This window comes from Amblyomma maculatum, chromosome 11 (genome assembly GCF_055883805.1).
Source record: "Amblyomma maculatum isolate TAMU_Amacu chromosome 11, ASM5588380v1, whole genome shotgun sequence".
Lineage (NCBI taxonomy): Eukaryota > Metazoa > Arthropoda > Arachnida > Ixodida > Ixodidae > Amblyomma > Amblyomma maculatum.
In genome coordinates, this window is record NC_139354.1 from 34,183,705 (window position 1) to 34,255,793 (window position 72,089).

Genomic DNA, 72,089 nt, shown 5'->3' on the forward strand with positions numbered 1-72,089 from the left:
CGCCTCCATCGAAACGCAGCCGCCGAGGTCGGGTTCGAACCCGGGTACTCCGGCACAGTAGTCGGGCGTCTTACCACTGCACCACCCCAGCGGGGCAACACAGAAGAGAGAAAGTAGAGAAAAGAGAAAAAGAAGAGGGAGAGAAGGACGCGCGCCAAAACAACAGCCGTCGTCCACCACCGAAGCAGTAACGGGTGCAATGACGGCCTACAATAGATAAAAATCGGTGGCTGGCTAGCCCTCGCCTCAAGTGGCGTTGACCAACCGTCCCAGCCCCGTAGGGTCAGGAACTGCCACCCTTCACCACCTCCCTGATTGATTGTTATAGGAAGGGAAAGGCGTGCCCCGCCGGGGTGGTGCAGTGGTAAGACGCCCGACTACTGTGCCGGAGTACCCGGGTTCGAACCTGACCTCGGCGGCTGCGTTTCGATGGAGGCGAAACGAAGAGGCGTCGTGTGCTGTGCGATGTCAGCGCACGTAGATCCCCAGGTGGTCGAAATTACTCCGTAGCCCTCCACTACGGCTCCTCTTTCTCTCTTTCCACTTTCACTCCCATCTTCCTCCCTTCCCTTACGGCGCGGTTGCGGTGTCCGCAGAAAAACAAGTGAGACAGTTACTGTGCCTTTCCCTTCCTATAAATAAATCAGTTTAAATCGGGGAAAGGCGCGGTAACTGTCTCACTTGTTTTTCTGTGGACGCCTCAACCACGCCGTAAGGAAAGGGAGTAAGGTCGGAGTGAAAGTAGAAAGAGAGAAAGAGGAGCCGTAGTGGAGGGCTACGGAGTAATTTCGAACACCTGGGGATCTTTAACGTGCGCTGACATCGTACAGGACACGAACGCCTCCGTTTCGCCTCCATCGAAACGCAGCCGCAGAGGTCGGGTTCGAGCCCGGGTACTCCGGCACAGTAGTCGGGCGTCTTACCACTGCACCACCCCGGCGGGGCTCACAACCTCCCTGTTTCCCGCTACTGCTCCCTGTCCGCACATGGACATACTGAGTCGAAAAGACGGTGACAGAGCTGCACACTCCGGGCAAGATCCGTGTGGTTAGCTGTCTGTAAAAGAACTGCAAGCAGCCTGCTGGAGAGGGACATTGGTATGAATGCGGAAACGTTTTGACAAAGCCGCGTTACGTTTGGTACTTTCTGATGGCGGCAAAAGATTTTTGAAGTTCGAATTCCAGGCAAGGGTCTCAGTTGAGCTTGCCAGATGAGCGACGTCGAGCTGTGTCGCGGGTTCCCATTTGAAACGCAACGTTAATGAGACTACTGCTCCGATGACGGCGAGACGACCGTCTCGTTGATAGCATTCGGTTTCTGAGAAACTGACTGCGCGGCTCAGTCACAAAGTGCCCCGTCATGTGATCACATTTTTCACATTGTATTATTTTTATTTTTTTCAGAAGAAGTGTTTCGAATGCTTTCAAGTAAAAACCACTGATACGCAGTAATTTTTTAATTAAGTGCAAATTTACTAGCGTCTTGATTTACCTTTGTGTATTATTTTACACTTTGCTTACGTTTAAAAAGTTATGTAAAAACAAGATGCTATCGTCGTCGCCTTCAGAGCCTGCGTGCATCGCTTTTGTGCTGTCGCTTGTATACGAGGGGGGGGGGGGGGGGGGCGAAGGCTTCTCAAACTGCTTCCATGTTGCATGTTTCTCGTCCTACTCTATATATTTTATGAAAAAAAAAACAACTGAATTGAATTCAATTGAATACAGATATGACACGCTGCGCTCACAATCGGCGTACTGCCAGGGGGCTGGGACAGGTAGGTCACCGCCGCTTGCGGCGTGGGCTAGTCTGCCATTGATTTTTATCTGTTGTAGGCCGTCATTGCACCCGCCACCGCTTCGATGGTGGTGGATGACGGCTGTTGTTGCGGCGCGCGTCTCTCTTCCTTCTTTTTATTTCTCGTGTCTATTTTTTCTTCTGTCCCCATGAGGCAGCGGAGGTGGCTAGAGAGCCAGTAGCAGGCCCGTGCATTTTCTTTTCTTTCTTCCTACAGCCACAACAACAACAAGAACGGCGTACTGTCGGCGGTCGTGCCGTGAAGTTCACGATGGCAGTTAGGGCGTGTAGCCAGTACGCGTTATATTAAAGTATGACTTCTCCGATGGTAACCCGGAACGCATCATCGTACGAGGCTTTCGTATGTTGTCCTATCTTCAGGTGCTGCGTTCATCAAGGCCAAGGAGACGCTGCACATGCCATAAATCATTCGCGACCATGGGATTTTATTTGATGTACATGCACTCTGGGTCAAATGCTTAGAGCTTGTGAGTTTACTTCACGCTGCAAAGAGCAATTAGAGAAATATAAAGCTCGAGCGCTCAGCCAAGCGAAGTGGGAGGCAGAGCTGGCCCACACGGGTCTCTCTGAGCAGCGAAGCCTACTCACCAGGGCCCGGGAGACAGCCCAGGCCAATGGTATCCTGGACTGAGAAAACCACCCACGCTGTTCCGTTAAACAATTAAAGTTTACTCTCTCTCTCTCTCTTTCTAAGCCATATCGCTTGGCTCGTAATGCTGCTCCTGCGTTTCAAATCAATTGAAGGCAAGGCGATTTCTCTCCCACAGTTTCCAAAGGGAAGGACTTCTGCGGGTAATAAAGGAACGCTACTATAGGGCTCAGAAGCATGCCTTCTGGGCGCCCAAGCTTTTGGCACAACTATAAAGCAAAATTTTGTTACAAAGCTTGTCTCTCAATCTTCTGCGTCGATACGAAGCCGTCGCGGCCCACGCCCGAAAATACCCACTCAAGAGCAGAGCACCACGGCCACAATGCCACATTGCGTTCGAAGGAAGAATGACACACAACGCAGGACAAAACAGATAAATACCCGGAGGAGGAGTGAGGTTGATGTTGTTGTGGCTGTAGGAAGAAAGAAAAGAAAATACACGGGCCTGCTACTGGCTCTCTAGCTGAGCCACCTCCGTCGCCTCGTGTGGACAGAAGAGAAAATAGACAAGAAAGAAAAAAGAAGAGGAAGAGAAAGACGGGCGCCGCCAAAACAGTCGTCGTCCACCACCACCGAAGCGGTGGCGAGTGCAATGACGGCCTACAACAGCCCAAAACTCGCGGATATGCTTGCAAAGAAGCCACGGTGAAAGCGCGCGCTATGTTCTGAGGGAGAAATTTACTCTACCTTTTACCTTGTGGCTGTTTTTGCGTTTATTTCAGAGTTCACGGGTCTTGTTCACTGAGGAAGCGTCGTGCGAGGCGCGGCCGGGAAACCACGCCCATGTAAAGTGATTCCGGGAGTGAGCAAGGGTATGAGGCGCGAGTTGGGAGGTAAAGGGGAACGAATGTAAACTCGGGATGTGGGGTGAGGGCCATGGTATACATAAAAACATCACGTGGAACGCCAGATGGGAGCGTATGCACCAAATACGGCAGGGAAGTCCCAATTAGTTTTTTAGAAAATACATTTCTTCAACAATAAAGTTTTCTGAGGCATAGTAACGCAGATGATGGCGATCAACAGGAACGTTAAGCGCCTGATGCTACCTGCTAAGGTGGAAGCTTATTTTATGATTTAGCACTTTTTAGTGATTACATACATAAGCACGCATGTCTGCTAACAAATATTGTCGTGGGTCGTTAGTAATAGATACATCAGCTGTGGAAATATTGAACAGGTGACTGGCGAGCTTATTATTTTTTTTTTTGGGGGGGGGGGGTATGCCTGAATGAAGCTTTACCATCTCGCGCCATATGCCGAGCGGTGGAATAGAGATGGTCATGTGACGTCAGATGACCTGGTAGCTTCGACGAATTAGAAGGAGCTGGCAAATCTGGCAGCTCATTTGATATGGAAGGGTGAGATGATAATCGAACAGGCGATCCGTGCATCCCCGTTTGAAACTTGGCTGCCTTTAAAAAGCATGAACATGCTTCTGGGACATGGCATGGGAGGGTCCACCTCTACGACCGCGGGGCTATGATTATCCTAATGAGCTTGAAACCTTCACCCGCGAGAAATGACGACGGCTACAGCTCACGTCATGTGATCGATCCTCTGGGTTGGGCCAGGTGCATTAAGTAACGGTTTGTAGAACGCCGAATCATTGCGTGTCAAAATATTGTAATTTCAAACTACTGCCACAGAGAATAGTAAACTACAAGTTAGTAGTTACGAAAGCTGTCATCGCGAACAACATGAAGGTATTCTTCCGAAAAGCATTTAGGTATACTCATGGAGGCTGCAAGAAAGCAGCGGTAAATCCTTGGTTCGCGGTCTCCTGCCACGTCTAGCAGCAGCGGTGGTAAGTGCTGCAGCCTGCCGCATAGAGTGGACCTCCTCATACATCTGCAGTGCCGCTTCTTCCCGTCACTCTCGACAGACTGCAGCCTGCCAAACAGACTAATGCGCGTGCGCAGACCCGCAGAGTTTTCGCGCCAAATTGTGTTGCGAGCTCGACCAGCCGGAGAACATCGTGCGCGCCAAAAGGCGCTTTACCCGCGCCTCGCTCTGGAACCGCGGCAGTTGTTGCCGCCAGGCGTAATCTCATTCCCCGCAGCTTGCTCGGCTAGCGAGATGCGAGATGTTCTTTCGCCTCTTCCTCAGCGCACTTTTTCCTTTTCTTTGCTTCCTTCTCGGTGCATTGTTTAGATTTCTTTGTTAGGAAGCACTTTTTTCTTCTTCGCTTCCTGCAGACTGTTATTGCTCATTCAGAGCTTCTCAGCACAGTTACAACTCAGGGCCATGGCAGGCGGTGATGTGTCAGGCACCGCAGAAGCTGCTTTGCAGGACGAGATGTTCAAACATAACATGCTATGAAAGATAAATGCTGATCTACTGAGCATGTTAGGCTGCATGGTGCAGTTTTCCGAGCTTTGAACGATGCTGCAAGTTAATGTTATGTTTACTGTGTGTTGCCATTCAGTATTACTTTGCCAAAGCGTTTATTTCTTCGATGCGGCTTTGACGACTTTTTTTTTTTCGAGTCCATAGATACGTATCTGAATAATACATATAAAGCAACTTGAAATGGGAGGAATTCAAGCGAACGAATGGCCGGAAAGTAGGGATACCCTCAGGTGAGCAGGACATCATGTTACGCTAACTTCGCGACGTGACAAAAACAGAAATGACGGCAACCGTGTTGCTCGCTAGCGTCACTGTTGTCATAAAATGAGAAAGAGCCGTGGCAAGGAGCTAATTCTCGAACTACTACCGATCTCATACCGAGCAGGTGGTTGCAACCGAAGGGGTTTGTTGAATGCCTTGGTTGCTACCTTTACCTTAAGTGCTGCCCGGGCTTCTCCCATCCGTCGACTCGCTGTGCCCCAGACGGTTCGAACTGCTCGTTTTCCGCCGTCCAGCTAATTTCCCAGACAACACCGTAAATTGGCCCAATATTGGTAATATGTTGGCAAAGTTGGTACACCATATGACATCGGCATGGCCAAAATACTACCAATATTGGGCAAATAGATTGTGCTACTAGGGCTGGATTGTTCCGGCTCGAACTACAGGCTTTACCGACTCAGTAACTCTGCTTCGGGTTCAGCCACCCGAAATGATGAGTTTTCTCGCTCAGGCCATTTTTGCTGTTGCCTCTATAATACGTAAGACATAGGTGTCTTGGCTTGCTGGACAGCTTAACCTCCGGACTGCTTTGGGTCTGAACTGCTTCCTCCCTAACATTTCAGTAGAAATCACCAGATGCGCAGCAACACGGTGGCACGTAGGAAGCTGTTCATCCTGCTTGTCGTTGTCTTCTTTTGGGCTCCCTTGTTAGTCGCCATGAAATGACGTCATGCGTGACGGAATTTCACGCGGACTAATCGTAGTGCCGTTCAGCGTGTTGCCATGGCAGCCGCGCCAGCCACGTTGATAGTGCCAACGACCCCAACTAAGGAGAGCAGAAGACAAAAAAAAAAAAAAAAAAAAAAACGTTGCAAAGTGCCTCATGCTACTTTTACTTCATGTTTGTTCCTGACCATTCTAACGTTATCCTTGCTGTTTCCACATACGCAGGGAGCTGCCTCGTGAACTGTACAAGGCTTAGACTATTTGAACAGGCAGACGGTTTGTATAACAGGTAAACATTTTGGTAACTTGCTGTGGTGTTTTTCATTCTCTGAACAGCTCCGGTTTTTTCAAGGGTGGCGCTGTATGAAAAACTATCTTGTCACATGAAAAAACCATCCAGTAACCATATAACTATTTGGCCTATTAATGGCCATCAGCACGATGAAAACGCGAGAGTATTCGGTAAAGACGCAATACTTTAGCACCGACTGCGAAGTAATTCATGCGGATGAGGTCCCATACACTGTTACCGCTGCGAAAAGTGAAATGTTGAAGCTACGATTTTCATCTTCGCATGGACTTGAGCCGTTTTCTATCAGCGGTCACCAGGAAAGCCCACCTTAGGCTGCTTGCAGAACCCTTCGTGGCTGAAATTAATCACGACTTATAGGCGGTTAACAGACAGTTCGAACACGTAATATTTCTTTCCCATTGCCAACAAAGCTGACCTCCTCGACATGTTGTAGCCTGCAGTTCATTGACCCCCCTATCTCTGTTCCTCCAAGCAGACCAAACCACCGTCCCATTCGGAGTGGAGGCAGATCCGCTTTTCCCTCCCATGTGAGCTCGAAAGATGAAGGATGCTGAGAATTCTGAGTTGTGAAGGTTTTAAACCTTCACAACTCACTTTTGAGTTGCAGACTGTGGACGTACGGTTTCGTTGTAGGTATTAATAAATGCATATTTATATCTTTTTATGCACATTTTAGTTACAGCTATATGTATGTAGCTGTTTATGAGGCAATTTTAGCGTAAAATTGCTTTCAAAACCACCACTGTATGCGCCCTGTTTTGTAAAAGAACAAACAAACAAAACACAACAGGGAAGCAGGGTCGCTGCAGCAGTTCATCTCTTCACGCTCTAACTGAAATAAAACGTCTAATTACTACAGTACTTATGATTACCATGAACGAGGCAGACAGTAATTCTAGCATTTACAGAGGATGGTTCCATGGCAGAATTGCTTTTGCATTGTGAAGCAGATATTACTACATGTATGTGTGTTTTTGCGTGCCTAGTCAACCATTGTCGCAATCACAGCATGAAGGAAAAAAAGCCCGAACTGAAAGCGACACGTGAAGGGAGTAAGAGATGCGAGGCACAGAAGAGCCAAAACTCGCCCAATTCCCGGTCCTTACGAAAGGAAAGCGCGTACGCTCAACTGGTACCAGAGCACAGTCACATCGTGTGCACACCCTGGCAGTAAATACTTGAGGAGCGGGAAGTACGACCACGCTAAGATTGGGAAGGGGGGAAGCGAATGAAGCAACCGACGTCCACCAGTAGGGGCTGGAGACTAAAGAGGAGCCGTTACAAGAACTCGGGACGGGATCCGTGAGGTAGGAAAGCGGAGGCCACGCCATGGTCGGCTGGAATCTGCAGGCCTCTGTGAGGAAAGACGGAGCCGGCTCTGCTATTTACGACATGCCGTGCTTCATAAAACAAGTCTCCGAGACCTGCACAGCACGCGTGGCTTTTCTTGCGTGTCTCTTCGACCGGAACACTTGGGTGGAAATGTACGGGGAATCGAGAAAAGAAGAAAGTACTAAAAGAAAGAAAGCTTCCCTGACCACGCGTCAAGAGCAAGACGCTGTCGACGCGGGGAAGAGAGCAACAAAATAACAAGAAAATTAGCGGCAAACACCTGCGCAATCACTCCCCGTACCCTGCTGGCGACTCGATGATCTCGCGCGCTATCTTTACGCCTGCTCCGGAAGGAAGGTGTTCCTGCATCCACTGCTTTTACTGCCTAAGCTCGTTTCGCCTCGCACCAGACCCACCAAGCACAGCACTGCTGGTAGCGGGTGCATGCAGGCCGGTTTACATTTACTTTTCTAGTCTCCGATCTCAAGTAGTCTCTCAGCCAAGTTGGGAGCACAGACTGCACTCGTATGTTAGAAATCGAACCCAAACTTATGTGAGCCCTTGACGGAGTCGAAGGTAGAGTCGCCATATGCTGCGTACAGTCTTGCGTGCATCGGATATCGATGTCCTTGCTCATTCTTTCTCCAAGTGCAGCATTTTTTTTTGGAGTAACAAGGCGGTTGCATCGATGAACCAGCCCAGAGGTAGCTGGCCCTGTTTCTAGGCAGTAGAGTAGAAGAGTAATTAAAGCCATCGACTCTTGGCATGCTTTGAGGATAACCACTTCGGCTTTTTTTTTTTATTTGCTTGATGGCTTGCTGAGTCGGAGTTGCGCTCGGTAAAATTAGGCTTTCGTCATAAGTGTCAGCAGCGAATAGCACCCACTATATAAGAACACGTTACATGTGGCAGTGCACACACGGCGAGAGCAGGCGTGCAGTGTCGGCAGTAAGGAGACTGTTAACCTTATCATGTGCAAGGCTCAGGTAAGTCAGGAGAATGAAAATAATTGTATTCCAGTGACTGAGTGCTTGTGATCCAGCTTACCTAAGCTGAGCAGTGCAGGAAAAACTACGACTCGGCAGTGACTGAGCTAGACTAATTCACTCTCACGCACATGCTTGCCCGCACTTATTGACGCTCACCGGCAAATATGTTCCTTCATTGCGTGCATTTACTCACGTACTGATATCGCACTCACGAATGCAAGAGTACCAAAAACACTCAGAAAATGAAAGCTGCCGAGTGAAACTACCGGCTACAGCTGGTGGCATAGTCAGGATAGCCAACGGACAATAAATTATTTGCAAATAGACATCTGCCCCGCAGGGCGACTGCATTGAAAGGCGAGAACGTTCCATGTATATAGACTTCCACAGTAAGCGTCACCCTGTGGTCACCCTGAGTATCACTCCATTAGTCCCTGAGGTGTTCAGCAATTTGCAACAGCCCAGATAGCAGGTAGCTCGGCACCCCCCTCTGCCGATGGAAAGGTTTACACGATGATAGGCTCAACATTTCTTGCTTCAGCTCGAATTAGATTGAAATTGCTTTAAGGGATATGAATATGGAGGCCTCCGCAGCTCACCTGCTGTATTATATCAGTTGGTGGGAATGGAATTTAGGACCTTTTTCGTTCTTAATTTCTTTATTTCTTTTGTGCGGTAGAATATTGTCACGGTGTGAAGTCTCTGATCAGAAGTCACCGCGGGACACAGGAGTTACAGAGGTCACAGTGCGGCAGGAAAACTAGCAGGCCCGCTTCAACAGAAGAACTTCAGTTTCTTCGCCTCGAGGAGATGAACGTCGGTTTCTTCGCCTCGAGGAGGCACACGCTCGCGATCAGCGCAAGGGAAGATAAAGAATGCAGCGTGTCAATATTACAAATATCCAGGCAGCTAACATCACAGGTTCCTAAAGTGACCTGTATATGAGCTGGCACCAGTATTTGTCAGTACTGCGAGATAGCGCCTTGTAACATTTATTAGCAAGGTAATTTTATTGCCATTACAAAGAGGTGGCTAAAGGGAGCGGTCAACGTCAAGGGCAGATCCAAATGCACCGTTTAAAAATTTTCTCGAGGCTGCCTTTCAAAAAGAAGGTACTTATTCGCTCAAAACACTCCAAAGGTAGCTTTAATATCTGCTTTAATAGAGTACTTAAAGCTCAGCGCAGAAGCCCTCCATCAGGATGGAAGGGGGCATAAGATAAACAAAATTTACAAGTTTTACAGCGTTATCCACATTGGCTACTAGGTGAGTTGTTATATGAAATGAACAAAAAACGCACAGGCAGGTCGGATAGGAGATGAACACAGCACCTAAATTTGCCGCCTTGCGCTCAAGGAGGGCAGCTGGCAGCTGAGTGAGTTAACGATCAGCTATGTTTAACTGGATGGCAAAGTTTATTCGACCAGGCTGTGCACAAAACATATAGATGTTTAACAGACCTTGAACTAAGTTTAATGAACGTTAGCCATTGGCCGCAGCCATAGTCGCTGCTGCCGCTTTGATCTTGGCACGCTTCCGTGGTTGGTAAGCTTCTCGGCAACGAACTAGCCTGGCTTCTCGTTCTTCTAAAGTCTCTGAAATCTGTCTGGCACGGCTGCGGTGTCTGGCTACAGCGAAAGTGGCTTCTTCTGAGCCACTTGCCTCTTTTGTACCGTTGTTAGATGGGAGGAGGTTTGGCTCCAGAAGGCGCCGCACCTCAAGGTCTCACGTAGCCTTCTGCCCGTCATCATTCATACACTATCCCTGGTACCTCCCCCTCCTCCCGGATGTCCGGGGGGAGGAGGATTTCACGCCATCTGGTGGATTCGCCCAACACTACGCTCGCGGACCTCGCCCGCACTCGTCCATACGGCGTGTTGTATGGGGTATTTACCCATGTGAAATCAGGGAGCGGCGCAAATGAGATCTTAGGAAGACGACGATCACTGTAGAGCGTGGGAGTGTGTTGCGATTTGAACTTGATGAATACCGCATGTTTGCTGCACAGTGCAAGAGTGTAATGTAAAATTTTGGGAGGCAGATGACTTTGAGGTTTGGCATGTGAGAAATAGAGCTTCCTCTTTCAAAATACGTCGATGCCCTATTGCATGTATAACTGCATGAAATACTTGCAGGTAAGAAGGAGTGGCCGTACTCCAGTCGCTGGAATCTGTAGGGCAGGCGACAGGGCCACGAGAAATCGGTGCTGTACATTTAGTTCTGATGATGCATTTGCCGTGAAGTTTTGCTGTTTACTCTACTGCATGCTTTCTGGAATGTCATGGCCAGGGGTTCTCGTGTGTGTTATCCCTCGCGGCTACAGTAGCAGCTAGAAGTGATGAAGATCAGTCCATTCAGGTCTCATCGTATCCCACGACTTTCAAAAGATGAATGCGTGACCTCGGTTGTTCTGTGCGACAACCGCGCGGATACCGTCGCTGGCCCCAGCGTTCGGTGTTTACTTGGCGACTTTCATGGCATATCGCTGTAAAATGCACAGTGACAGGATATACCCAGCAGTCTCTTGGAGACACCGCACGGTTCTAAACGCGAAAGTGTGGAGCAGAGAGTTCACATTCTGGTGAGAGGATGAGATAATGTAGTGTGCGGGGATAAGTGGGCAGCGGCTGATGCCGTATAGGGTTCTATGGGAAGCTATGGGCAGGTCCTTGCCTTGCCGTGGACTTCGATGTGGTGGGGATGATGTTATATACAGTGGCGAAATGCAGCAGATTGATACATAACCGTGAAAATGAGGTTGGATTGTCACACCCGTGCAGGAACTCGGAGCACGCTTAAATTTCGCCTGAACAGTGGAATGCGATAGCACCTAGTCCACCTACTGCTTCTCTCACTCTTTGACATGCTACACCCCAGAAGTACTCAGATGCGAATTACACTACACGACATACTGTGCCACGGCAGCAGTTATGCACGATTTACACTTCGCGGCATATTGCGCCACTGTAGTATACTAATACATGAAAGAGAGTACACGACATACCACTACTGTGCTTATAATACTCACAGATGCTACTGCATCACGCGCAGCACAACGCATTTACTAGGCCCACCTTGAACTCTTATGTACCAATGAACTTCTGTGCTTATACGTGCACCACACTGATCTGATACAAAGCGCCTGGGTTTGATTCCAAAACCAGCAATGGCGTCAGTTTTTACATGGAGTATTTCGATTACCATTAGAGAAAACTTGTCACTACGCTGGACTTCATTTCGACTTTCTCCTGGTTTGGGCTTCACTTTCAGACTCTCCCTATATTCTCTCCGTGTTGTGCCGGATTTTCGCTGTAACGAGCTCCTCAATATTATTGAGTTGATATCCTGTTGTAGCGTGCCACGGGCTGTTAGGATCGGGCTCCTAGCCGCAGTTCGCGCTGCTCCTGCAGTGGTCGACGGCAGGTGTCGAGCGGGTGCGGGCGAACGCCTGACACCCCTTTACACGCCTCAGTACTGCTCCGAATGGCACTGGTGAATTGAGGAGAAGCCTTGGCATCAGACGTGCCCGGTCACACCAGCCAGACACCATGGCACCTAAACCTCCTCGCCGGCAACGTAGAGGCGCGCCCTCCTCTCCTCCTCGATCTGCGACAGGAGACCAGTGCACTCGCCACTGGGCCTCTTGGGCCGCCGCCAACTGCTGAGTCCGGATTAAACAGTTCAAATGCCAACGGCTTCCTGGTCTATAAAGAAGGGGCTCGGGCCATCTGTCTAGACAGACCACCATGAGCATCCATCGGGGTTGTACTCCTCGGCCGGAGAGGGGGCGTGGCGGGTTCTCCCTGGCTGAGGAGTACAACCACGGTGGATGCTTACAGTGGTCTCTCTAGACAGATGGCCCGACCGGCGCTGTGCAATGGCAGTCGCGTGTAGCTAGTAGCTTTTGGCCTCTTGCCGATGTTGTTTTTCCTGTACCATGCCTGTATATAATGTAAAATTTACCTTTCGTTCACCTCGTCTCGTGGACTCGGAGCCTTGATACACAGATTAGAATCGTGACCCTGTTGTTCTCGCTCCGGTTTGGTCGGATGTCGTCTTGGCAGACGATAATCCAAGCGGAACCGGCCCATGACATCTGGTAGCAGCAGTGAAATCGTGAAACGGCTCGACCAACCGCCCCCCCCCCCCCCCAACACACACTTCTAACAGGGCAGTGACCTCGCAATGGGGCCGTGCATGCGAGAGCTTGCGTGAACATGACCCAAAGCTTGTGACGCTAAGAAAGGACTACGACTGAGGGCACGACAGCAGGAGGAAGCACATTACTGCAGGGAGCGTCGATAAGACGACTCAATGCAAGATAATACAACGAAACGAAGCAGAGTGCAGCACAGTCAAATACAAGTGAGTGAAATACCGACATAACAGGGCAAATTGATGCATCACGGGATGCGACACAATGTAATTCTATTCAGAGTATAGAAAAGTACTATGTAAGCTTACAGAAGTGGCCGGTACTTCTATACGATGCTAACATAGTCATTGGCTTCGAACTTCTGAATGTAGTACTGCGACTGACCATGCTGCGTTCTGCACAAATTCCGAGATGAGCCAAGTGCTGGCACAACCCCCGAAGCTGTAAAGCATTGAAGATGCTTTGAAGATATCACATGACCATTTTCCGAGGAATGAAAATAGTTAGTGATTTTGCGTGTTGCAAGGTTGAATGCAGGCCCTTATAGCTGGCAGTGTGAAGTTAAGTGGTGGGGCATCTGCACTGTCGATGTGAACGGAATCGACGTACAGATTTGAATGCATGTGCTGTACTTCAACTCTACGCGAGACGACTGCCACCCAGTGTGTGGCAGGTCTTCTCTATGACCCGTACCAGACACTCGAAGCAATTCATTGTGCGATAACGTCGTCATCCACTGTCACTCCCCCCCCCCCACACACACACACAAACATGCAGTGAAACCCTAGTTAGAGTTTTACTTTTCCTTCCCCTTTCCGCAGTGTGGAGTAGGACAGGAGGGTAACCTTACTGACGGCCGACCTCTCTGCCGTTTCTTTCATAAATTAATTTCTCTTTTCTTTGAATGCATGAGGACAAGCAACATATCCGCGTTTAAAATTGACGAGATGCCGAGTTTTTAGACGGTCCCCTTGTGGATTGCTGGTATTTCTTGGGTAGGGAGGCTATTCAGCAAATTTTCTAAACCAGGTCACGTTAACGCACTATCTCGAGCATGCGAACGGCCTTTATGCTGGTCAATCTTCTTTTATCTTTTCCAAGAATAGAATTCCGTTAACGATGATGAGCAGTGAAAAAAGAGCTAAAATAGATGGTCCAACCAAGCTGAATATGTACATTCCGAAGCGTCGCAGCCCTTATGGTCTACCATAGTCCGCCTTTGTGAAAAAAGCAATAATGGGCTGCAGTGGCGATGCAGAATGAGAAACACCAGACACAACGACATGACTGTTTCGCAGTCGTTAGAACTCAGAATGAAACGCAAGAGCTCTGAATAAAAGATAACGAAATTCAGAAGCCTCGATATTGATCACTGAGGTTAAGCAATGTCGGTCAGAAACAGGTCTGCATACCGAGCGCATAGTTAATGGATGGGTGAATGAGCAAGAGGGGCACATGCAAAGAAGCCTGCCCTAGTGCTACCATGAGTACGGGAACGGAGCCATTAGCGGTATTTTCACGCCGGTTTGTGATGCAAGGATCCCTAGACCCCGCGGCTGGCATGTTAAAAGCTTTCGGATTTTTTTCTGCTTGTCCGAATATATTCACGGCACAGCACTTCCCCTCTCCCTCACCTCCTACCCTTAGTGAGGTTAATGTATGCACGGCATTGCATGCGTTGAGGTAGAATCCTGTGCAGTCGCACGAATAGCAAGCTACGTGACGCACCCACCCACACGCACACGCGCGCACACACACACACACACACACACACACACACACACACACACACACACACACACACACACACACACACACACACACACACACACACACACACACACACACACACACACACACACACACACACACACACACACACACACACACACACACACACGCGCGCGCGCGCACCCCCCCTCCACACACACGCACATGCACGCACACACACACAGGCGCGCGCGCGCACGCACACACACACACACACACACACACACACACACACACACACACACACACACACACACACACACACACACACACACACACACACACACACACACACACACACACACACACACACACACACACACACACACACACACACACACACACACACACACACACACACACACACACACACACACACACACACACACACACACACACACACACACACACACACACACACACACACACACACACACACACACACACACACACACACACACACGACTTTGCAGGCCTTCAATCACGGGAGGGGCTGCAGAGAGCAGAGTGTAGAATGAGAGTCCCTCTATACGTGTGCAGTGCTTACAATATTGTAGTTCATTGATTTATTATAGCTGGTTTTGGCAGATAAGTGCCTCCGGAGGTGTTTGGAGGAGCACTTGCATCTTGGCACAGCTAAGCGTGCGCACTGTCCGCGACCATCAACACCATGTCACTCATATGCCGGAGGCGATGCTGTTCTAAAGATACTTTGTGAACACGAGCCGAAAGTGCTGCAGTACCAATACGTTTCAGTACAGAGCCACGTAACAGCAAGCCTCAAATGCTGTCTTAGGCAGTGCCAGTGAACCTGCTTACTTCAAGACTCCTTCGGCAAAATCGAATTCTCAAGGATCGTCCTCGCTTGCCTATAGCCGCACGAATCCATTGAAAAGTATCACTATACTCTTTCAGTGTAGCGAATACGTACCAGCTTAAGCACGTGCCTGTTTAACCGCGGCCTATTGGGCACACGTAGTGGAATAAATGGAGTCAGGAAGATCTACTGTGTATGTGCAGCCGGAATCCAATATACCGTTGTATATCTATACGGTGGTACGTCTCGTCTATACGAAATGTATCTATTATGCCTACGTCTTCCTCAGCGCCTGGGGACGTCGTGGGTGGTGGTTGACTTTGGGGCAAAAAGTGACGGCGAAATAATGTGGCTACAATTCGGCCTTTCACTGTTAGCTTAAACCGCCTTATCCTTCAGCTGCATATGTCTGGCTATGGGTTTAGCGGTAAGCAATGCTGACAGCGTAAATTTGCTTTTTGAGTCCTTGCGATTTTCACGTGTCGTTGACAGGTTTTATCCGTTCATAAAGCTGTTAATTCCTTGGTCTACATAGGTCTAAATGACATTTTCTCTCATATTCGCCGCCCAGGAGCTAGTTTAAAGGTGCTAGAGGAATAATGAAATAGTCATAATGTAATCGGCCGAGGAGCCTTATCCACAAGCTTATTTCTTGTGGCTATTCAGAGCTGCGCGTTACCGTAATGTGCAGTATTGTTTTCATCAGGCAGTAATGAGGACAAATGACGACCCATTAAAAGGAATGAAAAAAACGTAAACGTGACGTAAAGGATATACTATTGCGTTCAGAGGGATGACAGCCAAGATGCTGGAGTATTCCAGAGATGTCAATGGAAGAAACACATCCATTACACAAAAGGAAACGTGGTTTCTCGCAAAAAATAAAGAAAACAGTTACACGCAACCATAAAGAACCGTTTGTTCACTGCGCCTCGCTTAGATGGCATGCCTGGCTAAAAAAGAAAACCATAAGAACGCCACAAAAATAAAGCAAACTGCGGTTCTCAGCACTGCTTACACAGCACACAGCTCAGTCCAAAGCTTCGTTCGTATAGTTCACCTGGCAAACACCTGCTCCTAATTGAGGCACCGAACACCTAGCGTGTTAATCGCGAAGTTTACCCTCCGCTTTTAGATGATGGAACCGAGAAAAAAACAAAAAACTGCGCAAGAGCAAGCAAGGAGAAGAAACACATTCGCACAATGAAGATAAGACAAATGTACGTGAAACTGAACTAGCGCAAATGGAACAAAAAAAAAAAGGTAATTTCGTTTGCATTTGAGTGCCATTATACGGTCGGTCGAGGTATCATAAATTGGAAGCGGAAAAATAATAAAAATTAAAATTCTTCATGTAGTCTTCAAGAGGCACTTGGTAGTATGTGCTTTCAGGCTTCCAACGATTGCCAGCGTCATTATAAGGGTGTTCCAAGTGCCATGAAATGGAACAAAACATGAACAAGAATCCAGCATGCAATCTTCAAGAGGCAGCTTTCATCGACGCGAGGAAGGTGTTCCCTCATTTTCTAAGCTTGTTGCTGGGTCACGCGATATTTTGATTTTGTTTTTGAACAATACAAATTCTGCCCAGAGACAGTCATAGGGCCGTACTGCACAAGATGTCAATGGCAAGATGTCAGATGTCAACTAGGCCATAAATAGGCAGGTTTTTAGACGAAAAAACGGAGCATGCGATCACGGTATGCGATAGAACGATTAGGCGTAAACAGTAGCGGTTTTGCTTAGAACAACAAATCGAAAGCGAACAAGAGAAAGTAAATGGCTAAAGAAAAACACCAGCACAATAAATTCTGGGGAAGAAATAAAGGCGAGGTGAAATAACGTTTTTAAAAGAGAACTTGTACAGTTTTCAAGTTCAACTGAGCCCCGCCGGGGTGGTGCAGTGGTAAGACGCCCGACTACTGTGCCGGAGTACTCGGGTTCGAACCCGACCTCGGCGGCTGCGTTTCAATGGAGGCGAAAAGGAGGGGCGTTCGTTTGCTGTGCGATGTCAGTGCACGTTAATGAACCCCAGGTGGTTGAAATTTCCGGAGTCCTCTGCTACGGCGTCTCTCATAGTCTTAGTCGCTTTGGGACGTTAAACCCCACAAAACCAAACCAAAGCAAGTTAAACTGCCCTGTGCTAGGACTGAGATTTCGAACAAGAACCTGAATCTAGGCGTGTTACTTAAACGTGGAGAAACCAGTAGTGAATGAAAGTCACAGCACACTGAGGGATGACACGAGGCTGACTTTCAACTGACCTTTATTTGGGCGAAAATTAGAATATATCGGGATGAAGAGAGGATGAGGTGGAAAGAGGACCGAACAGTGCACAGTCTCGAGGTAAGAGAACCAGTGTTCCGAATCAGTGTTTTAGCCTGTTCGTTTTCTAATGGATAGGGTAAAATAGAGGAAACGTTTCATAGGTGCTCCTTCGATATCTTCGCGGAAGATAGTGTATTTCGCTTTTCAGACAATCGCCTTCTTCCTGAGTCTCAGAATAGCTGCTCACCTCTTATGTACGCTTCTGGTGGGTATGCGTGTTTATGGAGGGTGTAGTACTTGTGGAGGAAAAAGATGCAGGAGCTGAAATTTAGAGAACACTGAGAAAATAAATTCACTTGACAAGAGATAACTTGGCTGTAAGGATAACCATAATTCTATGGTACATGTGGTGCCGAACATACGTCTACAAAATGAATAGTTTTGAGCAACGTATACGTGTTAAAAATTTAGCTGTTATGAGGCGTTCCTTGATGCTAGGACCCAGTAAACAACCGTAGTGCGGAGAAGCCGCAACAAATAACGATCCACACGCGATCCACGCCTAGGATTCAAGACGCCCCAAAGAAAGTCGATTCGCTCCAGACACTAGAGAAATAAAAAGCCTGGAACCAACTTACCATAGTTTGCTTTGAGGGAGCCATGGTCCATTAAATTCAAACGCGGCACGATTATGTCACTAATATTTCGACTTTAGCCATTCATTACACTTTTCGAATGCACTTCCTTGAGAACATATCCGCAAAAGACACATAAGAATATCACGCCACCACCATGTAATTCGATGGTGGCGAGTGCCTCTTTTGGCTATGTATGCTGCCCAGTTCAATTTTTCCTCACGCGACTCATTTACCGCACATTATGTAATGTCAGGGCAAATCCCGTCGTCGTTCCTAATTCCCGTTCCCGCCATGCTCTGTCGCTGGGAGAGTTGGGGCCCCTACTCTTTTCCAAACACTGTACGTGGTCACTGCTCTGCTGCTCACATTGACAGTTTGGGTAAGAACCATGCGGCGCTAACATGTCCACTACCAGGCTCACGAACTCGAGGCAACAACTAGTTCGTACCTGGGTCGTCCAATAAAGTTGCGTGCGTCCCTCTCTCTCTCTCTCTCTCTCTGTCTCTTTTCTTCGACTAGTAGCACGTTCCACCAAAAGATCTGTCACAGCCCCAGGTTTCTGCTGTTTTGGGACTATATCACTCAAATGACAGAACAGTGCTATAAAAAAAATTAGAGCGTCTCTTAGATGTCTCTTAAGAAGAGAACGGCGAAAGCCTACCCTTCCTCTCCTATCATTTGCCTCTCATCGTTTGCCTCAGTTGGGGTAATTTCAAGGCGTTTTACATATTGGCCGTTTCATAGTCATGATGAGCCATGCCTGGCTACTGTAGTCAGTATCACTCATCGCTAAGCATTTTTAGCCATTTCTAGTCAGTTGCGGTCATTCCAGTCGTCGTTAGACATAGCCACCGAACGGGGCGCATAAGAGCTGCGCTCTAAAAAAAGAGCCTGAGATTTACATTTTAATGCCAGCTCGAGACCGTTCAGCAAGCCATGGTTATGCCGTGGAGAAAGTACGGCCGGTTTATCAGAATTGGCGCTCTTGACTGGATATCTATCTATGCGAGGCGTTCAGTGTTGTTGACTGGTACCACTCTTCCACTATACTGAAGTAGACGTTTCCGAGGTAAAAACTATGCGATCTTGTTAGAGCTACCGAGGTGACTACAGAAGACAAAACGTATTAATTCGGGATTTTTTCCCTGTGATTTTTTTATGCGAAAGCCACCATTCGGTCATACGTTTAATAAATCTCAGTTTGTATGGAATCGGCGTTCGGTCTTCGGAGTCTAATAGCCGTTGTCATGACAACTGCGACGGCAGCCATTGTCCAACCATCGAAGCAGCCATTTCTCTGGTCTTACGCGCTATTTTCTCTTATGGCATCAATAACGTAACAGCATTTTAAACCAAGAGGCTGGTTACGCCACAAGCTGCTGAAACACCAGAAGAATGCACTGCAATGCTCAGGCTGACCGTAAATCGTAAGCGTGTCAAAAGCCCTGCCCAACCGGAACGTCGTACTGCGGTCGCCCGACCAGAGGCTTAACTATGCTTAAACTAGCCTAACATTTAAGGCGAAAGCTTTTATAGGCTCATGAGTGTGGACAGCATTTGCGAAGTGCATTGCATTGTCACTGTCGGGAAATGAATTCATTGTCGAGTAAAAGAATGGCTGTGTGAGGTAGAGAGAAAAAAAAAAAGTGTGTGTGTGTGCAAAATGTCGTTGATGCATGTGGAGTGATTGGTCAGTTATAATTGTAGCCAGAAAGCCAATTCGACCTCAACATAGCCAAGGACGTCGTTATAGTGTGCAGACGTCAAAACAGCCATAGACGTCGAAATTGTGCACAATACGTCAAAATTGCGAAGAAAAAAACACCTGGAAAGAAATTTAATATCCGGTTTCGTCATTGCGTTAAAACAGCGAAAACAGTAAGCCAAGAAGAAAAAAGGAGAAACGTTGGAACTGCATTGCTACCATCATTTGCTCACATCCCCTCACTGAAAATGTGAAAACTTTCCTGTTATTGTGAATATGCACTTTTGAATTTTGCCACCCCTTACCTAATACAGCTTTCAGGGGAACTTAAGGTAATAATATGAAATTAGCAGTAATAAGAATGAAAAAAAATTGAGTAAGAAAGAAAAAAATATAAAAAAGGAGCAAGATTTTAAAAAGAGAGAGCAAGAAAAAAGTAACAAATTAGTGCTAAGAGTAGCAAGGAAAGGCTTTTGTCTTACCGCACTTAAGAGATGACTAAGTACATCCAAGAAATTTTTATTAAGTAGTCATCGACTCGGAGGTGTTTCGATTCATGTTCAGAACGGGTCACCCCACGGAAAGGTAGAAATTGCCAAAAAAGCACATTTTTCCTATAGGAAACGAAATACACAGACATTGTTTAATCTACAGGACGGCAGACGAGGGCAGTAGTAAGGTAAAGTTCAGGAGAGATGAAGAGTTCAGAGGGTTAAGAGAGTTGGCATGAACGGAGGAAATTCAACAGCATTCTATTTTACGTTCGGTTCTTTGGTTCAATCGTCCAGAAGCCATAGGGCACATGCTATACCAATATGGCCACTACCAGTACTTGAAACTTCACCAAAGCCCTCATCCGCACTTTAGCCCAGCCATTATTAACTGTCCATCATTTTACATAGCCAGGGTTTCTTTACAAACGGTGACTTCTTTACCCGCCGCGCTTAACCGTAAGAACTAGAGGAAACAATGCCTTCACTCTTCTTCTATATCATTTTGGAATTCATTGAATTTAGACACTAAGCAAACTAACACATTTGTTTGTTCAAGTTCTTCTTATTATGTCATTTTAATGTTATTTACCTTACCTATCACGGCATCCGCGATATTTATTAACCTTTGCTGCATTATATTGTGTTTTTTTTTGTTTAAATCTTTCTGTAACAAACATTACCTAGTTATGTATTCTCTGTATTGTTTAGTAATGCAAGTTTTCGGTAAAAAATTAGCAAGGAAAGAGAACAACCGGGTACAGTTGGTGCTCAGTGTCGTCCATTTATGGTAAGCCGCTACCTAAGCTTCCAGCGCCGAGTCTCGAGAAGGATCTTTCGCAATGTGAACGGCACTGTATACTTTTGCAATTGAAACTGACTAAATTTCTCACTTCGGTTGCACAGCGTGAACTGAAGTTCACCTTGTAAGAGAGCGGTGGTACATACAACCTGACACATACATCTACATCAGGATAACCGTTAAATCTACACGTAAATGTTGGGATGGGACAGAACGATCATGGTGTCTCTTGAACAGACCATGGGTGTACAAGATTCATGCTTGGTTCTTCACATTGTATAATTCACGTTTTCAGGGGTCGGAACAGGAGGTTTTGAGACGTAGATCTGTAATGAATACTCATCAGTTCAATCAGGAGCCATTTCACTGTAATGAAATATCGCAGTTGAACCCATAGATCGATTGATAGGCAAGCGAGCGGGAAAGGTATAATCAGTTTACTGCGGACTTCCACCTGGAAATGATGTTCCTCGACCAAAGCAGCTTCAGCCGTTTGTCTGGCACCTCCGAGCGAGCAAGCCCTGGACGAAGGGGCGCACCAGCGCGTTTTTTTTTTTTTTTTTCTGCAGCCAGAAGCAATTCATCGGCGTTCGGAGCCCTGCATTAATAAAGATGAACCGCACGGTCTTCCCTCGACCGGGGCAGCGATTCGGGCAGATTCTGGCCGCATGCTCCGACCGGGTGGATTGTTTAATTTGCGCTCTAATTAATTAACCACACTCCTGGGTGGTTCTCAGTCAAGCGTGCATAAAGAAAAAGGACAAATACGACTGGGAGGCGAGTGGTGAACAAGAAAGGAACGCAAGAAAGTGAGCGACAAATAGTGGGCCGAAAGCCTAGCGCCTAAGGGCGGCTTCAGGCAGTGGTCCTTTCTTTGCAGGGGCTTCTGCGGCAGCAGCAGAACACGACGGAAGCGCAGAGAAGGAAACAAGAGAACAAAAAGGAGAGCGCGAGAGGAGTTGAGACCAAGAAAGAAATCACTATGAGACGGCCCTAAAACAACTTTTCGGTGTCACTTTCTTAAACCGCTTTGACAATCCTCTAGAGACATATGCTGAGAAGTTACCTGCATGAATGCTTGATAGGGGAAATAATGTATTCCATAAGCTGGTTGAAAGCGTTTTGCAAACCGAGGACGATGTAGTCGGGAAGTCAGGAGTCAAGTGTGCTGACAAAATGACAAAACATGGTACTGAGAACGGAGATTATGTTCCATCTGCCATCTAATATTCCGGCAAACCTTTGTAACGTTTCTTTGTTCGTGGTCATCCGCAAGCGACTTTACAAGGTTGTAGTTAGACCCCAGCGGACGGCATAGCACGTGCGCTACAACTTCTACTTCCTAGGCGATGCAGGTACTTAGGCTCTTGAAATTCGTTTGCGCCTTTAAATTGCAAGTGACAGAAAGTCGTGTGGTTTGTGATGCAGTGTAGCTACTACTACCGAGAGCGCCGAGTGATTTCTTTGCGGGCTTAAGTTAGCTGAAAATTATTGGTAATGCTTGAGGGACTTAGTCCGGCTATTGCAAAAATATTTGATCGTGTTTTCATTTGCTGTGAATTCGAGTAGTTATATCAGTACTAATTAGAATCCGTACTTAATGTTAAATTGTGGTTCTAGCAGTGGTAATTAATGTAATTACATGATAACTAGCTGCTGCAACAAGGTTCACATAATATTAATAAATTAACTGAATTTAGCCGCACATTAACAATATTATAAATGCTGATTAGTATTGGTACTGGTTATAGATATATATATATATATATTTGTGTTATCAGTTATATCTTCGTTCATATTGCCCTTAACCTCCAATGTTTTTTGACGCGGCCACTTTTCTGGCAGAGCCCATAGTTTCTGAGTCAGTGACAAATCTGATATCTTAACATTAAAGAAGAGCTTTCCGGAAGCCGAGCGCTATCGTTTGGAGGACTGCGGTTTCAACCCCGTCACATGTCAGGGATGTGCTTGGTGCTGGTTAATGCTCCAAAATACTAGAGACGAGGCCACGTGACTCTAATTAATACTCAGTTCGTTTTCAACGGCTAGGACAGATAATCTGTTTTAAAACGTTGATTGCATTCGGCTGTCACAGTCAGTACACAAAGTACGGAAACACACCTCCATCATTTTGCCGCCAGCAACAAAATATTTCAACAACCTTGCAGCAAAGATACTCAGCCTCGCTTCAGCAATCAACATTAACTGCTGACAGGGAGAGGTTAAATTCAAAGAAGCGTCGCTTTAGGGAAAAGGAAAAAATTGCGTCTCCTGTCAGGGTGGACATATGGCGAATTTGCTTGCCGCATGAATGACCACGTGCGCGGTGGCACGCACAAAAGGAAGAGGTACACAAGCTATCAGCTAACAAGCGCGTCCACGCTACTATTCGTGAGCTGTACGCAATGTCGCGACAGGCACACATCATCCGATGCCCGAATACGTCTCGCCCGCCGTTGCCCTTATCTCCGATTCGCTCGACCGTTTCAGGCCATCTCAGTTTCCTCTTTAGCTTCGCAGCCGCTCCATTGTTTCCACTTTCGTCTTACATCGTGTACCAAAAAGGCGGCGAGATGAATCGTGGCATTCCTATCTCCTTTGGGGGGCGGCGGCTGTGTGGGACGGAAACAAAGGCAGCCGCTTGATAAATACTCGGCGGGAGGAGCGGCAGCGCCATCTATGTGACAGCGTCGGTGTCGCCATACCGTTGTCGAAGCGTTGTTTTCTTTTCACGAGGCGGCAAACTCGGAGGAGGGCCGTAAATCAAAAACCGAGGAGCCGCAGTTGGCCCCGCGGGACGCGGCGGCTCCGCAGTTGGGACACACGAGAAGACGTATGACACGCACTGCGCACCGTGTATACTGTACGGTCACCGCGACGAACGAGTCACGAGATAAAAACAAGAAAACAAACTGCTACCTGAAGCTATTTCGAAATTTCTTTTACGGAAAGAACCCGTCGTGGTGTCTCTGGAGCGTTCTGGAACCCTCGTTTACGGCGTCCTTTACTGGCGATTTTTACGAACTATAGGCGGCGCCGCAGACAAGTCAAGATGGCGATCGTAGGAAGGGCTCCGTTTTTGATCATTCTAGGCGCACTAAGAATTTTATTTCATTACCCGATCGAACATCGATGTTTCGTTGAACGTGAGAGCCTGGTTTTAGCTTAACATTTTGCATTAGTGGGTGTAAAGCAAAGAGTAGATTACAGATTGAAGAACGTCGGTCTGTGATTGCAACATCCGCATTGAGACAAAAACCACAGATGATCATTGCCCACGTCGTTCTTAGAGACTAAAAGTTCCTCAGTGATGAGCGTTCCTGCACGTTGGGACAGTCATCAAAATGCCACTGCGGGGGCTCGGACAGGTAGCTCACCGCCGCTTGCGGCGGGGGCTAGCCTGCCACAGAATTTTTATCTGTTGTAGGCCGTCATTGCACCCGCCATCGTTTTGGTGGTGGACGACGGCTGTTGTTGCGGCGCGCGTCTTTTCTCTCCCTCTTCTTTTTCTTTCCTTCTCTACTTTCTTTCTTCTGTCCGCACGAGGCAGCGGAGGGGGCTCAGCTACAGAGCCAGTAGCAGGCCCGTGCATTTTCTTTTCCTTCTTCCTACAGCCATGACAACAACCAAATGCCATCGCGTTTTGTTTATAATGCTGCACTGTTACAGGCACTCAAGAATTTGCTAATTCCATGCATAGCGCTGAAGGCTTCTTCTCTTGCCTTATTTGGCTTCGATTTTGATTAAGGAAGCCGAACCGTAGTACTAGTTAGGTGCGGCCATCACTTTAATCCACCAAGCAACGACCTTGGAGTTCATTCGTGATCAGCTTTGTTTAGAGCGCTGGAGCGGTGTACTGCGGACCATGCCATAGCTCGCAACTTTGACGTGGTCTGCTTTTAATTCTATTCAACTTTGCTTCAGGGCGAGTATAGATCATGGAACCCACCGCCTGCTGTAATATTTCGCTTCGTTGGCTCTGCATAGACCAACTCGAGGGCTTCGAGATAAGTCCGTTAAAGACACTACGTCGCCACACGAAGTTGGGGTCCGCTCTGAGATTCGTGCTGCGCGAGAATAGACGTGACTGCTGCTGTTTGTTTCATTAGCCGGTTATCCGATCTCCATAGGTGCGAAAAAAGGACACATTTAACGAGTTGTTCTTGCGTGAAAAACATCCATTGCTGTGGAGTTGACTATATCGCTTGCTTGCTCCAACTTGATCAAATGGTTTTTTTTTGGGGGGGGGGGGGGGGGGGGGGGGCGGCTCAGCATTGTTTCGCTTTGTGGTATCACTCTTGGTCCTTTGCTTGAGGGAGGGGGAAGGTTTAATGTCCCTTCCATCCTCCTTTAATCAATGTTTAGTCTAAATCCAGGAATTTAATATGTCCTTATTAAAAATAGGTTTTCTCTCGCATATTGATGTCAGGTTAGTGGAAAGCTGACAATCGTTTAATGTTGAATGATTGCTCCATAAAAGAGTAAATTTTGGTAAGTTCACCATCGAGGATATTCGATCGTTTTTTTTTTTTTTTGCGTCTGGTATTAAGAGTGCCGAAAATTATGACTAATCCCTTATACCTAGTGCGAAATGCTGCCGGCGCACGAAAGAGACGATACATAGGTGATACTAGAAGAAGAATAAATCTTAAAAAGAGACGCGGAAAGCCTCAATGCCACTTCGTGCAAGACTGAGCAGGTCTGTAACAGTTCTGCTTTGGGTGCATCCCTGCGATGTGGTTTGGTTTATGGAATTTAACGTCCGAAAATGACCCAGTCTATGAGAGACAGAGTACTGAGGGGCTCCGGAAATTTAGACCAGTTGGGGGTTCTTAAAGTACACTGACAGCACACAGCTCCGAAGGCTCCATATGTTTAGGTGCATTGATATCAAGGCTAGCTGGCTGTAGTCAAAAATTTGTAATGAGCTGACATGATTCTTGTGTTATATAAGGAAAGTTTGCAGAAAAAGGGGCTGAGTTGTGCCACCGAGCACCGCTTCCTTGACGACCAGCGTTTGGCGGCCCACATGGAAGAGGGTACAGCCGGTGGCTCCACGGGCGCAGTGGTCGTGTTTCCACGGGCTGCGTCGCCTCGGTTCCCAGCCCATTCGTGACGCTCCCGTAATGGAACGGAACAAATCCAAATTAGGCACACACGCACCGTGTAGGCCGCACTCAGGATAGCACCGTGTGCTGGCAAAGGGCGCACGTACGCGAGACTCCCGCGCTGCCAAGGAGAGGTCATAAATCTCTTGCTCTGAACGGTCCCAGCCTCTGGTCTCGATTTCGGCCTTGCTTTGTTCATGCGCGTCCGCGAAGCTGGGCGCTGGCTGTCTTTGTAGCACCCCCGCAATGCGAGACCATTTGATTTTTTTTTTTGTTTCTGCGTTGGTCGCTTCACGCTCGACCTGTTTTGTATTTGCGTCAAGAAATAACGAAAATGAGAAGCAGCAGCTCTCATCTCCGCGGAAAGACACAGGCATAGAGAGCAAATCACGAATCTCTTGTATCGTGAGAAGGTCGTCATATTACCCTGCCCCGTGGTTAGCTGAGAATCCTGGTGGGGATGAATATGTGAAGCGACGTCTGATGGGAGCCAGATGTCGCAATAAATAATAATAACAGTAATAATTGGTTCACAGGTAAGGAAAGGCGCCATATCTGTTACACTTGTTCTTTGGATACCTGAACCGCGCCGTAGGGGAAGGTAAAAACTGATTGATTTATAGGAAGGGATAGGCGAGGTAACTGTCTCACTTGTTTTCTGTGGACACCGCAACCGCGCCGTAAGGGAAGGGAGGAAGGTGGGAGTTAAAGTGGAAAGAGAGAAAGAGGAGCCGTAGTGGAGGGCTACGGAGTAATTTCGACCACTTGGGGATCTTTAACGTGCGCTGACATCGCACAGCACACGGACGCCTCTTCGTTTCACGATCCCCGACGAACTTCGCAAGTCCCTCAAGGTAGCTCCAATCCCGAGAAACATGGACCCTAACCTCCACCAAGGTAGAAGAGAAGCAAGGGCCAATTTTATTCAAAAAACATACGCTCCTGAAGACACGACTGTGTATGCAGACGCGTCCTCGAGAGGAGGACAGAACAAAATTGCAGTGGCCACGGTGGTCAATTCGTCTCTACGCGAAGTGACCAGCGCCTCTATCCGACACTGCACAGCAGCAGATCCGAGGAAGTAGCCATTTCTCTAGCGGTGGCGGAGGGCTATAGAGCTGGGCGGTCGCTAACGATACTCACGGACTCTCAAACAGCCTGTCGAAATTTCATGAATGGTAGGATTGGTCGTCACGCGCTTCGTATAGGTGCTCCTCGAAGCGAGCGACAGATTTAAAAACCACGAAGAAAACAAGACCAGACACAAAATTATATGGGTACCGGGGCACATGGGGGTGGCAGGGAACCAAGAGGCTGACAGGATAGCTCGAGCATACACTACTTTCCGAGCATCCGACGGGTCCGCGGAACTTTTGCCAGCACCCAAGGCATACTCGGCCATACTAGAAAACTATAGAGGAAGAAGAATGCGATATCCCCCACCGCACAGTTCTCTCACCAGAGAGGAAACTGTCATATGGAGACAATTACAGACGGGTTCATACCGAAACCTACACATACTAAGCAAAATGCACCCTACCATATACGCTGGCAGATGTCCGTGGTGCTATGAAAAACCAACACTATATCACATCACATGGGCATGTCAAAACATAGATGTGCTCCCCAAAATTCGAAACCCGAGTGCGGAGCAATGGGAGACTCTGCTGTCCAGCGACCGCTGCGAAGACCAGCAAGGTCTGGTACAGCGAGCCCAACGGGCGGCAGCAGCCAGCGGAGCCCTGGACTGAGGGCAACCGACCATTGTAAAGAAGTGGACGAAGTCGACGGAGAAAACTCTTGTGGATACAACAAGCAGACATCTCTGAAGACGTCCAAAAACCGCCAAATAATATAGGACTAAATAAAGTTTTTCCTCCTCCTCCTCCTCCATTGAAACATAGCCGCCGAGGTCGGGTTCGAACCCGGGTACTCCGGCACAGTAGTCGGGCGTCTTACCACTGCACCACCCCGGCGGGGCTAGGGGAAGGTAGGAAGGCAGGAGTGAAAGAGGAAAGAAAATGATGCCGTAGTGGAGAGTTCAGGAGTAATTTCGATCACCTGGGGATCTTTAACGTGCACTCACATCGCACAGCACACGTTATTGTAACGCAAGTGGCCATTTAAAGCTCGAAAGTTGAGTGTAAGGAAATGCTCTTGCTACCATTGCTGTAAATGTTGTGTCATGTTTCATTTCCACATACCGGCAATTCCTCCGTATCTCCCGTAGCTATCGCGTTCATTCCAGCATCCCCGTGTTTTCAGTGTTACCGAACTTGACGCCTGGTCATTCTCGACAAATGTTGGAAAGTCATGAATGCAGGTGGATAATTTCTGATCTTAGAAACCGAGAATCGTTTCCTAACTATGTGTTGTTGCAGCACGTGGATACTATTATAGTATATTAATAATTCTGGCACATACATGCAGATATGAAAACTAAGAAGCCTTATTCGCAGAAAAAAAAAAAAACACACATACACACACACACCTCAAATAGCTCTGTCCCGGGTAGAAACCAAGTCAGTCTATGCGCACCTGCTTTGAAGTATAGCAGCAACCTGAGAAGCGAAGACGAAGAACACCGGACATATCCCTCGTGAAAGAACGCTATGAGTCACAAAAATCTCATACAAATTCTCATACAACTCATATAATCTCATATTAACCTCATTCATCATATGGAAAATATATGAGAATTAATGAGATTTGTATGAGCTTAGTATGGGAAATCCGTATGAGGTTATTGTGACTCATACGGTTTTGTTTTTCACTAGGGATATACGGGCTGCTGTCTACGAGCACGGTCGTTTTGCAATAGTGCGCGTTGTAGGAACTCAAGTGAATGTAGGTTTCATTCGAATGTTTCTACCATTTGTGACGCATAGTTTTTGATTACTATAACAGAAGATAAATGCATGGGGGCACATATATTTACTTCAACACAGCTCATAACTTAAATATATTTTATGCGAAGCACGCTATTTCTCTGCACATTAGAATGGTGTGTTTTAAGCTTTCGATTCTTCCTATGTTTAGTTTGTTATCTCCCATGTGGCGTTCCTCATTTCAGGAAGCTATTCCACTGCTGGCTGTTAAAACGTGCACCTGTGCGGGTGACACATACCAAAGTACATCGCTCAAGCGGTTGCTTCGTTCATAACCTGGCGTGTTGTGGAAAAAGCATGACCATCGAAGTGAAATATTGCCGCATAACTTAATGGTAACCTTTTTGCGGTATGATAGACACGGAAACGGACAATATACGCCTGATTCAGCATGCAGAAATTTAGTCCCCATCACCGAAGAGTTTCAGCTGTAAAGTTTCCCGGAAACGGATCTAAGCACGCGAAAAGAATTTGCACTCATTTGCCAACACCTAGAATAAAAAGTAGGTTATACGCAAATACAGCGTGGGAGGAATACGCACTGAGAACGTGGCGCGCAGGCGCCCTGTTCGCTAGGCCATTGCTGCGGCTTATGAAAGAAACCTAGCGAAATACTGAGTCAAAAAAGAGACGCGGAAAAAAAAATTCCAATATGAGGCGTCACATTTCGGGTAAGTCTCGAATGGAGACGTCCTGGACATTTTACCGAGGCGCCGAGAAAGAAAACAAGAGACCCCCTTTTTACATGGACCATCTCGCGTAATGGACAGTGTCTGGGCGGTTCACGAATCTCCCCATAAACAGGCGCCAGACAAACGCACGACGTCCGGAGATGCGGGCCCATAATGTGGACCTGTCAGTGCCCGGTTGGAAAATAAACGTCTCTCGGTCCGAAGGTCTAGCATAGAAGCCGCGCATGGATGCGACACCGAAACGCCATCACGCCGTCCACTGCCTCCGTGTGGCGAGGGAAGAAGCTCCGCAGCAGGAGCGGTACGTCAGCGGCTGAACTAAGAAAAGCTTGTTGGCTCAAGCCCGAATGTCGCATGGAAAGGCAGAACAGTGAGCTCTAGGCTGCTAGAAAATGAAAAACAAAAAGAAACGAGATTCAGAGCTCTACCCTCGCAAATTGAAGAGTACGAACTTTTCCCCTTTCCGGTTTCAGGTGCACTTCTTGCAGGCCTGATTCCCTCCTGCGTCATGCTTAAGACGAAGGCTTCCCCCCGACATCGCTGCGAAAGGTTGATTTCGCCATTTAGCAGTCATTGATTATCTAGATTATCGCCCTACTAGATTACACCCTTATTAGACGGTGACCGCGTTCTGTGCAATAGTGTTTCCAACACTCACACTGGCTTCTGTGTTCATGGCATTAACTTTCCTGCACGTCTTTCATGTCTCACCAGGGTGTACTTTTATTCTCTTCAATTAGAGAATTACATCGTTCGTGGAAGAAATGAGCAATAATTTAGTAGAACATTACACAACGCTCTAAACGGACTTCTCAGCGCATTAGTCATTTCGAACCAAGAGAAGGACGCTCCATGCGCTCTTCGTTCTCCACTGCTGAGAAGAAAGCAGAGAACGGTACTCGCCCAGAGTCCTAATTAGGCCTTTTAAAGAAATGCAGACTGGAAGGACACGCCCCCTTCAATTCGTCTTTCCGTACTATATTTCTAATAATGCTACGTCAAGTAGCATTAAAAGTACGTTAACTAAGGTTTAACATTCGATAGTAGAGGACAAAAAGCAGCAAAATCACCACTGCGCTGTAGGAAGGCCATTCGTTCATATTCTTAAGCAGTTGAGTCATTAGAGAAGAATTTCTGCAGATGAGCAGGTCTTGAGGTAAGGACTTTGCAAGTGGACTCACATTAGCTCCCTGTTTATCTCCTCTCTATATGCAGCAAAAGATCGACAATATCACGCTGTGACTTTAAGCACCACTTTAAAGACGACTTGATTTTGAAACTTCCTTTCATTACAAAGCACACACGGTTTTGTTTTCTTTGTTTTCCGCAAACTTTTTCAAAGTGCAGCGACAGCATAAGGAAATTGAAGTGTTTTGCTAGGTGAACATTTCACAAAGATGAATTCCAGATTGTATGCCGGTTTGGTTTGGTTTGGTTTGTGGGGTTTAACGTCCCAAAGCGACTCAGGCAGTGAGAGACGACGTAGTGGAGGACTCCGGAAATTTCGACCACCTGGGGTTCTTTAACGTGCACTGACATCGCACAGCACGATTGTAGTTCGGCATTTTGACATTAGGTACAGAATATGCGCTCATGGATATCTGTGCACAAAAATGTGATGCAGTTGGTTAAAGATAGAATTCAATTTTCTTTTGGCGCTCAGCGTCCGACGACCCTAATAGCGATGCGACCAAGCAACACTGTAGGCGATTATTCTGTGAGCTCAAATATTAATTTAAATGAATTTCCTCGACACTAGAACGTCACGGACGTTTTGTTTTGTCGCTTGCAGAAGATTGTAAACGTGAGGAGTAGCGAGCCTCTGCGATTGCGATAAATTCCGAGAAACTTCTATGTCAGCAGCAAGTTACCGACGCAGGCATGTGCCCGAAAGGTAGCTGGAATGCGAACAGCAGACATCAACCCACGCATTCTAGCAAAACATGTGCATGTCGATAGCATGCGCTGGGAACAAATCAAGAATAAATCGCAATCAGACACAAAGGGAAGGGCGAGGCATTCATGTTAGCTCTTTTTTTGGTGTACCACCAGAAAGCGATGATCCTATGTTAGCAGATCAGCTTAACCGAAGCCTGGTGGCCTTGCGGAAAAACGGGAATATAGAGCTGGGACCAGAAATATTGGGAACTAAAAAGAAGGGTCCGAAGAGAGCGACTTGTCTCCGAATTAATGGTATTAAGTGTCATTGAGTTTGAGACAAGCGCCGCAATGCTTATTACAAGCTATGATAGAAGGCAGCGAGAAATGAAATGATAAGACGAAAAGGACATGAAGCTTGCTCAAAAAGTGCAATGCACTCTCCCTTGAGTAAGCACACTGGACAACCAGCGTCAGCCTCAAAACAGCCTATGCATGCAAAGAGGCGAGCAAGAGCCTTGTAACACGCAGGTATGGAAGAGGGGGACCGCAATCTGATTCCCCAGTCTCGTCTCAGAAAGGAACGCAAACCGGTCATCGCAGTCTCAACCCAGTGGGCGGTTCCGCTCCCTTGGTAGGCGAGTGTGGTTAAAAAACAAGGATTGTAAAACAGGGGCTTCCTCAGAGGACGAAAGGGCTCTGCAACGAGTTCTCTAAACGTCGTCAGAGGCCCCCGTTTTGGAACAGAAGCGGTTCTTAACGTGGCGCCGTACGCGATCGCTGTTGTCTGTCGCACGCAGGCCCCGTCTCTAAAAAGACAGCCTGTCAAGGCGGACAGCAGTTTAAGAGGCAATAACTGGTTCTTCTTCGACGCCATCCAGCAATTGGCCGGAGGTTTGCAGGGTGGAATCAGGTACGCCTGGGTGGTCTTCAATACCCAGGCTGCGCGTCAAACGATGTCCGGTCGACAAAGAACTGCAGCGGTTGATGGGAGAGTATTATCGGCGTATCGCTTTTCCACCAGCGAGTCTCAAAATGCAGGTACTATTGTTTCCCATCGTTCGGAAGGGCCCGTGACCATTCTGCATCCCACTCCCCACCCCAGCGAACTGCATTCATCGTCTCGCTATTGTTCCCGTTTGTTTTCGTGACTTTACCTTCGGAAGTTGCCGGTAGCTCATGCCCGAAGACTGTCGGCATCCGCTGTTCACATCCACTCTTTATCGCGCTTCAATCACCGATCACGTCTTTCTTCAATGTTCCGCCTCCTCTGAAAAGTGCACGCCTGCTGTCCGGGATGTCGTTTGAGGTGGATTCGCTGGACGGACCGAATCGAAATTTGTCTTTTCTGTACACCCACTTGTCTCTCGTCGGCAAGATGAATGCGACGAAGGCTCGGGATAGACATAATAGTCGCAGCTGCCACGAAATAGACTGCCGTGGTTATCGTCAATATTTTATCGCAGAATAAATCCTGTTAAATGTACGTGCCTCGTAGCTGGACGCTGCAAAAAATAAAACGTTCTTAATTCCGGCTTCTGGTTATGCGATAAGAGTTGATTCCGGAGTCATTGATTAGTTGCTTGCGTGTACTTATTTATCTGTGTCCAGAGAAATGTTTATCCGTTTTCCCACCCCATGTTCCAATGGGAGAGCGCCCTGTGGTACAGAATCTAAGAAATGGTTGCTAGAGGCACCGTTTCTCTGCCTGAGCAGGTATATAGGGAAAAGCGAAAGGTTTGGAACTTATCGGCATTTTTCTTTATGCTTCTTGCCTATTAATTGTTTGAAATAAGCGTGAAAACTTTCAATTTTATGTATATGCAAGTCTCACCGAGTTATGGTACTTTGGTCCAGGATTGGCAGCATTTTTTGTTTAGCTTCCATGCCACCCATCCCTACCCGCCAGTGGGAGATGTTTTGGTTACAGAAGACGCCGACATGCATCGCAAACTTTCCCACCTGCACGTTGTTCAGCCCACATTCTTCCTGTAACATCTCGTAGCGCCATTTCATTATGAACGAGATTTCTGACCAAGCAGTCCAAGAGTAAGACGAAAAATCATGGATAGGCTTAATTAGGTCACCTCACGAGTGGAATGCGAAAACGTTGGAAGGACGTTGTTGCTACAGATTTTTGTCACTGAAGTCTGACGTGTGCATCACAGCTTGTCTTATTAGTATTAATTATCTTCACCACCACATATATTACGTTGCGAATTCAACTCTGCGACTTTGTATTATTTTTTTACTACCTATATTAGACAAATGTGTCGTTCCAAATTGATACACGTGGCTGTTTAGGTATATCCGCAGCCGCACACAACCAAACGCACACGCCAATTGAAGCGTCAAGCGTCGACACACTATCTGTTCCTGCCACGACGCATGACCAGTGTATCTGCCAATGAAAACTCGGTCAGGTCACGTGGTATTATGGTGTTGGAAACAGCAGGGACCAATCAGCACTCGCCCATATCACGTGACCCCTCTACCAGCCAAGGCTGAAACCACATCTGGGTTTTTCGGGTCATGTGGACTCTATTGCGATCGCATGATCTCTTGCAAGCGATCGTCTTTGCGACGAATAACTCAGGATCGGCAATTTATTTTGTAAAACGTCATACATCATATTGAGCGCAATTACGCAAGTTCTGCGCTTTTATCATGCACACATTTCCTGGAGTTCTGCGCACAGGACTCCAGGGAGGCATTGGGAAAAAGGACGGAACACAGATATGCATAACAGTGCCAGAAAAGGTAGCAAATATCTGTACTTACCAATATTGTTAAAGTACAGCAAAATATTATGTCCATCGCTTACACAACAAGCAAGCAGAAGAAAAAAAGGAACATGAAAAAATGTACATAAAAACAAAAAAAATATAGATAAATGTGGCCAGGGGGATAAAACACGTGCATAGCTACATAAATAAAAACATTGCGAAGCAAACAACCGCATGAGATACGAAAAGGAAGAAAAAAGATAAATGTCATGACACAAGGATAGAGAAGGGAACGTCGTAAGAATAATTGTCGATGAAATGTTTGGCTAGATGATCATGGAAAGTTTCATAATAGTGCTGCGAGGCTATGTGAGTTGGAAGGTCATTCCACAGGAATTTAGCACATGTTAGCGCGGAAAAGTTACGAGTGTTGCCATAAATAGGTGCTTAATTGAAGTTAGTGTTTAATATGGATGACGAATAAGAGGGTCGTTGCAGAAACGGTAATGGTGGGCTAGTGTCATGAATTAATTTGCGAAATAGAGATAGGATGGCAATATTTCAACGCAGTTTTAACTGACGGAGTGAGAGTTCCAGCTTTGTTTGTGTAAGGCTTCAATGATATGTATAATTTCGTGAAGTGAAACGAAAGGCCTTGTTTTGAATTGATTCTAGCATATCGACAAAGTGTTTCTGATAAGAAGACCAAATAAAAGAGGGGTATTCTAGTAGACACCAAACGATTGCCAATAGGCTTGTTTACGCACATTACAAGGAGTGTAAGTTTGGGCGCAGAAAGCCTAATGACCGGGAAACATTAGCTGAAATGGTAGTTACGTTATCAGTCGACGAGAGATTTGCAGTTAGGTGAACACCTAAGTATTTATCTTTTTCTGTGCCAATATATTGTTACTAATGACGTAAGATGTAAGTAAATGAGAATTAGCTAGGTTTTGAGTAAAAAAGGTGACGTTACACTTGGAGACATTTAGGGTCATTTGCATAAAGTTTCGATATTAGGCGACACTGTGGTACGCAATAAAATGATTTTACGAAGTAAAGAAAGGCACAATCAATTTATAAGTTGCGGTTCACGTTGAACGAAGGTTACAAGTGAATTCAAAAAGCTGTGATTCGTAGGAAAAACCTTTTAAATCCATGCTGATTGGTAAAAAAAGAAATTCTTAGATTCCAGCTGACCATACATATGAGTCGCGAGAATATGCTCAAGCATTTTGCAGCAGATACAGTTAGTGAAATAGGCCGGTAGCATTGACGGGAATGTTTATTGCCACTTTTGTAAAACGGTACCACTTTTGCAATTTTGCAGTCGCCAGGGAGCAGGCCTCTGATAATGATTGCCGAAATATATGAAGATAGTAATAGACACGAAAATATAATTATTTTTGCTATTTTTGAATTGATTTGATCAACGACACTTGAAAAGGATAGCTTTAGGCGAGTGATCAAGCGGACTATACCATCTAATGTTATGTCAATCGAAGCCATGTACGGGTAAACGAACGTTAGTGGAACGGACACTTAAGGGACCAAAATTTTTCCTGGAAGTTCGTCAGATGGAATGTACAACTGCAGCCGACCTCATCACAATGAAGTTCATGGCATGCTCTGCGGGGAAATCCGGAAGTGACGAAAGCTACGGCTGCAAAGCTTCGAATGCGGTTATTTCCTCAGCTGTAAAACGTTTTATTTTGGCACAAATCATACTCGTGTTCATGCATTGAAAAGGAAGGGGCGGCAAGCGCTAGCTGAAGTTTACGTCATTTCGACAGCGCCCACACGGACTGAGGCAAAATCATCTCCTGCATCCGTTAGCTTCGCCGACGTGTTTCCGCTTGTTGTACGCAGAGCTTATATGTGCCAATTTTCAGAACACTCCAGTGTTCTACAGCCCACTATAGCTCGCTATTTTATACATCTTACGATAAGGGGCATAGAGATCAATATGCCTATGTTTGGTCTGCCAAAGTTTCTTCTTTGTGCACACAAATTTCTTGCAGGGGTGTTCGCTGGCTTGGCGTCGGGAAAATACACATAAAAGATAGAAATTTCCATGCGGCATAAATCCTTCGTTATACAGGCTGTTTCGTTGTAGTCACTTTCGTTATGACGGTGTTTGAATGAATTAGTCACAAAATATCCCCGCTATAATATCGGTGGCGGCCGCATGCTCGGGGTCAGTAATGCGGCCACAATTTCTTCTTTACCGATGGCAGATTTAGTTAATTTAGATGTCGAAAAAGATGTACATTCTTCCTTTCCTGTTGGTGTGAAGTTAACGAAGTCATTTCACCTAAACTCACGCGGGATTTCATTCTGTCTAAACCCATTTCGATCCGAGCGCTTCCAATAGTACGGCAGTCATAAAGCTCCTGTTATGAAGGGAAACTCGAGAAACAGTGCTAGGAAGCAAAACCGCAGTCCACAAAATGCACAAGAACATCGTGAGCTGCGATACTCCAGAGATCTTTAAGAGTCCACTACTTGATCATCGCAAGTACGCAACAATGTAGCTAAATAAATGCACAAGCGAATACATATGTGGACGCGATACAAGGTGAGCAGAACTTTGACTGAGCAGTTCACTGACAGAAACTGGCAGTTTGCTGGCGTAAACCGCTGTCGCTCACACTGGATAACGTAGTCCTTGGTCAGAGAATAAATGGTTATGCGAGCCCCTCACCAGTCCAAGGCACAGCGTTAGAGCATTACGGCAGCAGCTGTGGCGTTCAGAGGCTGACAATTGACCCTATTGACAAACGCGAGCTGACAAGGTAATGGTAATGTCTACAGAACAAGACAGGATCTCCATGAAAACGAACTATTGAACTATTAGGTCTCGGTCCATAGCTGCAAATTAAGTAGCAGCGAAAGCACTGAGACGTACAGTCGTGAGGAAAAGTGGTATACAACACTCAGCCAGTGACAGAGCTCGAGAAAATTGCATCGAAGTGCCATCTAGCGACAGTGTAAGGGACAGCGACAGTGACACATGCATGTGGATGAAATAGGGCACTGTCACTATTGTCTCCATCTTAGATAGCTGTTGCAAGACGAAGTTGGCATGCAGTTGTCTCGACCTGCGCCACCGGCTGAGTGTTGTACACCACGTTTGCTCACGACTGTACATGTCAGTGTCAGTGCTTTACATCATGTAAATATGTTTTATATTATTGTTTCTTGAAATGCTAAACGTGAGTGAACGTATTTGTTAAGAAACCATGAATAAGTCAGAGCAGAAAGGCAAACTGAATGTTTAACTGGGACTGGCGCGTAAAAACGCGAAGCGTGGAAATTAATGTTCCGTCCTTTTACAGATGACGTCGCCAGGCGTTCTTTGCTGTGAAAATGGTAAGACAGATTTCTGCAAAGGCCAGCCCAAACATTCACGAAGAAAATAAAATGGTCGAGACAGGGTAGGAAGCGGCGGGCGAGCCCAAGCAGCCCTCGCTTAAAAACAACGTAGAAGTTGCGCACGCACGATGCATGGAAGAGCGCATCAGCGCAGGAGATGTGCTTTCTCAGTCGTCAAAAATCCGGGAGAGCACAGAGCGTCGAAAGAGAAAAGCCCCGAAAAAAGGCATCGCTCGGGAGGCAGCGATTCTTCTTGCCGAAAGAGAGCGAAGCGGCGCATTTCGCATCACGGGAGACAAATGTGGCGCCCGGGGCACCAATGCCTCCGTGTAAGGAGAAACTTGGAAAAAAAAACGGGAAAAGAGGAGAATAGAAAAGATAGTCCCTTCCCCCCGCCCCCCCCCCCCCCCTTTTTTTTTTATCTTGCCTCAGAGAAGGCGCAACTAAAAGCCGGTTTCAGAGGCGGCAAGAAATGAAAATTGAGAACAACGGTGGCAAAAGGGTGACAATAGAGGGAGCCGCTGTCCCGCTTTTGTGAAGGCTGCGATCCCTTTTCTGACGAGGGAGGTCGATGTATATGATGACCAGAAAAAAAAAGAGAAAAATTACATGAAATGATGTAGCCTAGAAGAACTTTGTATCAGCTTTCTTCGGATGCGAAAATAAGCGGCCGAAACAATGCGCGTTAACCGTTGAACGCGGACAACATTTGTCGCCGAGCTTAGGCGCCTTTATTGTTTTTTCGCTGTAATGTTGTTTTAGAGATAGACACATTTGAGCCTTTTGTGGCGGAAACTGTGCTTAAGCAGAGGGTAAGGCTATGGGAATAAAAGGAGTTGCATAATCGCCGCGAGTATACGGGTGCATCCGAAAATACGGCAGGGATTCCCAACGAACAAAACTCTAAGACAAGAAAAGCAAAATGAGTAAAACAGGCTAGGATGAGGCTGCAGAACAACGGGCCAACTATAGTCGCGAGCAATGTTTGGGGGCACAATTGGTCCCGAATCGTGGTGCGGGAGGACGCTAGAAATTTCCCGTCGGGAAAGCTATAGGAGCCAGTTCGATCACCTGGTCACCCCAGCGTATAACCCCTATTCTCGAACCACGTCACGTTGTGGGCTTTTTTGTGCCGCGCAGCTCGATAGCACAGCGCCTAGAGGAATAAACGCAAAGCTGGCGATTTTTCAAGCGATCCTTTCCACGTGAAAATTTATAGCGCGTGTTCCGTATTAACGTGACGGCATTGATCCAGAAAATCCGCTGTTACCGCTGCCGGCGTCGTGAGCGAATAGACCCGAGCATGTTTCCGACAGATGGCAGTTGGGGGAGGAGACATGACCGGGCACTGACTCGTAGGCAGGTTGAGTGAAGACACGATACCGGATATGTCATAGCCCAATAGTAATATGCGTCAAACAGGGTGCCCCCTTTGAGATGGGAGGGTCAGAAGGGAATCGTACCCGGAACATTTTGCTGTGGAATCAGATTAAGTGAGTGAGTGAGTGAGTGAGTGAGTGAGTGAGTGAGTGAGTGAGTGAGTGAGTGAGTGAGTGAGTGAGTGAGTGAGTGAGTGAGTGAGCAAACTTTATTAAATGCTTGTGGGTCTTTTATCTTCGCCTCTTCAGCCCAGGCTGACGAGCGGTTGGCGCCCCCAGTCCAGGGCACCGCTGGCTTTCGCCAGATTGCGATCTCTTGTGGCCAGGTAGAGCTGAGCCTCCGGGTCAGAGCTGGCCAGCAAAGCCTCCCACTTCCTTTCGTTTGGATTAGGAATTGTTTGTATTTGATGTGCACTGCATTCCCACGTAATGAGGTACAAAGTAGAGGTCATCCTGTACCATGGGCATTCGTCTCTGAATGCAGTGGGATGAATCACGTGTAAAATGTGTAAATTAATGAAGGTGCTAGTCTGCAGCAGCCTCCAATTTACTGCTGAGATTTTTATGTGGCTCCGGATATACTTTCTTCAAGCCTCTGTAGTGCTGTAGTATTATGGTGTAGTCGGGGTCAAGCGGAATCAGGTCCTCTGTCGCGAAACTGTTGGGCGCACGGTAGGTTGTATCTCCTCGGGCTACCCTGTCTGCGTACAAATTCCCCGTGTCCCTGCGTGAATCGGAATCCACGCTAGTGTTTGAGTGTATGGTTTTGTTGGCTCGCTTGTGGAAGTCAGGATTGGGTGTGCTGTTTTATATATATATAGAGTTAAATATAGAGATATTTAGTTTATCGTAATCCGTGATCTTCCAGCGTGACCCTCCACCGCTCGCCACGACCGACAGGTCCATGTGCCCAGTTCTACCGAGTTCCAGTACGTGGCGCCATCTATCGATGTCAAGGGGAACTGGGCATGCGCAGTGAAATACGTGGTGGCGGATCCCGACAGCGGATCGCGGATCGCTGTGCACTAAAACTCTCTATTCTCAGCGAAAGGTATTGAAAATGACACTATAAGAAAGAAAGTCCTCAAAAACGACAAATACACTCCGAGGAAGATCTGAATGCAATTGTTTCATTTCTTTCATTCCTCTCTCTTGTGAAGGCACCACACGGTTTTTACCTCGAATAATCGCCCCATTCCTTTTCAATCTATAACTCCACTGACAGGCAGTGGAAGAGGTAAGATTAGTTACTGTTAAATTAATTAGTTGTTTGTGATTATTACTTGGATTATTACTCACCTATGGGGCTGAAACGTGGAGGCCAACCAAGAGAGTTCTACTTAAGTTGAGGACAACCCAGAGGGCTATGGACTGCAAAAATCAGGTAGAAACATGAGATGGAACAATGGTTTATTCCCTTTCTCACTCCCTCTTACTCCAGCATAGGAGCTGTACATACACAGAAGATATGATGTTGCAGTCCTCAAAGGCTTCGAGCAATGATAGACAAACACGTGCTATAGGTTCGTTCGAAACATGGCACTTAAGATAGCTCTTTTATTTTTGGCATGCCTTATTCCTTATTTATTCAACTTTTCTTCCTAACCAAGACAAGTTACACATTAACTCATTAGTCGATGGAACAAAGTGAGAGTGGTCCTTACTGCATGCTAAATTTTACACTTTTCTTTTTCAGGCCATTGAGGGTTGCTTACTTGCTGATCGTTGGACAGAATGGGGCTGAAAATATAATAATAATAATAAAAAAAAAACAGACGAGATGGAAAAATGACTATATACAAGAATCATCAAGCTTCGCTCAATGACCTGGACTTTCACTTGTCAACAATGCTTGAATTCCTGTTGCCATATTCTTCACACAATTTCGCAATATGTAAAGCTTGAGTTGTGACCGGCGAAACTATCCCTGTAACCGCCCACTATCTTTTGACAACATGAAAAAAATGTTAGCGATATAGGAACACGCAAACTACATGTATTTCAAGCTTTGTCTATCAATAAAAATGAAGCGCTGCCGTAAGACCATATATCGTTAAAGCTGAAAATGAAAGAAATCCGCTTTCTTGGAAGGTAGCATGCTTGGGTTCTTGGACTGTTTATCTATTTCGTTGACCCAACTCTCTGGTACAACTGCGCGCAGCGTTCAATCCGCGAAGAATCTGTGATCTGGTTCTTTTATTTTATGAATGTTTGCAGCGCCATCTTTTCATGTGTATATATATGAAAACTATACATTAAACGGATCACTTGTTCGTCAGCATGTATCCGTGGCGTTCTCCACTCGGTCTTTTCTCTTCGCGCTCTAATCCAATGTTCGAAATGCAGCAGCTAGCCCAAGCAAGCTTGAATAAAACCACTCACTCACTGAACCGACCGACCGACCGACCGACCGATCGATCAATCAATCAATCAATCAATCAATCAATCAATCAATCAATCAATCAATCAATCAATCAATCAATCAATCAATCAATCAATCAATCAATCAATCAATCAATCAATCAATCAATCAATCAATCAATCAATCAATCAATCAATCAATCAATCAATCAATCAATCAATCAATCAATCAATCAGTCAATCAATCAAAACATAATCCATTACCCGATAACATTCCTCTTTCTTTCTTTTCTCTTTCACTCCAACCTTCCTCCATTCCCTTACGGCGCGGGTCAGGTGTCCACAGAAACAAGTGTGACAGATACTGAGCTCTTCCACCAAATATTATTCTTATATATTATTAACCGATAACAAATACATAAAATAGAATAAAAGTCGCGCCTACTAATTTTTGTTTTGCCTTCGTTGCTTGCAACTTGCATATAAATAATTTTTCGGACCTTTTGTCGCATCGATTCTAGCTGTCATGAAAAAAAAAATTAAGAGGCTACAAACGCGGATAAGATTTGGGGCTAAATTCAGAGTGGAACAAATTGAAGTATGCGAGCTTGTAACATTTCATACATCCAAACACATGGCTGCACAAAACGGACTACGAAAGCAAGTACTTAAAAAACAAAAAAATATAGGAAAGGGTGAAAGCTGGGTCGCCATGCGTGTGGTGCACGGGACGATTGGTGAAGGTGGCTAGCGTTCCCTTTTCTCGTTCTCACCCCACCCGAGGGAGGTGTTAACGAGTTGCTGATGCGAGGGGAGAAATCCTTTTATCTCCGGATAGCATTCGCGCCAGGATGGCAAGAACTCGCAAAGCGTGAGAAATAAAATATATGGCCCAAAAGTAGTCGCTCAATTCTCCTGCAGTGACTTTATGTGGAACCCGGCAGTATTCGGGCCCTTTCTGGCTTCCTTTCTAAGCCAGGCATATTAAAAAAAAAATGATTTTAAACATGGTGCGTGTCACAAGGAATATTTTTCATTTTTTTCTTCAAATGCTTTTTATGACGTTGTGTAGCCCAGTGGCACGCCGTTTTTTTTTTCCTTTAACATCACTGACATTAAAAGCCGAGAGTTTTCGTATACCCACGGAGAGAGAGACAAAGAGAGAGAATATAATAGAAAGACAGGGAGGCTAACCAGTGGATGCCCAGTAGGCTACCCTACACGTGAGGAGGGGAACAAAGGTCGAAAAAGGAAATAAAGAGCGCCAATGAATACTTAAGGAATGCTGCAGTATACTACGTGCTCAACACACGTTGTCCGCACAATAATTTTGTAGTGCGGTAAAAAGCTTTTAATCGTCGTGTTTGCCTTTTGCGACGTTAGTATTTCTGGGCGGGGTAGGCCAGCAAAGGAACCAATGCTCTTTGTGACTTATGTGACTTATATTGGTACTTTCTACGCTTCAGTCTTTCCGTGTTATCAGTGAAGAAACATGGATACTTCTGAGGATCTCTTGTGAAGATGTGCGAGGCTGTTGCACGCTGTGCCCACGATTCCTTGCCAGCATGAAGAGTACAGCGTGGAAAACGGAAAATGGCGCTAGACGAGCTTTCAAACAACAATGATTCATTGTAATATCTGCAGAGAGGGTACCGGTACAGGGTTTGTTCCTACGAAGTAGGTCAGTGGTATACCGCGTCTAGGCACGACACGCAGTTCCTAAAGCAAAGCGTAGCAGAGGCGGCGAGCCCGTGGAGACGCCATGCTGTCGTAGTTTCTGGTTATTTAAATGAATATGTTGTTTAGTGCGACTTAAAGGACAACTCCATTTTTTTTTTACTGATTTCAGCCATGAATTGCACGTTCCTTGGTGTCCCCTGTCTTTGAAAAAAAAACAAAAAAAACCACTCGTTTTTCAAATTTTTACTAAACAGTGTTCTCAAAAAAAAGAAAAATCAGTATAACTATGCCGAAAATGGTTTCATGGTTAGAAACCACGTTCCGGGCTATGAATCGATGACGTCACATACAGTACTGAAAAACCCTCGCACGCGCGTTGAAAGGCAGTAATAGAGACCGGAAATTACGTCACGAAATTCATAAAACGGCTAAGATGCCCTAATAAAGGCATCAGAACTTGTTGTTCACACTGGGATGGAGCAGTGACGTGGCTATAATGTTTGTGACGTCACAAACGCAATGCGGCCGGCAAAAGTCAGCTGAAAGTGAAGTCGCTCAAATGGCGCCTTTAAAAATCGATCAGTGCATGAAAGAATTATGAAACGGCTCGTAAATTTGCAGGGTGCATCAGGATGCAGCGGAAATCCTTCATTAAAAGTTCTACCACAATGCACAAATGTCGAAAAAAAAAGAAGAAAAGACGGAGTTTTTAGAGAACTGGTTGGAATGACGTCACGAGAGGAGGGCGGTATTCTTGTCACACGTGGTGCATGATTCATTTCACACTTAGGCGCAGCCGGGAAGTCAAATGTGACTCAATATTTGGTTTCGTCTTATTTTATGCATTAGGTTACGTAATTACTTTACTAAAAAAAACGATATCTGCAGACGGAACAGTGGCAGCCACTACTTAAATAGTAAACGTCCTTGATGTTAGCTCGTCCCGCTTGGGCGATGACGGCCACTGTTCGGTCGGGAGATGCGTGCTTTCTGCAACAGTTCTAGCCTATACGGAGCTAGACACGCCTGATAAATAATGAAAGACGTAAAAAAGTGCAAATATGACCAGAAAATAAATTACTTAAATCTCGGGAGCACTAATCGCCACCCCGTGTACGGTATGCTATCCTTGCTAGAAAAAGTGCGTTTTTATGCGCCTGTCTCCGGGCTAAGCTTTTCTGCCAACCTATGCATTTTCCCACTTGGCGACTTAACGCGCTTTCTTCACATTTTTGCCGATGGAGTCGGTTTTTACGCATGAAAGGGGAGATTTGGAGGCAGAAGCCTCCCATCATCCCCCCTCGCTGCCTATATTTACCCTTGCCTTTGCTCCTAGGAGCCACTTGAGGCTTAGAAGCGTAGCCAAAGCCGAAGCCAAAGCAATATACATAGGAGTTGAGTTAATGGAAGGCGCTTAGGGTCGCTTCAGTTCCCTCTGGCGGCGAATCAACGAAGGTAAAGAAAACAGCAATACGGTGCGGGCAAGCAGGAACTTTGAAAGCTATTTCTATGCCTGGTTTAGTTTTGATTTCTCCAGGCCTTCAACCGAGCATAGAAATTAGCCTCTCCTGAACCGAGCGCGCGACGAACTTGGTAAGCAGTCTGCTCAATAAGGCAGAAAGTGTGTAACTATGAGTAAATGGTCAGTAAAAATAGGATCGCGAGGAAAAATTTTCGCTTCACCAACTTTTGCGACTGCGATTAACAGCCGCCGTCTGGGAGGGGGGGGGGGGGGGGGGGGGGGAGTTGTTGACTCGAAAAATCCACACTCAGCAGGCAGCGATGGCTGACGACGATATTAATTACAGTATGCGACGCCATGGATCCTTTCCATTGGGCTTCGTTTCATGAGGCTTAACGTCCCAAAGCAACTCAGGGTCTGTGAGCCACCGGAGGGAAGATTCCAGAAAGTTCGACCATCTGATGTTCTTTATCATGCAATGAAATCACACAGCACACGGGCTTTTCGTCACCTCTTAAAAGCGGCCGCCATTGCCAGGATTCGATTACGCCTCCTTGGGTGCAGGAGAGGAGCGCCCTAACCGCTGCTTCACCGCGGCGAGGTAGGGGATCCATTGCTGAGCTCGTTTCCATCAAGTGGGTTGCTTTAAAAAAAACAAAACAAAAAACAAAGCATGGTTTGCCCGAAGGGTTGTTCAAAGTTCTTAAGCACCTATATGTCAGACAATGAAGGAGGCCAACAGCTATTCAAACCCATAAAAAACTTGAGGTTCTTTTTTAAGCCCCAAAGAAAGTAAAATTAGTGCTACAAGGGAATTTTTGTCACGAGATAAGTACCAAATGATATCTAGCAAATGCTGTATGTGGTATCCTGACCCACCACCTCCGCAAGCCACGCACGGCTCTCTCTAGGCTCAGTGTGCGAAAGAACTCTATTAGTTAGATTTTCACGATAATTGTTGCACCTGTACAAGGTCTCGCACTGTGAACCATTCTGGTGTCAAATAAGTTGATTATCCCGCTTCCCGTTTGATAACGAAATGGCTTCGAAAAATCTAATGATTTGGCATAACGGGATATACTATAAGTGTAACACCGCTGGCCACTTTAATTCGATTTAAATGCCCAAAATCAAGAGTGCGATACTGTTTATTCAAAACTTATTTCATTTATCTAAAGTACGTGCCGCGCTTACCCAATTTTTTTTTCGCATTCTACTGCTGAGCTCGGTATAATGGAGTCTACTCCCAGGAAGGGCAGCTGCGCGTTGTTAAAGTAAGGTGAATAATTGTTGTCGTTCAAAATTAACCTGAATGTTTCCATCGTGTGACTTGCGCCTAGTTAACCCATAAATTTGAGTTCTGACAGCTACCGCCGTGTGTCATCACTAGGATATATTAGAGAGATTTAGCTTACCGCGATCCGCCCCCGTGACCCGCTACCGTGCGTGGGCGGGGCGCACCAGTTGATTGGTCCCGACGTGGTAGGTCTATGTGCCGACATCAAGTATGTGGCGCCATCTATCGGCGTCAAGGGATCTCGACATGCGCAGTGGAACGCGCGGTGGCGGATCACGGTAGCGGATCGCGGATCACGGTAAGCTAAAACTCTCTATTTTCTTCTTGATCGCTTTGGCGACATGGCCCTTAGCGAAACTCGTGAACTGGCAGTGAACCAACGGCGACCTTCGAATGTACAACGAATGACGAGCGCGAAAGAAAGTATTAACGTATGTTGTTTTTGGGAAGCGCAAGCGTGGAGAGGAGTCAACGTTGACTTGCTTATTTGACTTGTTGAGCGATAATGTGCGTGTTCGCTGGAGAGAAAGGAGGAGCTGTTATACGCTCTATATTGTTTCGTTTTTTTTTTATGCGGTATATAGCGTTAAGGACCCCGTGTCACGTAGAAAAGCCAGTGGTGGCGTTATGGTTGTAACACGAAAATCAGAGGAAGTACAGAGACAATAAAGGTTTTGAGGGAACCCACGGAGTCGAACACGATTTTATCGCAGTGCGAGGCAAGCCTGCATCCACTCCGCTAAATAAAGGTGTACGTAATGTACGCATTGCGTAATGACTGTCAGGTAATGTTTAGGTGCGTCATTAGAAACAAACCAATTACGGAAGTAATAGTTAAGCGAGTAGCAAAGTACATTCCCCTTTCCTTACCTGCGATGCGGCGCACACTGGAAAATTTCTTCGATCGTACGGCGCTTCCGCAACAGATGGCGTGAGCCGACTCCCAATTCAAAGTCCTACATATCCATCCATTGTCTTCAAAGCATTGGGGTCTAAATGCCATCATGTTGAACTCTTAAAGGAGAAGCTTAAGCGCCCTCCAATTTCTTTTTTTTTTTTTTTCAGGCTAGGTCTACCCATAGCGTCTCGAAATTAATTTTAAATTGGATCTGGGAGCTGTTGACCATTAATGTAAGCTAGTACTTTAAGTATACGCTATATATAAAAGCGAAAAGGTGCTTAATTAGTGAAGCTGCTTGCATAGCAGCTTTTGCCCCTTGTCTTTACTTTTTTCCGTATTGGCAGAAGTGCTAAAAAAGTGGATTTAAATGTGGATGTAAAACCAGACACCTCCTTTGTGCATTATCGTACTTATCTCGCTCCCGGAGGTGACACTAAACGAGAGGCCTTTGTTGGCTTACATACACGTCATTTATTGAATGAAGTTTCCTTATGGGCACTGGCTTTGATCGAATGAGTGGTTTACAACGTTGTAACTCAAAAAGTAAAACTTAGCTTACTTATCTATTACAGCGCGAACTGCAAAACCTCATTGCAAGATCAAATGTGCAATATAATGACAGCGCCTGCCCTCCACATGCGAAAATTCGATGGTGACGAGGGGCGCGGCACTGTGGAGACAAGTTTCAACTCTCTGGCTATAACAGTTTCCACACCTAAGTGTAACCAATGGTTTAAAAAGTAGCTGTGCCCAAGTCCTGTTAAACGTACTGAGCGCTGTTAAGTGACGCACGACCTAGTTCGCATTATAGTTTCTTCCAAAAACATTATCAATTAGTAAAGACAAAGGAGCTAAATTTTTATTCACTGATCAGAGGGACAAATTGTCGCTGCAAGCGTTGTAGATCGCCTTCAAAAATAGGCGACTGATATATGTTTGTACGAAGCTATAGTTTGCTTAAAGTATTTCTATATACCCGTCTGAAAGCTAACCAGGTGACTGATATATGTTCGTACAAAGCTATAGTTTGCGCCAAGTATTTATTATACCTGAAAGCTAACCAGCACAGTTCCACATGCAAGCTGCTACTTCAGCGTCCCAAGACGGGTCTGAGGGTCTCAGAGAACAATATACACGTTTTATTCACCAGCACTTTCCCGGATAGCGCTATAATTCGGCGAGACAGAAGCGAGACTAGCCGGTAACGTCACAAATGTTGTGAATGATATGGGCTTATAACTGAACGAATTATGGATAAACCCAAATTTATGAGGGGCTATGATATTCCCGCCTTCCAAATGCTTGGGTGGAAGTGTTTCGCCGAAGTACGCATAGAACTGCATTTTTCGAGCATGACGTAGGAGTGTCGTGCAAAGATCGCAAGTATAGTTCGATAGCGATAACCTATTGATTTTAACAATAAAACAAGAAAAAAAATCAGCTGCAGCAAGGAGCATTCACGCCCAGAGAACATGGTGGAAACGAAGCATGTGGGCAGTCACCCGCAGTGACACAGAACTCCTAATGGCTGCAAAAGCACCAAACCTCAAGAAAGGATAAGACGGAACATTAAGGTCGAAAAATGTACGAGAGTGCAACTGCACTTTCCGTCTGGGATTTGGCATTCCAACATGACTGAAAAAAAAAAAAGAGCGGAAGCACAGCATAAAAGGCAGCATGAGTCACAATGTGGGGAGAAGCAGCAGAGTGTCTTGCTGGGCATTCCAGGGTGCAGTGCATTCCAAAGCTGCAGGCGGTCCCCTGACCACAAAGCAGCGCAGGACTCCGAAGAAGAAAAAGAATGGCTTGCGGAGAGGCTCTAGACAGGGGAAATTCCAGAGTCTTAGATTTAAGAGCGAAAAATCTAAGTGTACACATAAAACGATGACGGTGAACACAGGAGCGAAATGAAAAGTCCAGTTTAGAAGCAGCGTTTGAGACCGGGTTGGCGAACAAACTTAGTATGGTCGGACAAAGTAGTCACGTGTCTACACTGCGAATTACTGCTCCCATTCTCGCGACAGGTGAAATGAAGGTGCAGGAAGAAAACGATGAGAAAGCTTGACAAAGCAATGAAGTAAATGGTTTGAACGAGTGCCGCTACAGGGCGAACTGAAGATAAGCTCACCGGAAGGAGAAAATGAAACTCGATGTTCACTCCACAAAAGCCGGAAATGCTGTAATGGCCGTGCGCTGGCGCTTCAAATTCCAGAATAAAAAAATACAAACAAAACGAAAGAAGACAGAAAAAAATAGTGAAATGCCCAGAGTTTTGTCCCGCTTCAGTCTAAGATGACACGTTTTTAAAGATTGTGTGTCCGAAAGTCTGTGCTGCCCTATAAAATGTTGTTCGTTTATAAGCCAATCTGAAGAAGGAGATAAAAGTAAAGTAGAGAGAAAAAAATAGAGAGAGGTGAAAGGTGTTGTGGGATTACCGCGAGAACTCTCGGCGGCTTGAACGGCTGTATCAATAGCTACTGTAGCCAGCTCGGCTACGGGTGATTTTGGCTGCGGCCAGAGAGAGAAAATCATAAAGGCCGAACAAGGCTAAACTTGTGACGGTCACGTTTAGCGTTGTGCACATCGGTGACTGTCTGTGCACGCGCCCTTTGGAATGGACGCATTTCGCAAGTTTGACAGTTCGAATGTAAACGGAAAGAAGTCGGAGCAGCTTGCCATGCGAGTTAAAGGTCAACTCCGGTGGTTTTTCCATTATTCTGTGTTTTTGGTTGAATTACATTCCTCGGCACGTCCTGACTAAAACACAAAAAATGTTTTTCGAAATTCCAATTAGAAGTATTTTTAAAAAGAACAAACAGCAAATCGAAACCGAAACTGCTTTCACGGCCAGAAACGACGTCTCAGGTGACGAAATGGTGACGCCACACTCAGTATTAGAGAAACACTCGTATGTGCGTTGGGTGGTGAAAATAAAGTATGGAAATCATGAATCATTGCATAAAATGTCTGAGGTAGTTCAATATAAGCCTCACAGTTTCATAATCAGGCGGGAAGTGCGTCGGTATACTGTTTGTGACGTCCGAAACTCGGTGTTGCCGGCAGAAATAGTCTCAACTTAAGCCATGAAAACAGCATATTTTAAAGTCGTGTTGCGCGCGAACGGATTATCGTACGGCGCCCAAATTTTGTAGAATGCGTCAGGAGGGAGAGGAGAATCTACAGTGAAATTTTTATTAGAATATTCAAATGTCAAAAAACCCCCGGAGTTGCCCTTTAACAACCCAGAGTTTAACTGGTGCTGACACACACACACACACACACACACACACACACACACACACACACACACACACACACACACACACACACACACACACACACACACACACACACACACACACACACACACACACACACACACACACACACACACACACACACACACACACACACACACACACACACACACACACACACACACACACACACACACACACACACACACACACACACACACACACACACACACACACACACACACACACACACACACACACACACACACACACACACACACACACACACACACACACACCCCCCCCCCACACACACACACACACACACACACACACACACACACACACACACACACACACACACACACACACACACACACACACACACACACACACACACACACACACACACACACACACACACACACACACACACACACACACACACACACACACACACACACACACACACACACACACACACACACACACACACACACACACACACACACACACACACACACACACACACACACACACACACACACACACACACACACACACACACACACACACACACACACACACACACAAGTGCCAGAAGGTGCCAAATAAAATCAGCGAATCACAGGGAAGCCTGAAAAGCCGTTTTGGGCCATGATAGTTTGATATAATTATATAATCATATCAAGTATCGACAATCACTAGGATCTTTGTGGCAGGTAAAGTATGTGTTGGAATTTGTGTTGCCATAGGTCAGACAAGCAGCTGACGAATTCACAGCTTGCAAGCAGATGGTGTGATACCAATTGTAAATCACCGTCGCCCTTCGCTCTTCGTCTCCTGCCATTCGTAGCCTCCAACCCTCTTTTCGTTCTCGCTCGCCCCGTTTTATATTTCTCTACCTCCCACCTCCCCGCCCACCACCACAGAATGTAGGGAGTGGGATACCCCTTCTCTACGTTGCTACCTCTTTATTAAGGCTTCAGACAGTTGGACGGAATTAAGTGTCCAACATGGACGTACAAATGCTGAAGCTTAAAGCAGCATGCTCCACAGGCTGTGCCCAAGGATACGGGATCGAATCCCGGCTGGGGCCGCCCCTTTTCGATGGAGGCGAAAAGCAAGGCACCCGTACATGACCGATGTCAGTGCAAGTGAACCCGAGGTGGTCGAAATTTTCGGAGCCCTTCACTATACGGCGTCTCTTCTAGGCTTAGCCGCTTCGGGATGTTACATCCCACCAACCAAAGGCGCTCTGTTTAGTTCTTCTTTTCTTGTGTGTGTGCGTGTTGTTTTGGCGCCTTTAACTTATAATGAATAGACACCAACTAGCCCAACAAGAAGTTCTCTCAAACTAAAGCAAGCGAAACCAATCCAAATCAATTTAAAACAGCATCTTGCGCACTTGGCCCACCATCCACACGATAATGCAAACACGGGGGCCAGTTGGTTGATCATTCTGTGGAATACTGCGCTACTTGCGATGCGTAAATGGCTGCAAACCATTATTCCATAGGACTGAAATTGTAGGTAAACAAAAGGAAAGAATTGAAAGAGAAATAGTAGAAGCCTTCTTAATCGAGTCAGCAGAAAAAGATACGTGCGTTAGTACATCTTCTGTGGCTCTCACAAAAGAGGAGCTAGATATGATAGCTGTGCAGATGCGGAGTTGTGGTCGAAATGATAACGTGCGTGATCACATGCATGAATGATGTGTTTGTGATTTGACAAGGATGCCTTTTGTATATATGTACGTGTTTTGTCGATAAAAATAAATAGTTGTAAGTTTGCGCTTCATTCGTGTGTCGTCGTCCATTTGTCTCTGTATATCAAGTAGCGCAGTATTCCACAGAATCATCCACACGAGTCACTGGCCTGCAGCGAATATCGCCTCAGGTTGGAAAGATGGAGAATTTCAATCCAACCTGGGCTGCAATAGCCTCCGGATGAAAGCTGGAGAATTTCTTCCGCCTTATGTGGCTACTGGTGTGAACGCTTTACAAAGTTCCGCAGCTCTCGTATGTCAAATAACGCCCTGAGACTGCCGGGGCTCTATTGAGTTTTTTGTAAGGATGACCTTTTGTCTGGGCTATGTAGCGATTCACGCGACGAGTTCCGGGCACGTGCAGAAGAAGAGTTTGCTCTGGCAAGCGCTAGATATACAGAACGCCCTTATGGACATTCGCCTCGGCTGACGCTGCCGCGGCCGCTCCTGCAACCTCTATAAGTTTTCCGCGTGCGCCCAGACATGAGGGGATGTTTCGGTTCCTATCCCCGCGGAAAATTGGGTGATACCTGTGCGAATGGTGCGTCACTCAAGCCGCAGGACAAGACAAACCACTTCCTGAAATTACAATTGCCGAAGCCGGATCTTCGTGAGTTTCCAATAAGTCTGTAGCGTTGAAGGCATCATAACACTGCAGCGGACAACGTACGTCAGTAGTAGTTCTTAAATTCTAGTTCTTTAAGCTCAAGAGGGGTCCACTGTTTATGAGCTACAGCACTGCATAAGATATATATTGCGCGTTGTAGACTCATTATCTTAATGTACTTCATTTGCTAGTCCTATATATTTATTCATACCGGCCTATGTTAAGACTGGGCATTCCAAATTCAAACTGAGACGAAGAGGGGGACAAATGCGCCTGAATGAATACATCACGCAACTTCTGTCGCGTCAGTTCGGACTCGAGAAGTGCGGCACAGCTTGCAATCCACGCTTCGAAAAGGCACACGGAGAAGAATCGGTAAGTCGGACAAAGGCGATGAGCGATCGAATGCTATGGCTTCAACGACCAGTAGCTGCTTTTCCTGGCGGTATCCTATCGGGCACCGCATAGCTAAGCGTTGGGAGCACCGGCACAACGGGGAGCTCTTTGTGTTGGAAAATAGCGAGTGAGATGGATTCCGCGTGGCGGGGAAAGGAGCGGACGAAGAGGAGCCCAGTTTATTTACCGGCTACGCGCACTGTTTCCAACAGCCACCGCCGTTCACGATTTCTCATCGTTAGAAAAAGAATACGAGAGACTTCCTTCCTCTCCGCCGTTTCCCGCAGCCCGCTGAATCGACTCTATTAGTCTCTCCCCTGGATTCGCCCTTCCCCGCTGCGCTCCATCCAGCGTCGCTCTTGCGTGGAAAGAGGAAGAGTGTCGGATACCGAAACATTCGCTGCATATCGGGCATGCCTGTGGGCAAGGCATGCACGATACAGCTGATGTTTCTCGGTAAACTTTGTGCACGTTCTCGGCGGATGTTTCGAGAAACTGGTGCCGGGGCAACAGCAGATACAGCCGGCTCTGGCTGCGTTAATAACCAAAACAAAACTGCAGCATGTATGAACAACGCTAACGGGATGCATGCAAAGGAGAGAGAGAGAGAAAAAGGCGAACTCGGAAAGAACGTAGGCGTGATACGACGAAGTAACTACAAAACCGTGAAATCATATGAACACAGAAACGAATATACCCTGTTACCTTTTTAACTCTGTAAAACATAAAGAAGTGGACAATAAAAACGACGACGCTGAAGACTGTGCTGCAGTCAAAACGAGTAGCATACGTTAGGGTAAATAAAGTTAGTCTTGATTTTTGGCTTCTTTGAAATGCACGTATTCACAAGCTCCTCACCTTACCATTGTCTGTCTGTGTGGTAGAACATTGCTAGCGTAAATGCTAATCAAGCCATTAGAATTTATACAGTCGATAAGGATGAGAAAAGTCTGCCCATTAAATACGTAAAATAATACAACAAAAGCCTATTCTAAGGCCGCCAAACTTCCATATGTACCGCAGAGTCATGGAGCACTGAAGGTTGGAAAACACGGTTTCCCAGTTGAATAGGACCCGTGGCTCGCTTACTTCAGGCTTTCCGCGCCGTTGGGAAGAGGCGAGTATACAGCGACTTCTGCTCCCTTTTGTGATGTTCCTCTCAAGGCCCGCTGTGCCCCTCGCAGCCACCGAGTCTCCAATTTTTCAGAATCGATCGTCCTCCCCCGCAGTAGAAGAGAGCGTCTGGAGGCTGTTACACAGCGGGCGTCTGGGCGCTGCACCGCCTGCCGGCTGACTCGCAACAAAGACTTCACGCTCTTTTGACGCTTCGATTTCAAGCGGCAGGCTCCTTCAAGACAGTCGTCACCCAGAAGAAAGCGCTTTAACGCCTCCTCCTTTCCTCCTGCTTTAGTTTCTTCCATTCTTACTCCAACCTTTTGACTGCCCTCACGAATGAAAGGCAGAGAGGAATCGGCCGTCGGTTGTGGCAGATGACTGAAAATGAGACGTCATTTCTGGTACAGATGGCACAGGGTGACCGCACTTGGTGGTGCTGTGTGTTTTGATTGCAAGATGGGTACGGAAGATGAATAAGTAGAAGCCGCGCCTCAGCTGAACATCCGCTTTTGAGGGGGCGAGCTCCGCCTTTGAAAGTAGAGAACTAAGCTGCACTTCGGAGGAGATGATGGGACGATTGGAACCTGAAAATACACGCAGAGTAGATTCAGGAAGAAAGGCACGGTAAATCTACGACTTTGAAGCACTTCCAACATTGATGACAGTACACCTGGCCCTATCAATCAGTGTCTTCTATACTGGCTAAGCCAAGGTAACATCAGCGCTGTTATAATTAAGTAATTGTAACAAGCCGATAAAAAAAAAAAAAAACTTTATCGATTTTAAGACGCGATCATTGGGAGAAAAGGTGTCGTCAGTCACATTATTCCAGGCCTGAAAGTGACGTCACGAGACTGCTTGTAATAAGAATGCGTTTCGATGTATCTTCACTGCGTCCGCGCAGGTACCTCTAAGCACGTGGCGGTAAACATTCAACAACTACAAATGACATGAATCAATGTCTGGTTGCGTGCAAATAGACGTATCAGTTCAGTTTAGTCGTTCAGTCGTGTCCGACTCTTCGTGACCCTATGGACCATGTCACGCCACGCTTTCCGGTCTCTCACTATCTTCCTAACATCACATAACTTCATCTGCAGTGCCTCAAGGATGCCATCTAACCATCGCGTTCGCTGCCTACCCCTTCTCCGGCGACCCTCAACCTTTCCCAACATCAAATCTTTCTCCAGCGACTCCTCTCTTCTCATCAGATGACCAAAGTAGCTGAGCTTCAACTTTAGAATTTGACCCTCCAATGAGCAGTCAGGGTTTATGTTCGACAATATCGACTGATTTGATCTTCTGGCAGTCCAAGGAACTCTCAAGAGTCTTCGCCAGCACCACAATTCAAACGCGTCAATAGACGTATAGGGGTCTGCAATTTATTCGTCGAGATTGTCACAAAACTCGGTATGCGCCGCCGCGGTGGCCAAGTGGCAAGGGCGCACGACTGCTGAACGCAAGGACGCGGTATCGAATTCCGGTCACAGCGGCAGCTTTTTGATGGCGGCTATAAAGATGGCAGTCGTGCACTATGCAATATCATATACGGTATTGAACTCCAGGTGGTAGAAATTTTCAGAGCCCTCCACTATACGGCGCCTCTCATCGGCTGAGTCGTTTTTGGACGTTACACCCCATAGACCAAAGAAACAAGACTTGGTATAAAGATATCAGCGGCTTCTGAATTTATTGCACTGTTGGCGTATAATGCGGTTAAGTGACCGTGTGAATTTTTAGTTATTTGTGGCTTAATGATATCATTATATTTTAGAGGCATGCACAAGTTACGAGCAATTCTGCTTTTCGTTATTTATACATGCGCAGTCCAGTATGGTATTTAGGTAGGATATGAGCCCACAAATTTGAATGAATCACGCTAAATTTCTTTATGCTTGTTTTGAGGTGTTGCTATTGTAGCAGACGTCACTGGGAACTTTTTCAGCATAGAATCACGTCTCTGAGACGTTACGGTGACCTACACAAAAGACGTCAAAACGCACTCCACCTCTATTATGACACAAATGCATTCTACAGAACTACAGAACCATGCCAAAAAGACGACAAAATATCGTGTAGTTCTGTCGTAACCATCAGATTTTTCTGCAGTTCTGTAGTACTTTTCTGTATTTCTGTAGTTTTTCTGTAGTATATCTCTGTTTGTAGTTCTGTAGCACTTTTCTATTGTAACTACAGAAATTTCTGATGTTACTACAGAATGTTCAGTTGTCCCAACAGGTTTCCCGTGAAAAACCGCACAGAAATTCTGTCGTAACAAAGCAAATGTTCTGTAGTTTTTTCCGAGTTGGATATACATCCTGTAGCTACATATATTTGCAAGGACTCCGCCGGGGTGACGCAGTGGTTACGGCGCTCGACTACTGTTCCCAAGGACGCGGGATCGAATCCACGCCTCGGCGGCAGCTTTTCGATGGAGGCGAAAAGCAAGGCGCCGTGTACTGTGCGATGTCAGTGCACGTTAAAGAACCCCAGGTGGTCGAAATTACCGGAGTCCTCCACTACGGCGTCTCTCATAGCCTGAGTTGCTTTGGGACGTTAAACCCCACAAACCTACATATATTTTTTCCTCGCTCACACACGCCCAAGTCCTCGATCCATATTACACTAAAAAAGAGGGACCGGGGATTGCTCAACAGCGCTGATGAGAGCGAACATTTCTTGATAAGCTCTGCATACAAGAAGGGTGTGAAGTGTTGCAGGTTACAGAGGCGTATGGTATGCTGTACCGAAGTTACCAGTGCGGTGTACGTGATGCTAAAGGGGAAGTACTTCCCTTTCCGAAGGGCCTCTGGCATGGGAAATAAACGTTCAACCGACGCAAAAAAAAAAAAAAAACGAATGGGAAGGACGACGAGTCTGGCAAGTGACGCACGCAGTGTCGTGTTATAAATGTTAAGCAGACTCAATAAATCCCCATAACCTGGTGCTCCGAAGCCTTTGGATGCCAGCAAATGAGCTTTACTTTGGCGACAACCATTCCTTTCCAGCGCTGCCCGAACACACTCTTCACGCTAAAGACCATTACTCCGAACTAGCTACTCCTCAAAGCAGCTGTAGGTTTGCTCGACAGAGGGACTTAAAGAGACGAGGGAACGCGGATCTTCTAAAATGTGCCGTTAATACTTAATGACCTTCCGAGCACGCAAATTCTTTGCCGTCGCTGGCGGTCGCCATATCAAAACAAACATGGTCGCAATGAAGCACGTCCCGCCGGAGCAAGGACCGACGGGAGGGGACGTGACATCCCCGATTTCAAGCATTGGGGGGCGGCAAGTGGTCGTTAATAATGGCTGCCGCACGTGGCGGTCGCGCGGTGTTCGAGCTTGAGAACTCTCTCTCTCTCTCTCCTTCATTGTAGGAAGCCGCGACCGCGTTGCATCAAACATTCAGTGCCGGAGACGAGACGGCGTCTCGTCGCTCCACGCTGGTGATTTCGGCGTAGGCAGACTAAGGACGAAGACGCGCAAACGCTAATGCAGTCTTCCGCGTGTGCGGCTCACATCATCAAAAAAACCCCAAACAGGCGCATTTTTATCTGGGCTTAAAGCACACTTGAGCACCTAAAAGAGAATTTATTGTGTACATACATACATACATACATACATACATACATACATACATACATACATACATACATACATACATACATACATACATACATACATACATACATACATACATACATACATACATACATACATACATACATACATACATACATACATACATACATACATACATACATACATACATACATACATACATACATACATACATACATACATACCATACATACATACACACACACACACACACATACATACATACATACATACATACATACATACATACATACATACATACATACATACATACATACATACATACATACATACATACATACATACATACATACATACATACATACATACATACATACATACATAGGCGCCCGTGTGCTGTGCGATGTCAGTGCACGTTAAAGAACCCCAGGTGGTCGAAATTACCGGAGTCCTCCACTACGGCGTCTCTCATAGCCTGAGTTGCTTTGGGACGTTAAACCCCACAAACCAACCAACCAACCAACATACATACATACATACATACATACATACATACATACATACATACATACATACATACATACATACATACATACATACATACATACATACATACATACATACATACATACATACATACATACATACATACATACATACATACATAAAAACGCGCATTACTCACAGACCAAAGCACTATGCAAAACACGATAGGGTTCCCACCTTCTTCCCTTCCCTTACGGCGCGGTTCAGGTGTCCACGGAAACAAGTGTCACAGACACAGCGCTTTTCCCGTTCTCCGTTTTGGACTCGTGAATCACTGCCGCTGTGTACCACCCGTCTTTGTGCGGCCCGGACGCGCCCACATAGTATACTCCGGGTTTCCCTCCGTAGTGGTGAGCTAAGGACCCTGCCCTGACCAAGCGCCTGCCCTCATGGTCGTCCTTGGACATGTTAGTGGGGAGTTGTTTTACGGGCAGGGCGTATCTCCACTCCTGGGGAAGTCTTACTCTCTCTTCGGTTACAGTCGTGTGTTGTATGTGTTGACGGTTTAATAGGCGACGCCCTGACGGTGTCTGCGATAATCGCGTGTATTGGCTTGTGAGGTGGGCTTCTCTCAGCTTCTCGAACGAGTTCTTCATACCCAGACATTGAAGTCTCAGATTCGACGTGGTTATAGGGAGGTCGAGGGCCTTGTTCGCTATTTTTCGTATGATCACCTCTAGGATGTTCTGGCTTTGTTTCTTGAGTTGCAGATAGGGGGTCGAGTACAGATTCTGCTTGTTACAAAGACATTGGCCAGTCGTAGAGCATCTTTGCTTCTCAGTCCCCCTTTCTTGTTCGAGACTCTGCGGACCATCGGCCCACCTGTTCTCGCACCTTTTTTAGCTTATCGAGCATGATCGTCGCAAGCTTACGCTGGTGAATGAAAAGACCCAGGACTAATTTCCTCTCTCTCGGGTATCGGTTCTAATCCAAGTCGTAATTCAATCTTATCTGTGCATTTTTTGGAGGGAGAAATATGGACAATTCGGATTTTTTTCTGTGAGCAATGAAGGACGCATTTTTTTCGCGTACTCATTCACAGTGGTGGCTGCCTCCTGCAAGCTGGCCTCCATTTCTCCCAGAGAGCCCCGCGTGGCCTATATGGAGATGTCGTGCGCGTACAGCGCGTGCTGCACACCCGAGACTTTCTCCAGGTGGACAGGAATATTCTTCATTGCCATGTTGAAAAGCAGAGGGGATAGCACCGCTCCATGTGGTGTTCCTCTCGTGCCTTATAAAAGGAACCGTGTTCTGCGTTCTGGATTCTCACGTAGGTCTGTCTGTCTGAGATGAAGCGCTTTATATACTCGAACGCGTTTTTTCGGTTTGGTTTGGTTTTGTGGCGTTTAACGTCTGAAAGCGGCTCAGGCTATGAGAGACGCTGTAGTGGAGGGCTCCGGAAATTTACGTGCGCTGACATCGCACAGCACGCGGGCGCTGAAGCCGGGACTCGATACCGCATCCTTGGGAACAGTAGTCGAGCGCCGTAACCACTGCGCCACCCCGGCGGGGCGAAAGCGTTCTTTCCACACTCCGTCCTCGAAAGGTGTGTCAGGATCACCTCGTGCGTCACATTGTCGAAGGCTCCCTTCAGATCTAGGGCCAGTACTATCTTATCCCCTCACATGTGAAGCCCGAAACGTAACACAGGCAGAGGAGGTCGCTATCGCGTTAGCAGCAACATACTCTGATTCGAAAACAATCATAACGGACTCGCGAGGGGCGTGTCGTTCAACAGGACTGGACCCCGTACCTGGCCTACTGGCTACTAAAAAACAGCTCAGACCTGGCCTACCGACTACTGCAAAACAGCTCGTACGTAGCAAGTCCATCCCGCCGCTTCATAGTCTGGGCTCTGGCCCACTCGGGGCTAGGAGGAAACGAGCTCGCAGTAGATGCCGCCGCCCGCACGTTTCCTAACCAGGCAACTTCGTCCCCCTCCTCCCCAGAAGAAGAATTCACACCAGCCCACACTTTCAGAGAAATTACTCAGCTGTACCAAAACAGACACAGTCTTTACCCCACGCGTGTAAAGGGTTAACGAGAGCGGAGGAACGCGTGTTTCTTCGCCTCCTTACGAACACTATGATGTGCCCGGCGTCACTTAAACACTTTGATATAGTGCTCTAGAAGAGTATAACTTTGACAATGCCTTCTCCGGGGAGTGCCCGCACTGTGAGTAAATATCCTCAGACCTCTTTCACGTGGCATGGGCGTGCCCCTCCAACCCTGCCCTTGCACCTAACCCAAACCCCACCCGGGAGGACTGGGAGGCGACCCTACTCGCCTGCTCAAACCTGAAAATCCAAAAGGCGCTGGCCAAACGAGCAATGGCGACAGAGGAAGCCACTGGGGTCCCGTATTAGGGACTCCACTATAGTGTTAGTGAGGGGAAAGGCACCAAGCCTGATCACAGAGCAACCTCCATGTAACTCTCTCTTTGTAATAAACGTTTTCATCACCACCTGCGCCTTTCCCTTCCTGTAAACCAATTAGATTAGATTAGTGCGTGTGACCTCCGCAAAAGGACTTAATGAAAAGTATCAATTAATTTCATGAACGTAACCTACATTTTGCATGCTGGAGAGATCAGGCTAAACGTTTAAGTCACAGATTTCCTTATTTTTTTTTTTCTGGACATCGCAGATTCAAATCGTGATTCCGAATTCAGTGAGCGGGAAGTATATTTAGAAATCGCTGGCGTTCAAATCGGTGTTTAAACTGCAAATAATGTTTTATGACCTAGACAGGAAAAGTAGAAAGGTAGGCTTAAAAATCAATATGCAGAAGTCTAAGGTAATGTTCAACAGCCTCGGGAAGGAAGAGCAGTTTTAGGTAGCGAAGCACTGGAAGTAGTAGGCGAATATGTCTACTCAGGACAGGTAGTAACCGCAGATCCGGACAACGAAAAGGAAATAACAAGAAGAATAGGATTAGGATGGAGCGCATTTGGTAAGCACTCTCAGAATATGACTGGCAGCTTACCGGTATCGCTCAAGAGGAACGTGTACAACAATTGCATCTTACCTGTACTTACCTATAGGTCTCAAACGTGGAAGCTAGCAAAGAGGATTCTACTTAAGTTGAGGACAACTCAGAGGGCTATGGAACAAAAAATGGTAGGGGTAACTTTAAGAGATAGGAAGCGTGAAGTGTGGGCCAGAGAAATAACTCAAGTTACTGACATTCTAGTGGAAATTAAGAAGAAGAAATAGGCATGGGCAGGACAAATAGTACGAAGAGAGGATAACCGATGGTCGCTTAGGGTAACAAACTGGATTCCAAGGGAAGGAAAGCGTAGCAGGGGTCGGCAGAACGTTAGGCCGGCGGATGTGGTTAAGAAGTTCGCAGGGGTCAAGTGGATGCAGCTAGCACTGAACCGGGTTAATTGGAGAAATGTGGGAGAGGTCTTCACCCTGCAGTGGGTATAGTCAGGCTGCTGCTGCTGATGAAATCGCTTGTGTTTTCTCCACTGAACGCGCTCACTGTGAGCCGTGTGTCTGTTGAAAGGAAGGTCAGGAAGTCGCTATATTTCTTCTTTTCAATAGTTTCCAGTGTCTTAATTTGCAGGCTGACTATTCAGAAGTACCACTGCTTTCAGAGCTTGGACCACATGTGCTGATAGGTCTGCAGTGGGGTCTGTTCACTGAATGGGGGGCTTCTTACTGAATGTTATATGTGGTGCCTTGCACACGTCGGAAACGCATTGAGTTAAATTTTAAAGGAATCCCACTGGCTGGGTACAAGAACAAAGAGGCGAATAAAAATATCCTCTTCAACGGAGCTGAAGTTTAAATAAAACTGTCTTTCTTAATTAGATCACGCGCGAAACTCTACAGACCATTCATCGAAGACAGTGTTCTATGGGTCTGTTCCTTTCAGTGGAGCAAACTCGAGCGTAATTCAATTAAGATTCGACGCGAACTCTCTTTGTGGAAAGAAATGCTCTGGTAACGTAATGCTAAAAAATGATGTTCGACCATCGTTTCCTGCCAAAGAAATTGATGGATGAAGGAAGCCGAAGTTGCTACGTTCACACGCATAAAGAAAAAAGCCGTGCTTTATGTTCACTGCCTTTGTGAAGTCTTATGCAAGCGAGAGAGTCGCAGGCACAGTTGCGTAATTACTTCGTTCTAAGATCATTACCGGTATTGGTCGGCCAAATTGAGGGAACGCGTTCATTCGCTGTCAGAGAAAAATTTCGGGGAATGAAAAAAATTACTTTAAATCATTTTTAATGTTGCTCTCGTTATTCATCAAATGTAATGACCTCCTTCTGTTCTTTCTCATCTGATGTGTTACTCTAGCAGGGACTTTCTCCCTCACAATCCTATAAAACAGCCATAGTTTTTGTAGGAAACGTGAATTTTCTTCTAACTTTTGGCTAGGTCTGGGTAAGAAAAAAAAGTCACCTGACAACTACGATACTTGGTATAGCAAAATCCCAGTGGCGGCAGCTCGCCAAGAACTTACGTTTTGCAATATGCTGATGTAAAAAATATGGGCGACATATTTCTGCATGTGCATTTGAGACTGTTCAATAGTGTAACCTATAACTACTTCTTCAATATATGATTCTCAATAATTTCCCAGTTTTTGATTTTTTAAATTAAAGAAGGCGTTTTCATGACGCGTGTTTAGAGAACCTTTCCTCGAGCGATTCATTGGAGCCGTGAGCGCGTTTCTCTTTTGGGCAAACCTGCTTCACTGCGGATAATTCGCACAGTCCTTAAACTCTGCCTTTATTGCATGATGCGACCGCATTTATAATGGCTGTTGCCTGTAGTTCCCCTCTTTGATTTACATTCTCGTTAAGGCACTTTGCTACTTCCTAAACCACTACTTTCTTACTTTGTGGGGCTGATGTACGAGAAGTCACTTGAAACGTATACATATTATAAAGTAAGCTGCGACATTACGCGAAAGACCAGCCGACATTGATATAGAGCCCAGATTTAAAAATACCGTCCCAGTGTCATGGCGTCTCCTAAGGGTTACATGTTGGTCCAAGTTTCAATTAACGTGTCACCTTTCCATCTTTGAGTTGCCGAGATGGCAGTTGGACACTCAAGAAGGTAAATCTATACCGTCTCTGTGTCTGAAATTTGTGTGACCTGCCAACTCTCACAAACCAGAGGCTTTTTCGTGAGTTTCCGCTCACGACGCTCACTGACACCACGTACCCTTCTCAGATTTCCATTTTACACTTCTACCTTCTTTTCCGGCTATGTCCTATCACATTCTCTAGGCGCTACAGCAGTATCGTTGACAATGGTTGCTATAATATGCAAGGCTAGCAATAAGCGTTAAACGCAGTAGCGTTAAGCAGTATCTGAGGATTACAACGTTGTCAATAACCAAACTATCCCAGACGTCTGTTTCCAGATGATCATGAAATGTATCGGGAGGCCGATAAGAATCTTTCGATACAGGTTGGGCAGAACTAATTGTGATAGGGAGCTTCCCTGGGCCCCTCCATAACCGCCTACTAATTACGACGACAGTGAGGTAGACGCCAACGACACTCAAGCCAGGAGTGGGCGCTTAAGAACTGCACTTTATAAAAGTGTTCAGAGAGGGTATCCCGGCGTTTTGGCTACAGCCCCGATGTACTATTGGCATAATGAATGGGTAAATTGTACGACGCAGATGATTACGATGCCAACAAGGAAAGAAATTGAACACTACTTATTGGCTTATTGGCCCGCTTATTTCCTCGTTCGCAAGCTAAGGCTTTGCGAGTATGGGAACCCAATGTAAAGGTGACCAGACGGCAAACCTGGCGCACGGCATGATTTTGCGACGCGTAATGCGTGGAAAGGACAAATATTACGCGCACGGGCACCTTACGAGGCAACAATGGAAAGCTTTAGTTTAGCGTTGGCTTAATAGTGGAATTAAAAAAAAGTTACGTTAGCGTAGCGCGAGCAACTCATTAATAGAGAGAGGTTTAGTACATCGTTCTGAATTCATTAAGCGCCCTCCTCTTCGCATGGAGCAGAAACGGCGTTTCACAGTGGTCGATAGTGCTGGTAATTTGCGAAACATTTTTTTTTATAACATAACTCTTCGGAGTTAACCAATTAATGGAGTAATGCTCTCTACCGCCATACAAGTCTGAAGAAATGGTTCGGAATCTTAAATTATATGCAATAAAAAACGTGAACCTACACATAGGCGCTATTAGTAAAACGATTTCAAACCACAAACTTCAAGAACATGTATACTTTCTATCCGATAGCATATAATGTGCTAATAATTTTCTTAAATACAATATAAATTGCCGTATTAAATTTTCTAGAACAAAAAGCACCATCATGACGTATAAAAACATATTTTTAATACGTCCATTTGTGTCTGGTATGAGCAGTTGCAGACGGTAGCATAGGAGATGCCGGCTCCTGGGGATTGGCGAGCTAGAATCGGTGTGTATCACCACAACTGTGCCAAATTAGAGCCTCGAACAACTTGCTCGTCGGGGCAAGATCAATCACAACGAAAGGTAGCAATACGAGCTGTGACGAGTACAACTGTCAGCAAGGGCCGCAATGATTTCTGATTCATCTGAGGTGGGCGGTTCTTGCATAGAAGGATGGGGCCACGTTTTCGCCCTAAGCACGCGATAACCGCGAAGCTAACTTCTGATAATTGCGTGCTTACGCTAAAGTTAATTATCTGCTAGCGTTCTGCGCATGCGCGCTTTAGATCCATTATTGCGCTACGCACGGAATAACGGAGAGCCCCTACAGAATAAATATCAAATGCTGATGCGCGCATGGAGAAAACACCACATGCAGCCGACGCTTGGTATGGGACTTGATAAGTAATCCTATCATTCCCGAGCTTTAAACGGGCCTGCTTTGTCTGTCCAGGAAATCACTTCTAGCTCAGACCGAATCTCACCGTTTAGAGCGAAGTTTCGCCCACTCCTCTCACAAAGACTACTCGAAACAAAAAAATCAAGACAGGAGAAATGGCACTGTTCAAAACAAAAGAAGGGTTCCTAGAGACCTAATTTTAAACCAAATATTTCCACCGCCAAAGTGGTAGTAGCACTACGGCGATTAGCAAACCAGGAATGACCGACACAGCTTATCTCGCCATCATAGAAGTCGGTATCGGGACCAAGCTCTCCATCTGGTCGCGCTGCAGCGCATGCCTGCTTGCTTCAAAGTCAATTAGCTCCTTTTGTCCATTTCTGCCCCGAGGTGTAAAGTGGTGAGGTAGACGAAAACTCGCGCCGCTATCCGCAACCTGTACGCTGTTCGGACACGGTCGTGCAGCGCCGGCTCTAGTTGCGACCTCATTTCCCGTGGCACCATTGACTCTCTCGCATTCACACGCCCTCCGAGTGCAACGAGACCATTCTCGAACTAGAGGCCGGGCCGAAATCGTCGAATGTCCAGAGTGGGCAAACATTGAAGCACTCACTGCGTGTGTGTCCGCTACTTTCGCGGCTTCCAACAGCGGGCTTACCGCATGCGAAAGGAGGAGCGAAAGAAGCCGAGAATTTTGCGAGCTTTTAAAGTCGCTGCAAATATTTGCTCGAACTGGAAACCAGGCACACCTCGTTCAGGAAGTGCATAGAAGGGATTCCAAGCTTGATATCGGACAAGCGCCTTGTACGAGGACAATGTGTGGTAAAGTGCTCTGAATCCAATGTGCCGGCATTACTTTGGTTTTAGAATAATTTGCTGTGATTTCAAAAAAATCATGCCACCGTTTAAAAGACGTTTTGAAGCGCAAATGGTGGTTTTCTTCATCTCCAGACACGAGAGTCTTTCAAATTCGGGCAATAAAGAAAATAATTCAATTAAATCCTTATATCCTCGCGCTTTTCCTTGAATACGGCAAAGTTAATCTCAAACATGGTCCGACGAGTGCTCAGAAAAAACCAAAGGCTTACGGGTTAGAAATAAACTAACTCCTATCCAGTTTCATCTTCATTCACCTCGGATCCACAACGTCTACGTCGTTGCCCCCGTATCTGCTCCCATCTATTCGATCCTTCTGCGCACTGATCCATAAAGCTTTGCGCAGTGAATTTAAAACAGGAGGCGGTGATCCCAAGGTACACACGATGGACCTCACGTTAGATCAGACTTACCGATGCTGGCAGGAGTGGAACGAAAGGACTGCAACGAGCGTAAACGTTCTCTTTCTGTTCAGTTTTTTTTTTCTTATGCAGGGGTACATATGCAAAATAACTTTTTGCTGACAGCATAATTAGTTCGCGTCAGGAAAGCGTTGTTTGCAATATAGGGGAAAACAGAGCGGGAAAAATAAAACACCTTGTAGTGCTGAGTACAGGTCCACACCAATACGTCGCATAAGAAACGTACGTATAGATACCGCTGCTATAGCCGGATGTGGGTAACAGCTGATTGGTCACGCCAACTAAATTTTATGTTACAACTTTTTTTTAAAGTAGGCGAAAGTAAACTCTTGTGTAGCGTGACTGCTAAAAGCACTTGCAGTGCTGAAGGAATTCAAACGTAAATACTGCGTGCAGGTGAAACTTCGCTAAATTCGACTAAAACTCATAAGCTCTGCTATAAGGGCATCACGCTGTAGTATCAATTGGTTCCTTCAGCGGCCTGGATCCCTCTTTAAATATCATTGCTGAGGTTATACTTAAAATTTTAAAAGTTTTCAGCAACATACAAAAGGCATCTGTTTAAACAAACGCAACCACCAAGCCTCGATGCGATAGGGTTGGCGTATCACCGGTGCCGCTTTGTATTACTATCTCATCTCAAAGTTCTTTTCCGCGCAATAAATATAATTTATATTCTTACATGTCTAAATGAACTAACCGAAATTTATTTTACGGGGTAAGCGATTTCAACTTCTTGTGATGTCAAAACCTTGCACGTAGGTGAGGAATTCTGTAACTCTTCCAAGTGGGATCACTGTGGAGCGGTATAATTACCAGTGAGAGGTCGTGTGGTTACAACATCAATACCGTTTATACCGATCCGTATTCTAATCACACCGGCGTTTGTTCCCAACGCCCGCATTAATACTATAGTACTAATAAGCATTTCGGTCACGATCACTGTATTCATTACACACTGCGGGCCCTTGGGTCAAGGCAGGCGGGCATGGGTGCATACAAATCGTTTATTCAGTATGCAACCTTTGATTAGGCGCATATGTTTGAAGTTTGAAGTTTATTCTTAGTTTCTTAAATGACCCTGAACAACAGGTAACCTTTAACAATTTTTTGTAACCTTAAGCCAAATAAAACGACTTACATGGGTTTTGATTCGGTTAAGCAACCGCAAGACGCTTCCTAAAATTTCAAGAAGGCCCATTTCAAAATTGTCTTTAACACGATATGGTGCAGACGTTGGTTGTCGAGTGACCACATACTTTCATCAAAATTAGGAACGCGGCCTGCCAACTCTCGAGAATTTTAGCAACTTGTCCGCTTGCCTCTTCTCTCTCCTTACTATATCTAGAAATAAAATGCCAACAAGACTGGAGCGTAACGCAGTATGACACATGACCACTCGAAACCCAGTTAGGACCAGAACCCGCCGTGAGACAGACGGCATAACGAGCCAGAACAGGCGTCAGTATGCAGGCTTTATTAGGCTAGTTATTACGTTAATCGGCTTTATTATGTTAGCTTTTAAATCAGGATGTCAAAAAAATGGCTCAGGGTTGCATAACAGCATTACATGTGCAGCGTACGTAAATGACATAGAGTGCACCACTGAAATTAAGTTATGCCTAACAGTAAGCTAGAGTTACGCTATGACAAAATTAATAATTGCCGTCTGTCCAGAGGCTTGCACGTTTAGATTGATGTTTTGCACAGTTTCAGAGCTGCTATCCTATTCGAAAAAAACAAAACAAAAAAAAAGAAGTGAAGATCGGCTTGATGTTACCAACAGAATCGTAATAATTAAGTTACGTGCGCAGCCCTGAATAAAGTACGCAGTGCATGCTGGTGCCAACGTTCAGTGAACTGCGTCATACTTCACTCTTGTTCCTCGTTATCTGGGTCTCCCTGCTTGATTCCATGATAGCTTTCAGTCATAGCTGTCGTAACCGCCTGTGGTTCGCGCGGGGAAATGCAGTCCGAATGCATAGACGCTGTCTCGCTTCGCAGGTTGCTAATGTTATTACGCTTTTGGCAATATCGGGTCCTGTCTGTGACGCAAGTCAGACGGGCACAGAACGATATCGTTCATTTGAGCCAATGCTTCTACTTCGCGATCGGGAGCCTCTAGCACAGCAGATAGTTTTGCAGAAATTGCGGAGAACTGTCAAAACTTCTGAATTTTACTATTCGAGCAGAGTCGGAAAGTGACGGCGAAGTGAGCCTGAGAATCTTCGTTTACGGCACCTCTCCGAGAAGGCCTGTTATACAGTTAGAGCTGTATAATTAGTCCCTAATCGCTCTGTAACAAAGGTGCCACTTGCGACGCAGGTAATTTCGCACTGAATATTGCATCCTTCCATATGTTACTGATATTAATGCCTGCGGAACAGTCAAATACGTATCACAAATAAGTATGCGATAAATATAAACAAAGTATGAGATATATATGTTTTTCTTTACAAGCCTCAAGCAAAAAGATGCACCTGCTATCTTTTACTCGCTTACTTCACTGGTTCAGATGAAAAAAATTGCGCGACCAAAAGAGAACATTAAGAGGACCTAAAAAAGTGGCCGTGAGGTTATATTCTTCTGGAACTATGTACCAAATCAGTCCTATTAGCCACTGTCCTTCGAGACGCACAGAACTTTGTCAACAATATTCTCCTGCGCTGATGTTGATGATGATGATGATGACCTCAGGCATACACACGGCGGGGGATTGGCCAGGGTGCATTGTAGATTGTAAATAAATATGTTCAGTTGATATGTAGCACGGACATGCATTTCATCCTCTTCTGTCGATTACTCAGTTGGGATATAGCGTGAAGACATGCATTTTATTACGCTAGTGAAACATGCCGCAGTTTACCACTGTTCGAACTTGTGGACTAAAAAAAAGGGAGATAACTTTCAGCCGGTAATGAGATCCAATGCAACTGGAAGTTAAGAAATGCTACATGCAAGCATCGTAAGCACAAAAAAAGAAACAAAAACGCATGCTGTGAACTCGCCAATAAAAATAAAATATATTTCCTTTTCAGCGCAGATAAACGATGACTACTCGCACTGGAGTAGTGCAGTGATTTATTTTCCTGCAGCCCCTGCGTACATTTATCGCATGAACGACCGAATAGATGCCAAGGGAGAGCCGTTTTGAATTAAAGTTGGGGAGGATGCTTAAACGTTTCTTAAACTTAAACGTTTCTTATTCGGTCCATGGCAGATAGCAGCAGCCTGCAGCACTAAGTGGCATGATGTACTGCATTACGCCAAGCTAACAGTTGCGATTGTGACCACATCTCATTTGCGGCAGAAAATTATGTCATGACTACTGCTTTAACAAGTTAATCATACAGAGGGGACTGTTTACTTACGGAGCCGCTGGCATAAATGTGAAATGTTCCTATAAAGTGGTAATATAATTGTTGACATACTAGCGACTGATGCCGGACCAGCTATTACGCCGCTTTAAATGAAGCGATGAGCGTTATTCAGCATTATTCAGGACTGGAAGTCACAATGCGCTGTAAAACGCGTACAAACGTAAAAAAAAAGCGCGTCAACAAAAGTAACGACGCAAAATATATAGAAAGTATAACATGCCAACTACTGCTGTTTCCTAACCCCCTACCACTAATCCCAATTTTACCCAATAGAGTTTATCAATCAATCAATCAATCAATCAATCAATCAATCAATCAATCAATCAATCAATCAATCAATCAATCAATCAATCAATCAATCAATCAATCAATCAATCAATCAATCAATCAATCAATCAATCAATCAATCAATCAATGACATGAAGAAACAAAATAAAAACGCTCTGTACAGTGCGTGAAAAGATAAGGCTTGGAAACGTATGATATCCACACTGAACTTCAGTGTGGATATCATAGAAGGTGCATGCATTTCTGAAGAGCCCAAATATAGTATATTTGGGATCTTCAGAAATGCATGCACCTTCTCACGTTTTAAGGCAAGTTGCTTTCGAACCAACGTTTTAAAAATGTAAATAAGAACAGCAACAACTGTACGCCATTAGTGTTGCTCCTTTTACAAGGTCCCCAAGCCTACAGCCAGAACAGCCTCAATTTCGGTAACGACTAGTGTAGATCCTTTCGAGGCTGTGAGTTGTATACCTGCGTCTGCGAAAAAGCTGTGTCCCGGAGTCACGTATCGCAACCAGAAGCACGAACCGGCAAACGATGCACGACGCATTTTTAGAAATCCCGCAAACACACACTCCCTCCGCGTGACGCAGTCGGCACTCCGAATAACCGGAGGCGTAGACGATACCACACAAACATCCAGCACAGGAAAGGTCTACGCGGGAACGGACACGCGCAACGTCACGGGAGAGGGGGGTAGGGGGGGGGGGGGGGGGAGGCACGCTTTGATATTAACTCAATTCCTTTGATGTCACGTTTTTCCGCCCGACGACCTCTTTAGGAAAGCGACGGCTTCATAGGAGATCCGTTAGGCCATTCAACCCGGCAACGGCGGGGATGGTCACGTGGGTACGAAGGTACCGACGTGCTCCTCACTTATTTACGTTTACAGTATCTTTGTTAAAATGAGGCGCATGTTTCCATCGAAAAGTTGGTGGTTCGCAGTCTAAAGCTGTGCTTGTACTAAGTTTGCACCTAAGGTTTAAGATAAGCATAATATTTTTATGGAGTTATAAATGCCTGTCTGGAATGAGGAGCGTTGTACCCGACTCTACTTCGGCTGTTAGTCGTAATGAACAGTTGTGTTAGGAAGAAATTAAACTAAGGAAGAAACAGCTCAAATAGACGGGACGAGTAGAAAGGCGAGACAGACACATGAGCTGTGTCACAGCTCATCTGTCTGTCTCGCTTTTCTACACGCCCCGTCTGTTTGAGCTGTTTCTTCCTTAGTTCAACACGAACCAAACAGCCCGACAAAGCCCTCTTCTTGAAGAAATTAGAGTTTATGGCCCTTATCTTCGTCGGCCAACGCTATACAGTCTACACAACCGTGTATGCAATGCGATACCTGTGACTGCTTCCTTGTTCTTTCGATATATGTGGCCACTGCCTGGGTTGCCCATCGCAGAACTGTGATCTCGGGCAGCCGAAAGATGTGTGAATGTAGTGAATGCGCAGTTTACAATATTCATACCTTCTTGTCACTTACTGGCAGATGCGGTCAAAATACGGACAGGAGCTCGTATTCTTTGTTTTAACAACACTTGCTATAAAGCACCGAGAAAACAGTTAAAATTGGCTGCCAAATGCGGAGGAAATGCTGCTAATAACAAAAAACATTATCTTTCAGCATCATTTGGAAATCTGAGTAACGCGGCAAGTTTACCTTATATTGTGAAGCTCAGCACTGAGATGTTGATCGGTAGAGGCTGCTCTTATTCTAATCCACGTTTTCTTAGATAAATTAATAAAATTTCTGAGGCCTTTGCCAGGTTATAGCACAGAAGAACACATTTAGTTTTTTTGTCAGAATGACAATGGCAACTCATCACCAATTTCTCCGCTTGTGCAACTATTAGAAAATGGTGACACAAATAGAGAAAAATGCAAGGACAAACAATGAGAGGAAAACAAAAACTGAGACACTTCTTGATCCTCGGTCATGATATCACAGAAGTGGAATCTGCCGAAGAAGTATGGAGACAGAGGAGACTCCTTTCAGGCAAGAGGAGGTATGTAGCGCTATCACCATGAATCATGAATAGGTGGCTAAAAAAGGAAACAGGAAAGAAGAAAGAAAAGAGTGAGGTCAAGAGATATCCCGTATCCAAAATATTAGCGCAAGAGTTCACTATTGCACTCTTCAGAGAATGAAAGTAGTGTATGACCAGAGCAAGAAATACGGGGCTGCAAAGAAACAAAATGCCAGCCCAGTGATTGCAGGTTTTCTACTGAAGAG